The 72089-nt window shown below is 44.7% G+C and overlaps 2 protein-coding genes across 3 annotated transcripts in view; one reads left to right on the forward strand and one right to left on the reverse strand.

Moving 5' to 3' along the window:
- Window positions 1–326, forward strand: part of LOC120991094 (vomeronasal type-2 receptor 26-like) — a 762-nt gene extending 436 nt beyond the window's left edge. Inside the window, exon 1 of the mRNA XM_040419985.1 lies at window positions 1–326. This exon is cut by the window's left edge and continues 436 nt beyond it. Within this exon, the coding sequence (XP_040275919.1) occupies window positions 1–326 (326 nt within the window).
- A 14362-nt stretch (window positions 327–14688) lies between these two features.
- On the reverse strand, window positions 14689–53763 carry LOC120990517. 2 transcript variants are annotated; one of them, XM_040419383.1, is made up of 10 exons: window positions 53709–53763; window positions 37884–38249; window positions 34856–34984; window positions 25496–25600; window positions 24728–24796; window positions 23088–23144; window positions 22489–22590; window positions 21898–21999; window positions 19854–19856; window positions 14689–14940 (listed from the first exon to the last, which is right to left on the reverse strand). In XM_040419383.1, the coding sequence occupies exons 1-10, from the start codon at window positions 53743–53745 to the stop codon at window positions 14843–14845; spliced, it is 1068 nt and encodes a 355-aa protein (XP_040275317.1). In that variant the 5' UTR covers window positions 53746–53763; the 3' UTR covers window positions 14689–14842. The 2 variants fall into 2 exon arrangements, with proteins under 2 accessions (XP_040275317.1, XP_040275318.1); XM_040419384.1 differs by lacking the exon at window positions 19854–19856.
- Window positions 53764–72089: the final 18326 nt, after the last annotated feature.

Consider the following 72089-nt stretch of genomic DNA (forward strand, 5'->3'; position numbering starts at 1 on the left):
TCGCCTTCTACTCCATGTTGGGTTATATGGGATTCCTGGCAGCTGTGAGCTTTGTTCTGGCTTTCATGGTGAGGACATTACCGGACAATTTTAATGAGGCCAAGTACATCACCTTCAGCATGCTGTTGTTCTGCAGTGTCTGGATCGCCATGATACCAGCCTATCTGAGCACTAAAGGGAAGTACATGGTGGCTGTGGAGATATTTGCCATATTGACCTCCTCTGCTGGCATTCTTGGTTGTATATTTCTTCCAAAAATATATGTTCTCCTTTTAGAACCTAGTTTGAACTCTAGAAAAGCAATTTTGGAGAAAAACAAGATATAGTGTATTACATGGTGTATATTAGTATCTGTTTAACTTATTTTACTATTTTTTAGTATTTGTCTTTTTCGTTTTAATAATTACCATAATTAAAAATAAAGTAGATTTGTCTAGATTCCTTCTTAAATGGTTGAATTACTTCCTAAAGCGCTAGCAATAAATTATATTAAGACACCTCTAAAAATGTCACCATTCCTGACCAGTGATGAGCGGCAGGGGCAATATTCAAATTTGCGATATTTTGCGAATATTTGGGCGAATATTCGTCATATATTCGCGAATTCGCGAATTCGCGATCTCCAGTCATTATTTTCTTGAATGCGAAAATCGGCTATTGGAAAATTTGCGATAAAAAATCGAGATACGAAAATTCATGATGCGAAAATTTGCGATCAACACTACTCCTAAAGTCAAAGATATTGCAGCCTTCTCATTGGCACAGAAGCAAGAAGCAGTAAAGGATCATGGGTACTGATGAAAAAATTTTTTTGGAGATTTGCGATCACGAAGATATAGCACTATATTATAGATGTTCGCGAATTCTCACAGTGCTAATATTTGTGATAAAAATTTGCGATAAGAATATTCGCAATTAACACTATTCCTGACAGATCTGTTTTAGTAACTATTTCTATTATCAATGATTAGAGATCAGCGAATCAAAGTTGATGGAGTGGAATTTGATTTGAATTTCAGGAAAAATTTGATTCGGCCCGTAGTCAAATTTCCTTGCACTTCGTGGTAACGAATCACATTTTTTCTAAAATGGCTGCTGCCCATGTTAGAACGAGGAACTAAGAACTCTGGGAATGAGGGATCACCCATAATGCCATGCATGCACCCAATCAGCAGCCAGCCAGCCTCTGTGATGTCACAGCCCTATAAAAAGCCTGTTCATGCCCAGTCTCCGCTATTGTACAGTAAACTTGGTGCAGGGAGAGACGTTACAGACACTAGGAACAGTGTTTAGGAAAGACTTTATAAAAAATAAAAATAAAACTATTGAGCAGTTCATGGAAAGATTATTCATAGTGTAGGGAAAGGATAGGAAGGCATTATCCACACTGTAGGGAGAGAGCAGGGACCAATAGGAGAGTAAAGCTTGGGTAATAGTAGCTATTCTATTACATCTTGCTGCACTAATTTGGCATCTAGACTGATGTTAGACTACAGCTTTCAGGTTGTTTTAAACAGTAATTGCAATAATTTTAGCATCTGTTATTGGGTTGAAAGTGCAGACTGATAAAACACATTTTGGGGTGTATTTATTTTGAATATTTAAAAGTAGGTCCATTCATCCTTGCCTTTGGGGTGAATGTGCGGTCTGATAGTATTGCTCTTTTCCCCTTATAATTGTACAAAATGTTTCTGAAGCAGGTGGAAGTAGCATCAGAAGAAGGGGGCGTGGCGGCAGCAGTCGCAGAGACAGGCCAGAGCTGACAGTGTCATCTAGCGGTCGTGTCTTAACCAGCAACCAAGCGGTCCTTGAATGGCTGACCTGTTCTTCTACTTTGTCGCAAGTGACATCAGACACCTGCAGCCAGGAGTCGGTGGGTTCCTCTGACACGAACCTTAGTTGGCATGGCCTGGGAAGAAGCTCTGTGCCCCTACATGTGCTCAACCTGCCTCTTTCATCAAGAAGTATTGCATGTCGTCGGCTCGACTCCACTTTTCAGCAAGGACGAGATTCTAGTGGACAGTCAGCAGCTACTGCCCAGCCAAGATCTGGAGGAGAGATCCGCTGCTGCTTCCAGTAGGCAGGTAAGTTGTGATTATTAGAGTCGCGTGGGAGCTGGTGTTGCGAGTGGTTAGGCACGTGGCCCTGAGACTGGTAAAGGTGACATCAGTGATCTGCAGACAGTAGTAGATGATGATGTGGCAGATCGCACGTGGGAGCCAGGTAAAGAGGGGGCCTCATCGTCATCAGGAGAAGAGGGTGGCAGCTTGCGCTTAAGGCTGAGCCAGCAGGCTGGTAGCGTGGCCATGAGTTAGCAGCATAGCAGCAGTGGGAGGTCGGGAGCCAAACATGCCTGGGTTAAAATACCCTCTACACAGGAGTCTACTTGTCCGGATAGAAGTATCGGTGCAGGGCTTTACGAAGGCAAGGGTAACAGCGGCAGTAAGCAAGAAGTGGTGGGGGAAAATGCCATACTCAACGATATGGCAATTTTTCAGCAAGCCGCCAGAAGACATCAGCATGGCCATTTGCAGAATCCGTGGACAGGAGGCAAAGCATGACCAGGGTGCCAATTTTTGCATCATGGCTCTATGTCAAAACATGCATTGTCACTAGAAATTAGCAATTTGATTTGGCTGGTTCGACAAATTCTTTGAAAAAATTAGCTTCGGTCTGAATTTATCTGCGGCGAATCGCGTTAAAAAACTGTTATTTCCTGGCGGCACAGAGCCTTTATAGTGCTGTAGAACACTGTGCCTGTATAGTGGTGTAGAACACTGTGCCTGTATAGCGGTGTAGAACACTGTGCCTTGCAGTAACATGCATAGGGAGTCTGCTGTGGTAGTGAAACAATACTGTGAGTCCATATGACATGCATCACTTCACACTTCACTTATTTGGGCAGTCACGGGGCCAAAACTGACCAAATAACTCAAGTATGAACTCAGCCTTACAGGTCAATGTTAGCGCAAAGAAGAAGCGCACTCCTTTTACACCGTTGTCAGATGATTCCACATAGATGTCTACAGAACCTGTTCTATTAAACGCTTATACAAGTAGAGCCCCCCGACAGAGTGAAGAGGTGTCAGCAGTAAGTTTGTGTTTACGTCACTGATTATTCTGATCTGTCAGAACAATAACCCCCAAAAAATGTATCCTGGCTGTGGAGCATCCGCCTTCATTCGGTCAACATTTGGTCAGTAATTCATGAGTATTGCTAATGCGCCCAAAAAATTGAGTGGATCCACAACAGAGATGACACGTGAATTTAATATTTGCATGTCTTCTATGTTTTGAACCCACTCCTGCTTTTGGCTACCAAATCATAAGCCAATGGGACCATACAGGCTTTACAGCTGCTACACAGACAGGATTCGTTGTGCGTCTCATTTTTCCATCCTTCTGACAGATCAGAAGAAGGGTCAAATAAATAATGATGTCAATCAGGCCAAAAGGCAAAATAGTAGCCCAGTCATGAAGTGGGGAGGGTGGGAACAGCATGAGAAGTCCATAGAGTGGCCCTATGACATAGTGGTGAGTTGGAAGCAGCATGAGGAGACCACAGAGTGGCCCAAAGACACAGTCTGGAGGTGGTGGCAGCTGGAAGCAGTGTAGCACTGCAGTGGGGAAGCATCAACAGGCTGTGCTTAAGCTGATCTGCTTAGATGACAAACAGCACACTGCTGCAGAGCTGTGGCAGGGGATAAAAGACCAGACTGAGCTGTGGCTCTCGACACTCAACCTAGAACCAGGCATGGTTGTGTCTGATAATGTCCGTAACTTGGTGGCGGCTTTGGCGCTCAGGAAGCTCACACACATCCCATGCCTAGCCCACGTCCTCAACTTAGTGGTTCATCGGTTTCTCGAAACCTACCCTAATCCGCCAGTCTGTCAACGCTGCAGCAGCGCTTACAATTGCCAGCTCACCGACTGCTGTGCAATGTGAGCACGCGGTGTAACTCCACGTTCCACATGTTGGCCAGGCTTTGTGAGCAGCAGAGGGCAGTTGTGGAATACCAGCTGCAACATGGTCGTCGCCTTTCCAGTCAGCTTCCGGTATTCACAAGCGAGGAGTGGGCATGGATGTCTGACCTCTGTGAGGTTTTAAGAAATCTCGAGTAATCAACACAGATGGTGAGCAAAATAACTCTATTATCAGCGTAACCATCCCACTTCTGTGTCTACTCAAACGCTCGCTGCTCACAGTTAAGGCTGACGCTTTGCATGTGAAAGAGGTGGAAATGGGGGAAGACATTACACAGGGTGATAGCTAGACCACCCTCAATTCGTCTTCTGAGATTGGATGACGATGAGTAGTAGGAGGAGGAGCAGGATACGGTTTCCTCCAGTGCAGAGGGTAGTACCCATGGAAGTTTAATTCCATCTGTTCAGCGTGGATGGGCGGAAGAGGATGAGGAGATTGAGAATCATCCTCCTGATGACAACAGCGAAGTATTGCCTGTTGGGACTCTGGCACACATGGCTGACTTTATGTTAGGCTGCCTTTCCTGTGATCCTCCCGTTGTATGCATTTTGGACAATACTGATTACTGGTTGTTCACCTTTCGCGACCCCAGCTACGAAGAGAACTTCTCATCTCTCATTCCTGTGGTGGAGAGGACGAGCAAAATGGTGCAATACCAGAAAGTCCTTGAAGAAAAATTGCTCCCAAAATTTGCAGCTGACAACGCTGGCGGCAGAGTACGTAGTTCCTTGGGCAACCGAGGAGGGGAGACGAGGGAAACACACAGCAGTTCCAATAGGGTCAAGGCAACAATCTCCAAGGACTGGGACAGTTTCATGACACCCCGCCAGCACCCTCATGTGGATTCACAAGGAGAGAAAAGTTTTGGAAGATGGTGAAGGAGTACATAGCAGACCGTGTCAGCGTCCTCAATGATCCCTCTGTGATCTCAACTACTGGGTGTCCAAGCTGGACACGTGGCACGAACTGGCGCTCTATGCCTTGGAGGTGCTGTCCTGCCCTGCCACCAGCGTTTTATTTCAGAGCGGGTATTTAGTGCTGCTGGGGGCATTATAACAGATAAGCGTATACGCCTGTCAACTGAAAATGCTGACAGGTTGACTCTTATAAAAATAAACAAGGCCTGGATCGCCCCTGACTTCTCTACTCCATCAGAAGAAAGCGACTGAACATAAAGGCACTTTAAATGTGTTTTTTATAATGTACTGAATACACTGTATTCCCATGCACCCCTTACACCACAAACAAGGGTATATAGTTGAATCTTTCTTTTCTCGTCCTCCTCCTCTTCCATCATATCAACATGGTTATTAGTCTGCACTCACTCCTGATGTTGTAGAGGGTCAGCTCACCTGCATGCCCTCGCATATAATGTTTCAGAGGGTCAGCTCACCAGCGGGCCCTCACCTACAATCTTTTAGAGGGTCAGCTCACCTGCAGGCTCTCACATATAATGTTTTATAGGGTCAGCTCACCTGCAGGCCCTCACCTACAATCTTTTAGAGAGTAAGCTCACCTGCAGGCCCTGGCATATAATGTTTAAGAGGGTCAGCTCACCTGATACGTAATAGGGCTGTTCAGTCTGTGGGTAACCTGTAGGCTTTTTTGCTTGGTGCAATCCTACTCCTTTGCACCAGCGACAGGGAAATCCAATAGTTAATCTGTCTTTTAATTGTGTTGGTGACACAAATCTGTTTTTTTTATTGATGTGCAAAACCCTTTATTAGCCACCAGGGAAATATAATAGTTAATCATCCTGGTTTTTGGGTCGGTAAGACAAAACTATTTTTTTTGGTGAGATACACCTCCTTTGCATCTGTGACACAGAAATACAACAGTAAATCTGTCTGTTCATTCTGTGGGTGACATAATCCCATTTTTTGGGGTGAGATACACCTTCTTTGCATCCATGACACAGAAATACAATTGTGAAAAAATATCACAAAATGGCGGTATGATTAAGAAGGGGGTTCAACTGTTCAATCTTGTCATTCAACATAAAATGGTGGATATATTTCTCTCTTGAGTATCTGTACTCTCACTTTGTTATTTAAGCACTTTATGATCTCTCTTGAGAGGTATATCTGAGGTCTAACTAATAGTTCTACTTGCTGAATTTGGTCGCAATTTGCAGTATGCAGTTAGCAGTAACTGTTTGCAGACTGGTTGAGTATAATCTGGTATGGTTGTATGCAATTTGGATTGCAATATGGAATTTGAATTTGCAATTGAATTTGTATGGCTCAGTAGTTGGTTTGTTTGGTGGAACTGTAAGTAAACATACATATAACCAGTTCAGTATACAGTCGTGGCCAAAAGTTTTGAGAATGACACAAATATTAGTTTTCACAAAGTTTGCTGCTAAACTGCTTTTAGATCTTTGTTTCAGTTGTTTCTGTGATGTAGTAAAATATAATTACACGAACTTCATACGTTTCAAAGGCTTTTATCGACAATTACATGACATTTATGCAAAGAGTCAGTATTTTCAGTGTTGGCACTTCTTTTTCAGGACCTTTGCAATTCGACTGTGCATGCTCTCAATCAACTTCTGGGCCAATTCCTGACTGATAGCAACCCATTCTTTCATAATCACTTCTTGGAGTTTGTCAGAATTAGTGGGTTTTTGTTTGTCCACCCGCCTCTTGAGGATTGACCACAAGTTCTCAATGGGATTAAAATCTGGGGAGTTTCCAGGCCATGGACCCAAAATGTCAAAGTTTTGGTCCCCGAGCCACTTAGTTATCACTTTTTCCTTATGGCACGGTGCTCCATCGTGCTGGAAAATGCATTGTTCTTCACCAAACTGTTGTTGGATTGTTGGAAGAAGTTGCTGTTGGAGGGTGTTTTGGTACCATTCTTTATTCATGGCTGTGATTTTGGCCAAAATTGTGAGTGAGCCCACTCCCTTGGATGAGAAGCAACCCCACACATGAATGGTCTCAGGATGCTTTACTGTTGGCATGACACAGGACTGATGGTAGCATTTACCTTTTCTTCTCCGGACAAGCCTTTTTCCAGATGCCCCAAACAATCGGAAAGTGGCTTCATCGGAGAATATGACTTTGCCCCAGTCCTCAGCAGTCCATTTACCATACTTTCTGCAGAAGATCAATCTGTCCCTAATGTTTTTTTTGGAGAGAAGTGGCTTCTTTACTGCCCTTCTTGACACCAGGCCATCTTCCAAAAGTCTTGGCCTCACTGTGCGTGCAGATGTGCTCACACCTGCCTGCTGCCATTCCTGAGCAAGCTCTGCACTGGTGGCACTCCGATCCCGCAGCTGAATCCTCTTTAGGAGACGATCCTGGCGCTTGCTGGACTTTCTTGGACGCCCTGAAGCCTTCTTAACCAGAATTGAACCTCTTTCCTTGAAGTTCTTGATGATCCTATAAATTGTTGATTGAGGTGCAATCTTAGTAGCCACAATATCCTTGTCTGTGAAGCCATTTTTATGCAACACAATGATGGCTGCACGCGTTTCTTTGCAGGTCACCATGGTTAACAATGGAAGAACAATGATTTCAAGCATCACCCTCCTTTTAACATGTCAAGTCTGCCATTTTAACCCAATCAGCCTGACATAATGATCTCCAGCCTTGTGCTCGTCAACATTCTCACCTGAGTTAACAAGACGATTACTAAAATGATCTCAGCAGGTCCTTTAATGACAGCAACAAAATGCAGTGGAAAGTTTTTTTGGGGATTAAGTTAATTTTCATGGCAAAGAAGGACTATGCAATTCATCTGATCACTCTTCATAACATTCAACATTCTGGAGTATATGCAAATTGCTATTATAAAAACTTAAGCAGCAACTTTTCCAATTGCCAATATTTAAGTAATTCTCAAAACTTTTGGCCACGACTGTACATTTCTAATCCCTATATTAACAATAGGAACATTATTTAACGGTTTTAAATACCTATTTTGGCCTCTCTGCTTCCATAAAACACAGCTCTTAGTGGAGTGAATGTCTGTTCAGCTTCTCTCTCTCTGGTGAATAATGATTCTAGCAGCTCCTGCTAGGGGAATTTCCTACACAGGCTGTGTGTGATTGGTCAAAACTCCTGCTGTGTGTGAGGCTGGCTGTAATTGGTCAAGACTCCTGCCCAGCAACAACAGTTTAAATCTGTGCTTTCTATTGTTTCTGCTGTGTCATTGAGCTTACCTTACATTATATAATGAATCTTAAAGGCATATTATCTTTTCTGCTTCTGTGAACACAATATATAACTGTTATATGACATCCAAACATAAAATCACTGTAAATAACTCTGCTTTTGTCTTTAACAAGCAAACATAGGAACTGTATTAAAGTTATTGGCAGGTTTAGCTCTATAAACCATAAGCTATATTAGCAACCTAGGACAGGTCTTAGCTGGCCAGCTACAGTTGCCTCCTTCTTCTAATCAACTTCTTCCTCCGGTTCCTCCTCTACTGCCTCCTCATCACGTCAGCGTAACACCTGCACCACCAACTTCAGCAAAGCCAGGGGGAAAAGACAGCAGGCTGTTCTGAAACTCATATGTTTGGGGGAAAGACCCCACACCAGGCAGGAGCTGTGGGTGGGCATAAAAGAACAGACCGATGCGTGGTTGGTGCTGCTGAGCCTCAAACTTGGCCTGGTGGTGGGCGACAATAGGCAAAATCTCATAGAAGCTCTGGGACTACCTAGTTTGACACACCCCTTGCCTGGCTCATGTGCTGAATTTGGTGGTGCAGAGGTTCCTGAAGAATCACCCCGATATGTCAGAGCTGCTGCAGAAAGTGAGGGTCATCTGTGCGCGCTTTTGGTGTTGTCACCCTGCTGCTGCTCGCCTGTCTGCGCTGCAGCATAACTTCGGCCCTCCCGCTCACCGCCTTCTCCTTGCTCATGCCCGAGAGACTGTGTGAGCAGCAGCAGGCGATATTGGAGTGCAGTGTGTTTTGCTATCAATATAAATGTTTTTCTTTGCATCGTCATATGTCTACACCTGCATAATTATACAGTTTTTTAACAAATAGCCCACATTTATAGGCATACTATCCATCCAACTATATGAGGGAGAGGAAATTCTTCTGTGGTGTGTGTCTGTAAAAGACATGATTTAAAAAAAAAAATATAGGAACACCCCCTTGATCAATCTAAGGCCGGCCGGACCCGTGCTGCTGACCGCAAATTGCCGTCCACAATGCACGGGTACCGACCGTGGGACGCCACTTGTAGATCGCGGACCCATTTACTTGAATAAATCTGAATCCGACTGTCCGCACCACAAAAAATTTCTGTGACACTCTGGCAATTTTTTAAAATTTAGGACACCCCTTTGGCATCCGTCTTACTGTAGTAGGAGAAAAAATATTTTAATAAATAATCCCCAGATAGGAGCAAAATCTTTTTACCCAGTTTTAACCCAGGACATACAAGCACCAAACTCTCTTGCCGTGGCCCTTAGCAACCTGACACAGAATTGGCTTCTTTCTCCCCCACCTCCGCCACCTTTTCCACCTACACCGCCACGTCCACAGCCTCATCAACTTCCTACTTCACTTGGACCTCTGCCTCTTGGATCAATATTGTTATTTTTTATTTTGATGTATTTTATGTTATTTTAATTCACTTTCCTATCCACTTTTGTTTGCAGGGGAATTGTCCTGCTCTTACGCCCACTTTGCAGCCCTCTAGCCCTTTTACAGCCATTTCAGTACCCCAAAGTTCGGTTCCCCATTGGGTTAGTTCATTGTTCGGGGTTAAGGTCGGATCAAGTTCGGAACCCGAATCGAACTTTGAAACAGCCGAACCCCTCAAACCAGGACATCCAGCGGTCTGCTCATCCCTAGCGGACAGGTCCTTCCAGTCACGTCAAGAGCTTCCCAGTTACACAGCTTTAGGCCTATTGCACACAACTGTATGGCTTTTACAGTGTTTTGCGGTCCGCAAAAAAAGATCCGCAAAAAATACGGATGACATTCCTATGCATTCCGTTTTTTGTGGAACGTAACATCTGGCCCCTAATAGAACAGTTACTACCCTTTTCTGTTTGGCCTCTTTTTTGCGTTCCATATATGAAACCATTCAGTTCAGTGGATCCGCCCAAAAAAAACGGAAGGTACTCCATATTTCTTCCATTTCCGTATTTCCGTTTTTTCGTTCCGTTCAAAGATAGAACATGTCCTATTATTGTCCGCATAACGGACAAGGATAGGACTGTTCTATCAGGGGCCGGCTGTTCCTTTCTGCAAAAAACAGAATGCACACGGACATCATCCGAATGCACTCGGATCCGTTTTTTGCGGACCGCAAAATACTGAAAAAACCATACGGTCGTGTGCAAGAGGCCTAATGCGGACAATAATAGGACATGTTCTATCTTTGAACGGAACGGAAATACGGAAACGGAATGCATACGGAGTACATTCCATTTTTTTGCGGACCCATTGAAATGAATGGTTCCATATACGCAAAAAATGGAATGCAAACGGAAAAAAAAAACATCCGTAATAATTGCGCAATAATTGCCGCAAATTGCGGTACGGGTGCGGACCCATTTATTCTCTATGGGGCAGGAATGGATGCGGACAGCACACAGTGTGCTGTTCGCATCCGCATTTCTGGAGCACGCCGACAATCTTCCGGTCCGCGGCTCCGGAAAAAAATAGAACATGTCCTATTCTTGTCCGCAATTGCGGACAAGAATAGGCATTTCTATGGGGGCGCCGGCCGGGTGTTTTGTGGATCCGCAATGCACTACGGACATGTGAATGGATGCTTAGTCTTCATGGTTCTTCTATATCAGCAGATTGCTAACAGTGACCCCACAATACAGCTTTTCTGAAAGGCCTCCTGCACACGAACGTGTGCACCCCGTGGCCATGCTGCGGTCCGCAAAATGCATGCATCAATGCACGAACAACGACCGTGGGGCAGCCGCAGTGGATCGCGGACCCATTCACTTTAATGGATCCGCCCGCTCTGCAAAAAGATAGGACATGTTCTATCTTTTTGCAGAATGGAAGTACGGGACAAAACCCCATTCCGTAGTGCTTCCGTGTATTGTGGATCTGCAAATGCGGTCTGCAATACGGCCACGGAGCACACACGTTCGTGTGCAGGAGGCCAAACTGTGCCCCCACAATACAGGTGTTCTGTAACAGTGCCCCCACAATACAGGTGTTCTGTAACAGTGCCCCCACAATACCGGTGTTCTGTAACAGTGCCCCCACAATACCGGTGTTCTGTAACAGTGCCCCCACAATACCGGTGTTCTGTAACAGTGCCCCCACAATACCGGTGTTCTGTAACAGTGCCCCCACAATACCGGTGTTCTGTAACAGTGCCCCCACAATACAGGTGTTCTGTAACAGTGCCCCCACAATACCGGTGTTCTGTAACAGTGCCCCCACAATACCGGTGTTCTGTTACAGTGCCCCCACAATACAGGTGTTCTGTAACAGTGCCCCCACAATACAGGTGTTCTGTAACAGTGCCCCCACAATACAGGTGTTCTGTAACAGTGCCCCCACAATACAGGTGTTCTGTTACAGTGCCCCCACAATACAGGTGTTCTGTAACAGTGCCCCCACAATACCGGTGTTCTGTAACAGTGCCCCCACAATACAGGTGTTCTGTAACAGTGCCCCCACAATACAGGTGTTCTGTAACAGTGCCCCCACAATACAGGTGTTCTGTAACAGTGCCCCCACAATACCGGTGTTCTGTAACAGTGCCCCCACAATACCGGTGTTCTGTAACAGTGCCCCCACAATACCGGTGTTCTGTTACAGTGCCCCCACAATACAGGTGTTCTGTAACAGTGCCCCCACAATACAGGTGTTCTGTAACAGTGCCCCCACAATACCGGTGTTCTGTAACAGTGCCCCCACAATACAGGTGTTCTGTAACAGTGCCCCCACAATACAGGAGTTCTGTAACAGTGCCCCCACAATACCGGTGTTCTGTAACAGTGCCCCCACAATACCGGTGTTCTGTAACAGTGCCCCCACAATACCGGTGTTCTGTAACAGTGCCCCCACAATACCGGTGTTCTGTAACAGTGCCCCCACAATACAGGAGTTCTGTAACAGTGCCCCCACAATACAGGTGTTCTGTAACAGTGCCCCCACAATACAGGTGTTCTGTAACAGTGCCCCCACAATACCGGTGTTCTGTAACAGTGCCCCCACAATACCGGTGTTCTGTAACAGTGCCCCCACAATACAGGTGTTCTGTAACAGTGCCCCCACAATACAGGAGTTCTGTAACAGTGCCCCCACAATACAGGTGTTCTGTAACAGTGCCCCCACAATACCGGTGTTCTGTAACAGTGCCCCCACAATACAGGAGTTCTGTAACAGTGCCCCTATAACACAGCTGGCCATTTTGTTGCAGTGCCCCATAACAGAATTAAGCCTCATTCACACGTAAGTGTTTGGTCAGTTTTCCATCAGTGATTTTGATCCAAAACCAGGTGCAGCTCTAAACACAGAACAGGAGCAGATCTTATACCTCATCTCTGTGGAGGCTTCAATCCTGATTTTAGCTCAGAATCACCGATGGAAATCACTGACCAAATACTGACATGTGAATGAGGCTTTATTCTGTAAGGATACTTTCACACTAGCGTTTTTGCTGGATCCGGCAGAGTTCAGCAAAAACGCTTCCGTTACTGATAATATAACCGTCTGCATCTGTTATGAACGGATCCAGTTGTATTACCTTTAACATAGCCAAGTCGGATACGTCATGAACTCCATAGAAAGTCAATTGGGGACGGATCCGTTTTCTATTGTGTCAGAAAACTGATCCATTCTCATTGACTTGCATTGTGGATCATGACGGATAAATCTTGCTCCGCATCCCAGGACGGAAAGCAAACTACAACATGTTTGCTCTCCGGTATGAGAACGGAACGGAACGCATTTTGGAGCACTCCTTTCTGTTCAGTTACGTCTTGTCCCCGTTGACAATAAATGGGGACAAAATGAGACCCTATGACGGATTTCAATACCGGAAAATATTAACGCTAGTGTGAAAGCACCCTAACACTGCCCCCATAACTGTGCCAGCTTGTAATAGTGCCCCCATAACAAATCACTGAAAAGACCATACTGTAGTAATTGATGCAAGGTTAAAAGACAAGTCGACAGCCTTTGACTTTATTGTAGAGGTCAGGAATTCTGGTCAAGAACACCCGGGTTTACATTTATTTATTCATATGAAAATACCATACAAATGTAAGGTTTCACATGTACAGGTAGTAATACCTACATATAGAACCACGAGATACAGGTAAACTCCGTGCTGGACTGTGGGGCCGAGCAGGACTGTGGGGCCACCCCATCTGCTTCGAAATGGTGTAGAATGCAGATTTCAGTGCAAATTAGTTTATTGAGAAATAATATATTACAAGGCAATAAATAATAACTTAGAAATAAATCCAGCACCTTTTATACAGCAAGGTAAGATAAAACATAATAACAACAATTACAGCTAAACCCAGAAACAAAAAGGGAACGGTTAACGCTATGAAATATGAACAACCAAAAAATCCAGTTTGGAAAGTGCCGCTCCCTAATTACTAGGGCGCATAAAGTGCTGGCCTGGAAAACTCTTGTAACTTTTTAATTTGAACGTAATTCAGGAGAATACGGGGGACACAGAAATGCATTCACTATGAAGGTTACTTTTGGCGCAGTAACCAGGGGCTGTAGTAGCGGGAATGTAAACAGACATCAACAGTACTACCTAACGGACAGGGCGTAGTCACATGAACCTGTATAATTATTAAATATTGTATAAATATCATATTAAAATGTGAAACTGACACATTTTACATAAAAAAAAAAAAATCACAGTGGCAACATAAGATTTAAGAAATGTTTCGATAACACTTTGCACATGTCCTGTTAAAAATGTAACAGCATTTCGGACCTCCTGGAGAACAGTCCTCCTTATGGAGGACCCATCTCTTTAATTTCCGTAGCTCTTAATTGATAAAAGGTAATACTCCATTTCTCCACCAGGAGTGCTATAGAAGAAATTAACACTTACCAGGAGCTAACAATGCCCACAGCATCTAATTTTATGTTCAAGTAATCTGCTCTTCCTTCCTGAATATTCTGGATAATTTGAGGTCAGATTTCCACAATCAACTGAATAGGAATACCTGACATTCTGACACTTCTGAATAGTGTTGAGCGAATCGAAGTCCACAAGGTGGACTTCAATCCAAATTTCAGGATAAATTTGAGTTGCCGTGAAGCCAAATTTCCTTGAGCTTCGTGGTAGTGAACCAATTTAACTTGAAATAGTAAAAAAAAAAAAATCTGCTCCATTTGCTCGGGACGGGCCGGCTGCCACCATCTTGCTTGAAGATCTTGACTTAAATCCTGTGCACTGTGACGTAAGAAGTCATCTTGGGCCATGCGAGATTTCGCTCCAGCTCTGGTAAGTATGTTTTTTTTTTGTTTTAATTTTACACAGTGCCCCCACAATACAGGTGGGTCGCAATCGCCGTACCCTGTCATTACAAAACCCACTGCTTACAAAGAAAGGCCCTTCCTAGCGAAGTAATTCGTCACGAAGCTAATTTCTTAGTAAAATTTGGCGAAGTAGTGGAATTGAATTTTCAAACACTTCGCTCATCTCTACTTATGAGAGCAGATTGAACGAATGTCTCTGAATTTTCACTTATTCTAGAGTTTAAATTTAGTTTCATACAGAAATCTACTGCTAGTCCTTCAGTACAGATGACAGCCCTTACCCCCATGTTTTATCATTTTAAGTGAGGTACAATTTGGGTCCACTAGATCCGAGTTGTCCACAGCATGTACATTGTACACCGGTGCTCGGCAGGTGTCAGACAGATCATGGAATCTTCATACTGAGGCTTCGCAGGTCTTTCCAGGGTTATCAGGTGCAGTTCCAACTTCCTTGGGAGGAGCTTGAGTGTATCCATTCCGTTTTGTTTTATAACCTAAAAACATGAAATAAAGTAGAGATGAGAATATACTGATACACACATGTATAATCGATAAATCCAGTTGTCGTAAAGGCGTCAGCTTATTAAAAACGGTATGCAAAGGTTCAGGGAGGGTTGAAAAGGATAACAAAGAAGTGCTACTCACCGATCCCTGCCACTTCCATTCCAGTCCTCACTTGTTGGTCTCTACTTCCTGGACAAATCGTAAAACACACAGAAAATGCCTGCTCAGCCAATCACCGGCCACAATCATGACCCGTCAGTTATTGGCTGAGCAGACATCTCCTGGCATTTCCTCTGTGTTGAGACGGGAAGGAAGTATAGACCAGTGGGACTCAGTAAAAGCTGGAACAGGAGTGATGGAGGTCGGTGATAAGAGTAGCGCATTTTTTATTTTTTATTTTTAACCCACTACTTTTTTTCCACCTGTACAATTTTTCCAGCTGGACAAATCCTTTAATGGAGTTCATGCAGCTGTGTGTAATGATGCAACTAGTCCCATTTAAAGGACCAGGGATGAGCCATTACATAGAGTAAAGCGTCAGCCCCTTGGCGGATAGCTATTCATGTTAAATCGTGCAAAACTGCACCAGTATTTCAAACCCTATGCAAGGAATTTATGTAGAAACCTGTGAAATTCAGGAGGATCTTAATGGAAGTTAAAGAGCATTCACTTCTACACTTCTCAATCTACAGGCAGCATATAACAGAGGGGGAGATGCCGAGCTCAGGGATATATTGGTTTCTATTACTTCACTCACTATTTTCATATCAAGAGATGTTAAACTTCTGCAAGGTTTACATTGAAAGTCTGTGAGTCCTGCTTCCCCATCTTTTCATAGAGATAGTCTGTTAGTCCTGCTTCCCCATCTTTTCATAGAGATAGTCTGTTAGTCCTGCTCTACCATCCACTCATAGAAAAAGCCTATGAGTCCTGCTTCCCCCACTCATTTATTGAAAAAGTCTGTTAGATCTGCTTTCCCAATCCAAAGTACCAGATGATCCATCAGAGGGCCCAGGCTCTGATACAATAGTGGGCCCTAAAAAACCTGGAGACTAGGATCTACTTCTTTGATTCAAAACCTATAACACTGTATTTATGACATGGGGGTTGGGCCCTGAGAATGATCTCCTCTGGTGGGCCCAAGAGACCCCAATCCAACCCTGTCTGTGAGTCCCGCATTCCTCTCCCAAACATAGACAAAGCCTGTGAGTCCTGCTTCCCCCTCGTTCTCATATAGAAAGCCTGAGAGTCCTGCTTCCCTCTACCTTCTCATAGAGAAAGCCTGTGAGTCCTGCTTCCCCCTCGCTCTCATATGGAAAGCCTGCCAGTCCTGCTTCCCTCTACCTTCTCATATAGAAAGCCTGAGAGTCCTGCTTCCCTCTACCTTCTCATAGAGCAAGCCTGTGAGTCTTGCTTCCCCCTCGTTCTCATATAGAAAGCCTGAGAGTCCTGCTTCCCTCTACCTTCTCATAGAGAAAGCTCATGAGTCCTGCTTCTTCCTCCTCTCATACAGAGAGCCTGAGAATCCTGCTTCCCTCTACCTTCTCATAGAGAAAGCTCATGAGTCCTGCTTCTTCCTCCTCTCATACAGAGAGCCTGAGAATCCTGCTTCCCTCTACCTTCTCATAGAAAAAGCCTATGAGTCCTGCTTCCCCCACTCATTAATTGAAAAAGTCTGTTAGATCTGCTTTCCCAATCCAAAGTACCAGATGATCCATCAGAGGGCCCAGGCTCTGATACAATAGTGGGCCCTAAAAAACCTGGAGACTAGGATCTACTTCTTTGATTCAAAACCTATAACACTGTATTTATGATATGGGGGTTGGGCCCTGAGAATGATCTCCTCTGGTGGGCCCAAGAGACCCCAATCCAACCCTGTCTGTGAGTCCCGCATTCCTCTCCCAAACATAGACAAAGCCTGTGAGTCCTGCTTCCCCCTCGTTCTCATATAGAAAGCCTGAGAGTCCTGCTTCCCTCTACCTTCTCATAGAGAAAGCCTGTGAGTCCTGCTTCCCCCTCACTCTCATATGGAAAGCCTGCCAGTCCTGCTTCCCTCTACCTTCTCATATAGAAAGCCTGAGAGTCCTGCTTCCCTCTACCTTCTCATAGAGAAAGCCTGTGAGTCCTGCTTCCCCCTCGTTCTCATATAGAAAGCCTGAGAGTCCTGCTTCCCTCTACCTTCTCATAGAGAAAGCTCATGAGTCCTGCTTCTTCCTCCTCTCATACAGAGAGCCTGAGAATCCTGCTTCCCTCTACCTTCTCATAGAGAAAGCTCATGAGTCCTGCTTCTCCCTCCTCTCATACAGAGAGCCTGAGAGTCCTGCTTCCCTCTACCTTCTCATAGAGAAAGCCTGAGAGTCCTGCTTCCCCCTTGCTCTCATATAGAAAGCCTGAGAGTCCTGCTGTCCATGCACACACATAGAGAAAGCTTTTCAAGCCCTGCTCCCCACCCACTCACTGAAAAAGCATGCGAGTCCTGTTTCCCTCCTCAACCACCAAGCCGTACAGAAAGCCTGTGAATTGTGCCTTCCCCCATCCACTCATGCACTAAGCCTGTTAGCCTAGGTAACCCAAGCCCCACTCATAAAAAAAACGCCATCCCACTCATAGAGAAAACCTGTGAGTCCTTTCTCCCCCATCCTGTAATACAGAAAGCCTGTGAGCTCTGGGAACCTACGCCCCACTCATTGAAAGCCTGTGAGTCCTGCTTTCCCATCCATTTATTTTAAAAAAGCTTGTGAGTTCTGCTTCCCCAGACCATTCATGGAGAAACCTGTAAGTCCTGCTTTCCCACTCAGTCATAGAAAAAGCCCAATGAGTCCTGCTTCCGCCATCAACTTGTAGAAAAACCCTGATAACCATGCTTTTTGCTCCCACTCATTGAAAAAGTATGTGAGTCCTGCTTCCTCCCATCCATTCATACAGAAAGCCTGTGAGCCATGGTAACCTATACCCTACTTATAAAAAGTCTGTGAGTCCTGCTTTCCCCTCCCTCAAATAGAGAAAACCTGTGAGTCCTGTTTTCAACTTCAAGTCATAAAGAAAGCATGAGAGTCCTGCTTCCCCCTCCCTCTATACAAAAAGTCTGTGAATCCTGGTATGGCGCTGGTGTCCCATGGCCACCACTGCTTTGAGGGTACAGGTGTTGTGCTACTCACCTAGGTGGCCATTCTATTTGGCCAGTCGTTTATTCTGCACTCCGTCAGACAGCAGCAATAACAGCCACCAATGCTTAAAGTGTCTTCTGCAGGCTGCATCCTATGTGATCTGTTAAGGGCCGCCTGGCTTGTGATACACTTGCTCTTGGCCTTTTAAATGGCCAGCATGCACATGTCTAAAATTCCTCCTCAGCTAGGGTTGGCAATTTTCCCCAAAAAAACACTAGCTATAATTATGTGGGTAAAAAGTGGGTATGCTCTTGGGGTGTGTGGCCCATGGGCCGCTGACTTTTCTATCCCTTGCATTGCCTTAAGCATGTAGTCAACTACCAGGTGAGACTAGCCGGTCTACTCTACTGTTTGCTACTTTCTAAATACAGGAAGCACATCTGCTGTTGTCAATCTCACCTGGCTGAGGACCACATACCTAATGCAGTGCAAGGGACTGAGTAGTCAGAGGCTCAGCTGCCCAGTCAGGGTGTCATGTTTGGGCTGCACAATTTCTTCCCGTAGACCACCATGGCTAATGCAAAGTTGTAGGTCATAGAGCAGCATAGGAAGTCCAGTTCTTTAGGGGTATAGTAGCACTGATAATGTAGATGCATGGAGAGGCTCAGAGAGGCAGAGCACAATGGGCGGGCAGTGGACACTCGGGTTTGGAGCTCAGCCTGAAGAACAGAACAAAGCAGGACAGGAGAGTCTAGCTTCGCTATTGCTAGATTCCTCTCCTGTACTCTTCAGGTGTTCTGTTCCCCAGCAAAGGCATGGCAGTACAGCACTTCATGGCCATAATATCTCTCTCCCTATATATATATATATATATATATATATATATATACATATACAGTCAGGTCCATAAATATTGGGACATCAACACAATTCTAACATTTTTGGCTCTATACACCACCACAATGGATTTAGAATAAAACAAACACGATTTGCTTTACCTGCAGACTGTCAGCTTTAATTTGAGTCTCACAAATATTAGGACAGCACTCCTTAGGTAGTGAAAAATAATGATTTTATTTCATGTTATTTCAGCCGGAATAGGTGGTATGTCAGTTGCAACATTTCAGGCTTAATAATAGCCCTTCATCAGGCACTCTGAGGACCACACTGTGTATACAGCCGGCTGTATACACAGTGTGGTCCTCAGAGTGCCTGATGAAGGGCGATTATTAAGCCTGAAATGTTGTGTGTCAAAGTCAACAATCAGGAGAAGACTTCACCAGAGTGAATACAGAGGGTTCACCACAAGATGTAAACCATTGGTGAGCCTCAAAAACAGGAAGGCCAGATTAGAGTTTGCCAAATGACATCTAAAAAAGCCTTCACAGTTCTGGAACAACAGAGTTTTTTAAGGGAAAGAAGTGGAATGTTATGCAATGGCCAAGTCAATCACCTGACCTGAATCCGATTGAGCATTTCACTTGTTGAAGACAAAACTGAAGGGAAAATGCCCCAAGAACAAGCAGGAACTGAAGACAGTTGCAGTAGAGGCCTGGCAGAACATCACCAGGGATGAAACCCAGCGTCTGGTGATGTCTATGCGTTCCAGACTTCAGGCTATAATTGACTTCAAAGGATTGGCAACCAAGTATTAAAAAGTGAAAGTTTGATTTATGATTATTATTCTGTCCCATTACTTTTGGTCCCTTAACAAGTGGGAGGCACATATGTAAACTGCTGTAATTCCTTCACCGTTCACCTGATCTGGATGTAAATCCCCTCAAATTAAAGCTGACAGTCTGCAGGTAAAGCACATCTTGTTCGTTTCATTTCAAATCCATTGTGGTGGTGTATAGAGCCAAAAATGTTAGAATTGTGTTGATGTCCCGATATTTAAGGACCTGACTGTATATATATATATCTCGCAACAGGGCACAACTCATATCGCAGGCACAACTCACGGGGCTGGATTTCCCTGTCCATCATTCACTTCTGGCTGGCTGCCACCGATCAAGACCATTTTTATTGTGACTCTGCCTGACTAATCCTATTCATTGTCCCATTAGTGCTGCTTACTTCCTGGACTCCTCCCATCAATTTTCCTGTCGGGACCAAAACATCCAATCATTGACTGCTCATGTGCAAAATCTCATAAAAAATCCCAGAAATACCGGCACCAGTCTTCTGGGCAAAATACCAGTTAGGCCAGTTAAATACTGGCCAGAAAGCAACCCTATCTATAGCATATGGCTGGCCTATCCCCAGTGGGAGGGTCACTGAGCTTAAGTTCTTAGTTTCTAATTTACCACCAAAAGTGCATGATTCTGTCTGAGTGCACATGTACTGAACTTCTGCCTGTTAAGTGACTTTGATTCTCTGTTGCCTGCCTGCCCGGTTTCCTGACTACACTTCAGTCTGTTCCCTGACTACAACTATTGCCTGACCTCTTGGTACTTTGCAACAGTGTCTCTGACCCTTGTGGGTCAGCCACCAACTACATAGGGACTATCTCAAGAGGTAGCGGCCTGGCAGCTCCCCTGCGGCAAAGACCAGATCCCTGTAGAGGGGGTAATGGGTGAATACCAGGGAACTGCCAGGGTAACGCACTTAGAGTCAGCCCAAAGTCAAGCCAATTAGTTGGCATAGTGGGTCCACTCTCACCACCCATTACTCCTGGTAACCCATGACCTACTCATAAAAAACCTGTCAATCCTGCTGCTCTGGGTGGATGAGGGGAGCAGGACTCACAGGTTCTCTCTATGTAGGGCAGGAAAAGCAGGACTCACAGGCTCTCTCTATGAGTGGGCAGGGGAAGCAGGACTCACAGGTTTTCTCTATAAGAAGGCAGAAGAATCAGGACTCACAGGCTCTCTCTATGAGTGGGCAGGGGAAGCAGGACTCGCAGGTTTTCTCTATAAGAAGGCAGAAGAATCAGGACTCACAGGCTCTCTCTATGAGTGGGCAGGGGAAGCAGGGCTCACATTTTTTCTCTATGTATGGCAGGAGAAGCAGGACTCACAGGCTCTCTCTATGAGTGGGCAGTGGAAGCAGGACTCACAGGTTTTCTCTATAAGCGGGCAGAAGAATCAGGACTCACAGGCTCTCTCTATGAGTGGGCAGGGGAAGCAGGACTCACAGGTTTTCTCTATGAGTGGGCAGGGGAAGCAGGACTCACAGGTTTTCTCTGAGAGGGCAGAAGAAGCAGGACTCACAGGCTCTCTCTATGAGTGGGCAGTGGAAGCAGAACTCACATGTTTTCTCTATGAGAGGGCAGAATAAGCAGGACTCACAAGCTTTCTCTATGAGTGGGCAGGGGAAGCAGGACTCACAGGTTTTCTCTATGAGAGGGCAGAAGAATCAGGACTCACAGGCTCTCTCTATGAGTGGGCAGGGTAAGCAGGACTCACAGGTTTTCTCTAAGAGAGGGCAGAAGAAGCAGGACTCACAGGCTCTCTCTATGAGTGGGCAGGGGAAGCAGGACTCACAGGTTTTCTCTATGAGAGGGCAGAAGAATCAGGACTCAGGCTCTCTCTATGAGTGGGCAGGGAAAGCAGGACTCACAGGTTTTCTCTAAGAGAGGGCAGAAGAAGCAGGACTCACAGGCTCTCTCTATGAGTGGGCAGGGTAAGCAGGACTCACAGGTTTTCTCTATGAGAGGGCAGAAGAAGCAGGACTCACAGGTTTTCTCTATGAGTCGGCAAGGAAAACAAGTCTCTCTAAATATGAATACTTTCCACATAAAATGGCATGGAGCCATCTGAGATTAGCTTTCTGTAACAATAGTCTTCCTGGTCTCACATAGTATTTCTCTGAACTCTTAGCAGTTGGCCATAAACTTACAGTAGCCAATGAAGAAAATTCCAAGATTCAAAAGAAAAGAAATGATGAAAGCGATGGCCACATAACCATTATTAGGAGATTGTCCTCTTGAATTGTCATCATCTGAAAATCAACAACATTTTTGTGGTTAGATATTGGGATTGTTGGGCTCCTCAAAGAAACAACTAATACCCATGAGTGACCAGTCTTCATTAACTTTCTCTTGGTGCAACATATCTCAATATTTATTTCACAAGATGACCAACTTTTAAAATAAAATGATTTCATGATACTCTGTCACGAGATGTCTAACCTGTATGTGTCCATGTGTGGTCACCCAGTGGTTATGGTGTTAATTGTACTCTGTCAAGAGTTTTCATAGCATTTTGCTGCATGTAAGGCAGATGTGGAAACTCCTTCATCTCTAAAACCATTTAGGTGCCATGACCACCATGGTCTACAACATCTTAGGGGTATTATGGCTGAGGGGTATGGAACCTGTGCCATATGTGTAGAACAATAATACAGTGTGAGGTACTAACTATCTTCTCACTACACCAAACTATTGCATCGCACTGCGAGAAGGGGATAAGATTTCCAGAAGACACCTACCGATCCCATGGTATATGTGCCCAACACAGACTGTAAACCCGACCTGAAGCAGCAGAATGAAGCCTCTCCAAATGTACTGAGCGATCTGCTTACATCTGGAGTCTAAAGAGGAGAAAATAAAATGGAAACATTTTATGAAATCCCTATAATATACCATAAATAATACAAATCAACTCAAAGGACTACTCCTCCTCAATGCATATGACGTCCACAAATATAAGTCTATGAGTCATCCTCTTGTGTTAAACGGGGTTGTCTGGAATTTTTAAGAAACCTGCATACGACAGTGCTAGTGCTTAGGATAGTGATTGGCTGCAGCTGTCACATGACTGATGTGACGTCATCACTGCAGAATCAGTTGTCACTCTTACAGGAGAGTATATACCTCATTTCTTGGCAACATTTCCTGCTCTTACACAGGTTTCTTAAAATCCCAAACTTGCCCTTTTAAGTTATCACATATACTATTTTGCTTCTGGAAAAGATGAGTGACAACCAATATGGCAGCCACAGTCGTTCTGGCTTCTGTATTGACTTATAATTAGATTGTTTAACCTATTGAGCTGAGCAGCTCACAATCTTTAAAATGTACAACTTACTGCAAAATCTGTCCATGAAGTTGGTGATTTGAGCTCCAACACATTTCGGGAGGCATCCTGCAAAAATGCAGAAATTAGGACTTTTTCTGGTTTTATTACCATTTAAGTAATAATCCAACAAAACTGGTCATTATCAGCTGTTAAGGGCACGAGCTCTACTCCCCGACCAAGTCTCCTGGAGCAGGCCATGAAACACTGTAATGTGTAGGCTTACAACTAAGGCCTCATGCACACGACCGTTGTTGTGTTCCGTTCCGCAAAATGGGCTTCCGCTTTTCCGTGATCCGTTTCCGTTTTTGCTTCCGTGTGTCTTCCTTTATTTTGGGAGGACCTCCAGACATAAAGGAAAGTTAAAAAAAAGTTTAAGTCAGGTTTGCCATGCAAATGATAGGAAAAAAACTGACGTGGACGCACGGACGCGGATGACAATCTTGTGTGCCTCCACGTTTTTTTTGCGGTCCCATTGACTTGAATGGGGCCGCAAACCGTGTTCTGCGAAAATAATAGGACAGGTTATATTTTTTTGACGGATTGGAACCACGGATCACGGATGCGGATGGCAAACGGTGCATTAGCCGATTGAAAATCAATGGGTCTGCAGAAAATCATGAAAAACGGAGCAACGGACACGGAATAAAACAACGGTCGTGTGCATGAGGCCTAAGGGTTACACAATGAAGTGTTTCCGTATGAGATACATCAGTCAGACAGAACATTACATCCACCTGCCTAATACTGTGAAGATAAACCCCTTGTGCCCCCAACATAACTTTTACATGAGTCATGGACTTAAAGAGATCTCTGAAGGTCTGTGGTTTTTGGCACTGACACATTAGCAACAAATCTTTTAAATTCTGCAATTTGTAAGGCGAGGCCTCAGACACGCATCAAACACTCGGAGGCATCTTTGACCCTGTTGTCATTATTTCACTGGTTGTCCTTTCTTGGACCACTTTTAGAGGGTATTGTGGAGCTCACGGTTAAAGGGGCGTTCACTGTGGATGTTACTGTTAAGGGGACAGACTGCTGTGAACGTCACTATTAGAGGGGCAGCTGCTGTGGAGGTCACTGTTAAGTCAGCAGGGTACTGTGAGGTCACTGTTACGGGAAGGGGGTACTGTGGAGGTCACTCTTAAGGGAACTGGGTACTGTGGCGGTCACTGTTAAAGGGACGGGTGCTGTGGAGGTCTCTGTTAAGGGGGCAGGGAAAACAGATAAGGGGACGGTCCCCTAAGGAGGTCAGTGTTAAGGGGTGGGGTGCTGTGTAGGTCAATGTTAAGGGAGCAGGCCCCTGAGGAGGTCAATGTCAAGGGAGTAGGGTACTGTGAAACTCACTGTTAAAGGGGCGGGCTGCTGTGAAGGTCAAAGTTAAGGGGATGGGCTGCTGTGGAGGTCCCATTTTATGGAGGCGGGGCACTGTGGGGGGATCAGTGTTAAGGGGTGAGGGACTGTGGAGTTCACTGTTAAGGGGGTGGAGTACTGTAGAGGTTTGTAGAGGTACTGTAGATGTCACTGTTATAGTGGATAGTGTTGATATCTTTTAACGACACACACAAACATTAAATGAAATGGATGAAATATACCCGAGCGAAGCCGCGTCCTTCTGCTGGTCTATATATATATATACATGGATAACTCACCAAAGTATAGCAATATGTCCATGACAAGAATGATGGGAATTAATACCAGGAACCATGAATAGGACCTTTCTGTGGAAAGAAAGATTTCCTGTTCACCATCACCAGCTGAAGGGTTGTTACAATACATCAGTGTAGGCAATACTCATATCTTCTTTTTTCTACAGTAGTTCCCAGGTTGACACTTTTAACCTACCCGGGGGCATAAATCTCCTCTGTAGGCTGCTGTCTAGGGTGGCTGTATTAAGGGCGGAGTGGGGGTCAATATGCATTATGATGGCAGATTATAAGGAGGGTCTTAGCGTATTTGTCTGGAGCCTCCACCATCTAGTGACCTTCACGGCCTAGATTATTCCATCAGCATAAAAGTTTAACATTTTTTAGGGAGGAGATGATATTGCCCCGTCCAACAGACACGGCTGTGAATATTGTCCTACCACAATTTTCCAACCACAGCAATCTGCTTTGACCTTTAGATGGACCCTGCAGATAGTGTTCAGTTTCCCTGCAGTGCCCCCTCAAAAAATGAAGCATTACACCATGTGAGAGATGCCATTGTTCTCCACTTCTGCAAATAGACTCTCCACTATTATTGTAACTTGTGCATGTGGACATGATGGACATATAGCGTATGAAGTCCAGTTTTAGGAGATGTTGTGTGTCCCTGCTCTGCTGGGGTCTGACATTTATCTTATTCTCAGGATATCAAGATTTAGGAAGGTAGAACTGAGAAAATCCATCCAGCATGTTTCATCTGTAACATATTCTTACCGCTGGAGATTAAGCCTAAGCTGACGACTTGAGATAAGACCATGAAACCGCAAATGATCCCAAAAGCGAAATTCGCACTCTGCTCCTCCAGCCTCTCGCAGAATCCTGGTAAAATTAAGATACATGTAAAAAATTCTGAAACCTTCTACATACAGATCTGTAGGTTTAACGGTTACATTGGGAGGTGTTGTCCATGGACTGCACACTCTCCTATTCTCCTGCAGTGATTCTGAGGAGCAGAAATCAACGCTTGGAGGTTCATAGTAGACAAAATATGTCTTCCCACCATGAAAACTGACAAGATGTTTTTTGACGGACTGGTAAACTGACGCTGGGGCCCAGTACCAGCCCCTCATGGATTTTTGGATAAACCAGCAAAAGATATAAAAAGAGCAAAATGTGCAGGTTATAAAGAACCACATGCTCCACATCTACTAAAATAATACATCTACTGCACTCTATCAGCCTTCTATGGATGAGGTGAACAGGGCTTCACTGTCCATCAGGCGAGATAAGCAACTGGCACTTCACTGCTACTGCAAAGGTGGCAATGTGGTCTTCAGCCCAACACTAGTGTACAGCCCTGCACATTGTTAGGAGTTATACATGTTTACTGCCCCCTGTAGGCTATATAGATATGACAGTTGTTAAGCTTTGTCATATTGTTTGTGTCTGAATAAAGCTTGTTGAATTACCTCACATCGCCTCAGGAAACATGGTGTCAGAAGTGGAGAGGGCTTTGGTGTTTTAGAAACCACTAAAGTCCTAATATCAGAACAAAAGACCAACAAGAATAGTTTCTCTGGTAATTTATTAATAAGAGACGCACCGTGTTACAGAAAATGGCTGCAAACAACTTCCCTGTGCCGTCGTCTCCCATGGACTGTAAAGGGGACCTGGCAGTTAACTGGACATATTTCAAATCCCAGTGGGAAGATTATGAGGTGGCAACTGAACTCGATAAGAAAGACCCCGAGGTAAGGACAGCGACACTGCGCTCAGTGATGGGGAGAGACGGTCTGCGTAAAGGTAAGGACAGCGACACTGCGCTCAGTGAAGGGAGAGACGGTCTGCGTAAAGGTAAGGACAGCGACACTGCGCTCAGTGAAGGGAGAGACGGTCTGCGTAAAGGTAAGGATAGCGACACTGCGCTCAGTGATGGGAGAGACGGTCTGCGTAAAGGTAAGGATAGCGACACTGCGCTCAGTGATGGGGAGAGACGGTCTGCGTAAAGGTAAGGACAGCGACACTGCGCTCAGTGATGGGAGAGACGGTCTGCGTAAAGGTAAGGATAGCGACACTGCGCTCAGTGATGGGGAGAGACGGTCTGCGTAAAGGTAAGGATAGCGACACTGCGCTCAGTGATGGGAGAGACGGTCTGCGTAAAGGTAAGGACAGCGACGCTGCGCTCAGTGATGGGAGAGACGGTCTGCGTAAAGGTAAGGACAGCGACACTGCGCTCAGTGATGGGGAGAGACGGTCTGCGTAAAGGTAAGGATAGCGACACTGCGCTCAGTGATGGGGAGAGATGGTCTGCGTAAAGGTAAGGACAGCGACACTGCGCTCAGTGATGGGGAGAGACGGTCTGCGTAAAGGTAAGGACAGCGACACTGCGCTCAGTGATGGCAGAGACGGTCTGCGTAAAGGTAAGGACAGCGACACTGCGCTCAGTGATGGGGAGAGATGGTCTGCGTAAAGGTAAGGACAGCGACACTGCGCTCAGTGATGGGGAGAGACGGTCTGCGTAAAGGTAAGGACAGCGACACTGCGCTCAGTGATGGCAGAGACGGTCTGCGTAAAGGTAAGGACAGCGACACTGCGCTCAGTGATGGGGAGAGACGGTCTGCGTAAAGGTAAGGACAGCGACACTGCGCTCAGTGATGGGGAGAGACGGTCTGCGTAAAGGTAAGGACAGCGACACTGCGCTCAGTGATGGGGAGAGACGGTCTGCGTAAAGGTAAGGACAGCGACGCTGCGCTCAGTGATGGGGAGAGACGGTCTGCGTAAAGGTAAGGACAGCGACACTGCGCTCAGTGATGGCAGAGACGGTCTGCGTAAAGGTAAGGACAGCGACACTGCGCTCAGTGATGGGGAGAGACGGTCTGCGTAAAGGTAAGGACAGCGACGCTGCGCTCAGTGATGGGAGAGACGGTCTGCGTAAAGGTAAGGACAGCGACACTGCGCTCAGTGATGGCAGAGACGGTCTGCGTAAAGGTAAGGACAGCGACACTGCGCTCAGTGATGGGGAGAGACGGTCTGCGTAAAGGTAAGGACAGCGACACTGCGCTCAGTGATGGGGAGAGACGGTCTGCGTAAAGGTAAGGACAGCGACACTGCGCTCAGTGATGGGGAGAGACGGTCTGCGTAAAGGTAAGGACAGCGACGCTGCGCTCAGTGATGGGGAGAGACGGTCTGCGTAAAGGTAAGGATAGCGACACTGCGCTCAGTGATGGCAGAGACGGTCTGCGTAAAGGTAAGGACAGCGACGCTGCGCTCAGTGATGGGGAGAGATGGTCTGCGTAAAGGTAAGGACAGCGACGCTGCGCTCAGTGATGGCAGAGACGGTCTGCGTAAAGGTAAGGACAGCGACACTGCGCTCAGTGATGGGGAGAGACGGTCTGCGTAAAGGTAAGGACAGCGACGCTGCGCTCAGTGATGGGAGAGACGGTCTGCGTAAAGGTAAGGATAGCGACACTGCGCTCAGTGATGGGGAGAGACGGTCTGCGTAAAGGTAAGGACAGCGACGCTGCGCTCAGTGATGGGGAGAGACGGTCTGCGTAAAGGTAAGGACAGCGACGCTGCGCTCAGTGATGGGGAGAGACGGTCTGCGTAAAGGTAAGGACAGCGACGCTGCGCTCAGTGATGGGGAGAGACGGTCTGTGTAAAGGTAAGGACAGCGACACTGCGCTCAGTGATGGCAGAGACGGTCTGCGTAAAGGTAAGGACAGCGACACTGCGCTCAGTGATGGGGAGAGACGGTCTGCGTAAAGGTAAGGACAGCGACGCTGCGCTCAGTGATGGCAGAGACGGTCTGCGTAAAGGTAAGGACAGCGACACTGCGCTCAGTGATGGGAGAGACGGTCTGCGTAAAGGTAAGGACAGCGACGCTGCGCTCAGTGATGGGAGAGACGGTCTGCGTAAAGGTAAGGACAGCGACACTGCGCTCAGTGATGGGAGAGACGGTCTGCGGATTCATCAGCACCTCTCACTCTCTGATGCCGACAAGCAGGACACAGAGAAAACTCTGGATGCATTACAGAGACATTTTATGCCTTCACGTAACATCATTTATGAGAGGCACATATTCAATACCACAAACCAAGGCCCATTGGAAACTATAGATCAGTATGTGACTAGGCTGAGGCAGCTATAGCCGCTACACGTGAGTTTGGAGTATTACATGATGAACTTATCAGAGACAGAATAGTTCTGGGATCAAAAGACATTAATGCTAGACAGAGACTGCTCAGAGTACCAGACCTGAACCTGCAGAGAGCCAGGGACATGTGTAGAAGCCATGAACTTACAGAAATGCAAATACAAGCAATGCAAGAAAGCAAAAGTGAAACTGAAGCCGTACGTTATACTGCTAGAACATATAAAAAGCCCATGAAAGAAAGCAAAGTAAAAACAATCAGATGTAGATACTGTGAAAACAACCACCCCTGGGGCAGAGACCACTGTCCTGCATATGGAGAAACCTGCAGTAAAGGCAGAAAGCACATGGCAGAATACATATGGCTGCACAGATCAAGAGCAGCAGCTCAGAAGAATCAGTATTCACTATTATTCATCCAATAGGAGCAGTAAGCAGTCCGGGGTCACAGTGGTTTGTACCACTAGAACTCAGCACTGACAGAGAAGCAGGGGAAAGGTTACACTGTCAGTTAGACTGTGGGGCCACCTGCAACCTTATGACATACAAAGACTATTGCAAAATTGTTAAAGAAGGAAAGCCAACATTACAGAAGAGTAATGTCAAATTAAAATGGTACAATGATACCTATATGATACTTATGGGCCGATGTAATCTAAATTGTACATATAAAGATAAAACATATCCACTGCAATTCCAAGTTGTCCAAGGTAAACACAAACCACTTCTCTCAGCAGAAACATGTCAGCTAATGGGCCTCCTTACACTGAATGTAGAACATAATGTATTATTACATGATGACCAGCAAACAACTACAACTTCACCCTTTTCTTATGAAATGATCACAACTGAATATAGAAACATTTTCAAAGGACTAGGGTGTCTACCTGGAGAGTATCACCTAGAAATAGATGAAGCAATACCTTCTGTTCAACACCAACCACGTAGAGTGCCGGCTCCACTTAAAGCAGACTTAAAGGCGAAAATAGAGAGATTAGAGACACTGGGAGTGATAATAAAGGTCATAGAACCTACGACATGGATAAGTAGTATGGTTGCTGTTAAGAAACCAGGCAAGCTGCGAATATGCATTGATCCCAAAGACTTAAATAAAGCACTAAAACGCTCACATTATCCAATGCCCACTATAGAGGGAATCCTACCAAGTTTAACAAATGCTAAAGTATTTTCTGTCTTAGATGCTAAGGATGGCTTCTGGCAAGTAAAACTGGACACTAAAAGCAGTTCTCACTACATTCTGGACTCCCTTTGGGCGTTACCGATGGCTACGCATGCCTTTTGGGATTTCTACTGCACCAGAAGAATATCAACGTAGACAACATGGAGCAGTAGAAGACCTGCCCGGAGTGGAAGTTATTGCAGATGATATATTGGTGTATGGCTGTGGTGACACTACAGAGGAGGCCACAAAGGATCATGACAAGAATTTGATTGGACTCTTAGAGAGAGCACGAAAGCTGAACCTAAAATTCAATAAAAAGAAGCTGAGATTGAGGCTATCATCGGTACCATACATGGGACATTTACTCACAGCAGAAGGCCTGCGTCCTGATCCAGAAAAAGTCAGAGCAATTTTAGAGGTACCAAAGCCTGACAATGTACAAGCAGTTCAGAGACTGCTAGGGTTTGTAAACTACCCTTCAAAATTCTTACCACATCTTTCGGATGTATGTGAACCACTACGCAGACTGACAGACAAAGACAGCTTGTGGGCCTGGCAATCCAGCCATGATGAAGCCCTCAAGCAAATTAAAGATATTGTTACTAAACATCCAGTTTTGAGATACTACAATGTCAATGAAGAAGTAACAGTCCAATGTGATGCCAGTGAAAAAGGTCTTGGAGCAACACTTTTGCAAGGAGGTCAGCCAGTGACATTTGCATCACGTACACTGTCTTCAACAGAACAAAGATATGCCCAGATTGAAAAGGAATGTCTTGCCATTGTATATGCATGCCAGAAGTTTAATCAGTACTTACATGGAAAAAATATTATTAACATTGAGACTGATCATAAGCCTCTAGAGAGCATTTTTTAAAAACCTCTCCTAGTAGCACCAAAACGTCTACAGCGCATGATGCTACAGTTGCAAAAATACAACCTTAATGTGGTTTACAAAAAAGGATCAGAAATGTATATTGCAGACTTCTTATCAAGAGCAGCATTACCTCACAGAACAATGGACAAGGACACCCCAGATTATGAGATTGTCTTGATGCAATCAGAGGAGGCCTTTTCTAAGGAACTGGAAGAGATAAACTTTGCAGAATATCTAAGAGTGTCTGATTTGCGCCTACAACAAATTCAGAAGTTCACAGAACAAGATGAAGTCTTGCAAGCATTAAAAACTACTGTCCTTACAGGATGGCCAGACCAGAAAGAAAAAATACCGATTTGTATCAGGGACTACTGGGGCTTTAGAGATGAGATAAGCGTACAAAATGGAATTCTGTATAAAGGACACAGAGTCGTCATACCAAAAAACATGCGCCCAGAAATGATTGCGAGGACTCATTCTAGCCACTTAGGAATAGAAGCATGCCTTCGCAAGGCCAAGGATGTCATCTTTTGGCCACACATGGGCCCAGAGATTATAGAGGCAATAAAGAACTGTAATACTTGCAATGAGTATATGCGTAAACAAACAAAAGAACCTCTGGCGACTCACAAATTGCCCACTCTACCCTGGAGCAAACTAGGCATGGACTTATTCTCCTTAACAGGACAAGATTACTTAATAATTGTTGATTATTATTCAGATTTCTGGGAAATTGATTTAGTTTCTGATACCACCTCTAAAACAATTATAGATTGTTGCAAAGCACATTTTAGCAGACATGGAATCCCTGATTCTGTAATTACAGATAACGGACCACAGTTTGTCAGCTCAGAGTTTGCACGATTTTGTAGAGAGTGGGAATTTGAACATCTTACCTCATCCCCATATCACAGTCAGTCCAACGGTAAAGCTGAAGCTACTGTAAAAATAGCAAAAACACTCATAAAGAAAGCTAAACGAGATGACAAGGATATCTGGAAAGCGGTTCTTGACTGGAGAAATACCCCATCAGAAGGCACCAGCAGTAGTCCTGTACAACGGCTAATGTCAAGAAGGACCAGGACTTTACTTCCGACTGCTCAGAAACTGCTGTTTCCAAAGGTTATAAAAGGAGTGGTCGAGAACCTAACTGAAAGACGCAAAAAAGCAAAGGCATATTATGATAATGGAGCCAAGGAACTTCCTGAACTAAGCATTGGTCAACCAGTGCGAATACAGCCATCGCCGTCGTCAACAGAGGAAATTTGGCGACAAGGTATTTGTTTGGAGAAAGTTGCTCCACGATCTTATAAAGTGGAAGCAAATGGACAGTTGTACAGAAGGAATAGGAAGTTTCTGAGGACTGCAGGTGACAAATCTGACATTGAAATAAGTGAAGTGATTACACCAGGTTCATCTCCAGATGAGACAATTCCCGAAGAAACAGGGATGGATGATCATATGCAACAATGTGAAGCTCCTGCCACACCAAGACGTACTAGAACTAGGGTTATTAGAACACCAACAAGATATAAGGATTGTGTATGCTAGATACATTATAAAAAACATTGTCACCTTTGGAATGTATTGTGGTATCCAATCATCTTATGTTATATATTACTTGATTTCACAAGAAAGGGAGGATGTTAGGAGTTATACATGTTAACATGTTTACTGCCACCTGTAGGCTATATATAGATATGACAGTTGTTAACCTTTGTCATATTGTTTGTGTCTGAATAAAGTTAGTTAAATTACCTCAGATCGCCTCAGGAAACACACATATCTGTGCTGTGAGGTCTATGATAATGAGGTCTATATGAGTGCTGGTGATGGTACACCTGTCCCTATCTATATGAGTGATGGTGATGGTACACCTGTCCCTATCTATATGAGTGATGGTGATGGTACACCTGTCCCTATCTATATGAGTGCTGGTGATGGTACACCTGTCCCTATCTATATGAGTGCTGGTGATGGTACACCTGTCCCTATCTATATGAGTGCTGGTGATGGTACACCTGTCCCTATCTATATGAGTGCTGGTGATGGTACACCTGTCCCTATCTATATGAGTGCTGGTGATGGTACACCTGTCCCCGATTGTTTATATGAGTGCTGGTGATGGTACACCTGTCCCTATCTATATGAGTGATGGTGATGGTACACCTGTCCCTATCTATATGAGTGATGGTGATGGTACACCTGTCCTTATCTATATGAGTGCTGGTGATGGTACACCTGTCCCTATCTATATGAGTGATGGTGATGGTACACCTGTCCCTATCTATATGAGTGATGGTGATGGTACACCTGTCCCCGATTGTCTATATGAGTGCTGGTGATGGTACACCTGTCCCTATCTATATGAGTGATGGTGATGGTACACCTGTCCTTATCTATATGAGTGATGGTGATGGTACACCTGTCCCTATCTATATGAGTGATGGTGATGGTACACCTGTCCCTATCTATATGAGTGATGGTGATGGTACACCTGTCCCTATCTATATGAGTGATGGTGATGGTACACCTGTCCTTATCTATATGAGTGATGGTGATGGTACACCTGTCCCTATCTATATGAGTGCTGGTGATGGTACACCTGTCCCTATCTATATGAGTGATGGTGATGGTACACCTGTCCCTATCTATATGAGTGATGGTGATGATACACCTGTCCTTATCTATATGAGTGCTGGTGATGGTACACCTGTCCCTATCTATATGAGTGATGGTGATGGTACACCTGTCCCTATCTATATGAGTGATGGTGATGGTACACCTGTCCCCGATTGTCTATATGAGTGCTGGTGATGGTACACCTGTCCCTATCTATATGAGTGATGGTGATGGTACACCTGTCCTTATCTATATGAGTGATGGTGATGGTACACCTGTCCCTATCTATATGAGTGATGGTGATGGTACACCTGTCCCTATCTATATGAGTGATGGTGATGATACACCTGTCCCCGATTGTCTATATGAGTGCTGGTGATGGTACACCTGTCCCTATCTATATGAGTGATGGTGATGGTACACCTGTCCCTATCTATATGAGTGATGGTGATGGTACACCTGTCCTTATCTATATGAGTGCTGGTGATGGTACACCTGTCCCTATCTATATGAGTGATGGTGATGGTACACCTGTCCCTATCTATATGAGTGATGGTGATGGTACACCTGTCCCCATCTATATAAGTTGCTGGTGACGGTACACCTGTCCCCATCTATATGAGTGATGGTGATGGTACACCTGTCCCTATCTATATGAGGGCTGGTGATGGTACACCTGTCCTCGTCTATATGAGTGCTGGTGATGGTACACCTGTCCTCGTCTATATGAGTGCTGGTGATGGTACACCTGTCCCTGATTGTTTGTATGAGTGCTGGCGAGAGAATAAACCTGTCCCCGGTTGTCTTTATAAATGTTGGTGACCTTATGCTTGTCCCATGCCATCCCTATCAGTTTTGCCAAATCTTTTGTTCAGACATAAAAAGAACTTACAAAAATGAGCACTGCTCCATGTAGTGCAACAAACCACCCCTCATCCTATCGCAGGAGTGGACTAATGGCATCACTTCATTACCATAAATCATGTGACCAGTTACATAAAATAACCTCTGAGCACATCTGTATCAGAGGGTGCCTTTTCTTTATCATGCCCTGTGAATAGGATTCACAACTATGCAGAATCAGTGCCCAACATGGATGGGTTGTGAAGTTGCACCTTTTTACTAATCACCAGCTCAGGACACAGGACCTTCCTCCTCTCCAGATCCCTTCAGAATAATTGCAAGAACGGGTGAAGAGGAAGGATGTGCCAGTCCTGGAACCATCTCCTAGGGTTTGACATTAGACTTTCTCTTTTTCTACAGCCCACCTTCTCACTCACATTCTGTATACCAGTTACTCACGTTTTAGTGTCAGTATTAGAAGCACAAAAGTGAACATGGCGTGAACCACAGAGTCCAGCGAAAAGCAGAAGGAGACAAAGCCGAGAAGTCTTCTAGTAGAAACCTGGGACTTGTTACGATTGGTGGGTTCTGAAACAAAGCAGACATATGCTGATATAAGGCAAAGTCTAAGATCATAGCTAACCTCCAACCTCAGGTGTGAACAGGGCGTCATTAAGGGCGATAGACACCATGAATAAAGTTACTTGAGGTTCAGCTTTAGGCTCCTAGTACAGGTCTGAGGGAACTTCTTCAGGATGACAATATGTTAGGATGTTAATAACAGTTCCTGTGTAGGGTGGTTGTGTTGAAGGTAACTATGGTAGTAGCTCATGGTGGTGGGGGTTGCTTTGGCTTATTACCCCAGTTGGCCATGATGAAAATCATCACCAAAAGCATACCTTAGCAGGATAGTCCTGTATCTACATGAGAAACGGAATTGTTTCATGCCACAAGATACCGATTTTGTATTTCTTTGGGCCAGAGTAGTCTCTAAACCAATAGTTCCAGCCCTGGTCTATAGTCAAGGTGACCTAACTCACTGTGCCAAGACCTGTTGAAGGTTGCATTACAGAGGCAAAAACACATTGCCTAACTGCAATCATTTTCTGGACTTTTTCCACTTGAAAAGTTGCCACCCGTCTTTTATTTTCCTTGCAATTCCTGCAATTAGCTAAGCAACTGGAGAATCCATGTCAACGGGCACTGTTTATGAACCACTAGGCTTGAAGCTCACTGTGTCCTAGGGAAATTTGGTTTCATGGAGATCTGGCCTTGAAAACAACAACTCCTATGGTCCTAAACTGTGCCCCTAAATAAGAAAAACACCAGTAACCTGTCCTTGGGCGCATTGCTGCTCTGCTCACTGCAGGACTGGCTAGCGGCCAGCGGTACAGCGGCTTGAAGGATAAGTCACAGTCCTTGCAGGGCCAGGAAGCGGCTGCAGCAAATCACAGGCCTCAGCGATTAGCAGTGATATAGTGTCCACTGAGGCCTGTGACTGACCACAATGGCCGTGGGACCAAGCCGTGGACAGGAGAGGACAGGATTAGATACAGGACTCTGCAGACATTGTCACACAGGACGGCATTAGATACACAGCTCAGCAGGCAGTATCACACAGGATAGGATTAGATACACAGCTCAGCAGACAGTATCACACAGGATAGGATTAGATACACAGCTCAGCAGACAGTATCACACAGAATAGGATTAGATACACAGCTCAGCAGGCAGTATCACACAGGATAGGATTAGATACACGGCTCAGCAGGCAGTATCACACAGGATAGGATTAGATACACAGCTCAGCAGACAGTATCACACAGGATAGGATTAGATACACAGCTCAGCAGACAGTATCACACAGGATAGGATTAGATACACAGCTCAGCAGACTGTATCACACAGGATAGGATTAGATACACAGCTCAGCAGGCAGTATCACACAGGATAGGATTAGATACACAGCACAGCAGGCAGTTTCACACAGGACAGGATTAGATACACAGCTCATCAGACTGTATCACACAGGATAGGATTAGATACACAGCTCAGCAGGCAGTATCACACAGGATAGGATTAGATACACAGCTAAGCAGACAGTATCACACAGGATAGGATTAGATACACAGCTCAGCAGACAGTATCACACAGGATAGGATTAGATACACAGCTCAGCAGACTGTATCACACAGGATAGGATTAGATACACAGCTCAGCAGGCAGTATCACACAGGATAGGATTAGATACACAGCTCAGCAGGCAGTATCACACAGGACAGGATTAGATACACAGCTCATCAGACTGTATCACACAGGATAGGATTAGATACACAGCTCAGCAGGCAGTATCACACAGGATAGGATTAGATACACAGCTAAGCAGACAGTATCACACAGGATAGGATTAGATACACAGCTCAGCAGACAGTATCACACAGGATACGATTAGATACACAGCTCAGCAGACTGTATCACACAGGAGAGGATTAGATACACAGATCAGCAGACAGTATCACACAGGATAGGATAAGATACACAGCTCAGCAGACAGTATCACACAGGATAGGATTAGATACACAGCTCAGCAGGCAGTATCACACAGGATAGGATTAGATACACAGCTCAGCAGGCAGTATCACACAGGATAGGATTAGATACACAGGTCAGCAGACAGTATCACACAGGAGGGTATTAGATACACAGCTCAGCAGACAGTATCACACAGGATAGGATTAGATACAGCTCAGCAGACAGTATCACACAGGATGGGATTAGATACACAGCTCAGCAGACAGTATCACACAGGACAGGATTAGATACACAGCTCAGCAGACTGTATCACACAGGATAGGATTAGATACACAAGTCAGCAGACAGCATCACACAGGATAGGATTAGATACACAGCTCAGCAGACAGTATCACACAGGATAAGATTAGATACACAGCTCAGCAGACAGTATCACACAGGATAGGATTAGATACACAGCTCAGCAGACTGTATCACACAGGATAGGATTAGATACACAGCTCAGCAGGCAGTATCACACAGGATAGGATTAGATACACAGCTCAGCAGGCAGTATCACACAGGACAGGATTAGATACACAGCTCATCAGACTGTATCACACAGGATAGGATTAGATACACAGCTCAGCAGGCAGTATCACACAGGATAGGATTAGATACACAGCTAAGCAGACAGTATCACACAGGATAGGATTAGATACACAGCTCAGCAGACAGTATCACACAGGATAGGATTAGATACACAGCTCAGCAGACTGTATCACACAGAATTAGATACACAGCTCAGCAGACAGTATCACACAGGAAAGGATTAGATACACAGCTCAGCAGACAGTATCACACATGGTAGGATTAGATACACAGCTCAGCAGGCAGTATCACACAGGACAGGATTAGATACACAGCTCAGCAGACTGTATCACACAGGATAGGATTAGATACACTGATATATTACCGCTGAGTGTGGTTAGCGGTGGATCGGTGGTTGTGGAGTCTCCGGTTTTCATGATGACGGTGTAGTTGATGTAATGTGGTCCGGATTTGCCGTCTATGCCGAACTGGAAGTGGACCTGGAATTTTGAGCCGTCCGCCTCCGTCAGGTCAGTCAGGGTCACTGTGCAGGTCGTCTTGTTGTACTTCAGACGACCATTATAACTTCTCAGTCCTTTCAATTCTTCATGATACGTCCCGATCTTCCTTTTTTCAGAGTAAATGTCAAAGGGAGACCTGCTGTTGGTGCGGCAGGCGTCCGCCACCTGGAAGAGAAGGTTGGTGCCCAGCCGCCCGGTTACATCGATGACGTCCCCAGAGGTAATGACATCTGAGGGGGCCAAATACAAAAAGAAAGCATTACAGGGAGGCCTTTGTAAAGTGAGAATATGAAGATTTATCCTGTCAGGTGCAGATACTACAAGTGGCCAGCAGGTGGAGCTTTACCATGAAGAGCATGTATAAATACAAGAAACAGAACTGGATCGCACATCCTCAATGCTAAGCTTTTATCTAACTGCTTCTCAGCGTAATTTATCATATACCTACCCCTCTGCTGAATGCTATACATGAGGCGTTAGTGTACAATTTGATCAAGAGCTTTACCATGAAGCGCTCTCTGTCCTCTGCAGTCTAAGACGTATAGATTGGAGCGCTCTCTACTATCTGATGTGGCACAGAATCATTCAGTTCATGATCACACTCAGATCATTTATTCTAAAATTAACAAAATAGAGATAATCAATATAAAACTAATATAAGGCTACTGTCACACTAGCGTTTTTTGCGGATCCGTCATGGATCTGCAAAAACGCTTCCGTTACAACAATACAACCGCATGCATCCGTCATCAACGGATCCAGTTGTGTTATGTCTTCTATATCCAAGACGGATCCGTCATGAACAACATTGAAAGTCAATGAGGGACGGATCAGTTTTCTGTTGTGTCAGAGAAAACGGATCCGTCCCCGTTGACTTACATTCTGTGCCAGGACGGGATCTGTTTGGCTCCGCATTTGGTGTCCGACCTCCAGAGCGGAATGGAGACTGAACGGAGGCAAACTGATTCATTCTGAGCGGATCCTACACCATTCAGAATGCATTAGGGCAAAACTAATCCGTTGAGCCCTGAACGGATCTTATAAACGGAAAGCCAATGTGCCAGTGTGAAAGTAGACGTAAATACATATAAAAGTAATACATAGAACATGGAGTCTATCTAACTGCTACAGAGCAATCCATCGAGCAGGCTTGTCACACTGAACAGAGAAATCAGTATAACATGGTTGTCACACTGATTAATAAAAAAGAAGAATTTTTTTTAGGCTCAGCGGCCATTCCAGTACAGCTCCGCCCCGCTGCCAGAGGCAGTCTACAGCGACAAGGTAATGTAAACCTCCGCCCCGGCGCCAGAGGCAGTCTACAGCGACAAAGTAATGTAAACCTCCGCCCCGGGGCCAGAGGTGGTCTACAGAGACAAGGTAATGTAAACCTCCGCCCCGGCGCCAGAGGCGGTCTACAGCGACAAAGTAATGTAAACCTCCGCCACGGCGCCAGAGGCGGTCTACAGCGAAAAGGTAATGTGAACCTCCGCCCCGGAGCCAGAGGCAGTCTACAGCGACAAGGTAATGTAAACCTCCGCCCCGGCGCCAGAGGCGGTCTACAGCGACAAGTTAATGTAAACCTCCGCCCCGGCGCCAGAGGCGGTCTACAGCGACAAAGTAATGTAAACCTCCGCCACGGCGCCAGAGGCGGTCTACAGCGAAAAGGTAATGTGAACCTCCGCCCCGGAGCCAGAGGCAGTCTACAGCGACAAGGTAATGTAAACCTCCGCCCCGGCGCCAGAGGCGGTCTACAGCGACAAGTTAATGTAAACCTCCGCCCCGGCGCCAGAGGCGGTCTACAGCGACAAGGTAATGTAAACCTCCGCCCCGGCGCCAGAGGCGGTCTACAGTGACAAAGTAATGTAAACCTCCGCCTCGGCGCCAGAGGCGGTCTACAGCGACAAGGTAATGTAAACCTCGGCCCCGGTGCCAGAGGCGGTCTACAGCGACAAGGTAATGTAAACCTCCGCCTCGGCGCCAGAGGCGGTCTACAGCGACAAGGTAATGTAAACCTCCGCCCCGGTGCCAGAGGCGGTCTACAGCGACAAGGTAATGTAAACCTCCGCCCCGGCGCCAGAGGCGGTCTACAGCAACAAGGCAATGTAAACCTCCGCCCCGGCGCCAGAGGCGGTCTACAGCGACAAGGTAATGTAAAGCTCTGCCTCGGAGCCAGAGGCGGTCTACAGAGACAAGGTAATGTAAACCTCCGCCTCGGCGCCAGAGGCGGTCTACAGAGACAAGGTAATGTAAACCTCCGCCCCGGCGCCATAGGCGGTCTACAGCTACAAGGTAATGTAGACCTCCGCCCCGGAGCCAGAGGCGGTCTACAGCAACAAAGTAATGTAAACCTCCGCCCCGGCGCCAAAGGCGGTTTACAGCGACAAGGTAATGTAAACCTCCGCCTCAGCGCCAGAGGCGGTCTACAGCGACAAGGTAATGTAAACCTCTGCCCCGGCGCCAGAGGCGGTCTACAGCGACAAGGTAATGTAAACCTCTGCCCCGGCGCCAGAGGCGGTCTACAGCGACAAGGTAATGTAAACCTCCGCCCCGGCGCCAGAGGCGGTCTACAGCGACAAGGTAATGTATACTGCCCGTGTGTTACAACCACTGCACAAAGATCAATGTTGCTTTTATGAACATTTGCTACAAATATATAAACCGGACTGTGGTATTGACGATAGTATCGATACATGAACTAGCGGAACTATGAACGCCAAAAAGGTGTCATAAACGCTAAACTGGACATCGACTCACAGAGGAGCCATCAGCTCTGTCTGACACATGGTATATATAACAGTGGGACTATAAACTCTATAACAGGTGCCATCAGTACGATATTGGGCATTTTTTCACCACTATTAACCCTCGCAGCGTCTTACTCATTAAATATCTAAACATCATCATTCTGATATCATTATATTTCTGTCTACAATGCTGTATGAGCGATAATGGACATTTGATGGTTAAGGAATACGTTATAGATGTTCACCTTCACTACTGACTGCGGAGCTGCAGATCCTATGACAATGACCATCATCTATTAATCAATGTGACAACCATGTTATACTGATTTCTCTGTTCAGTGTGACAAGCATGCTCGATGGATTGCTCTGGTAGCATTTAGATAGACTCCACGTTCTAAGTATTATTTTTATATATTTTTTAGATTTTATATTGATTTTCTCTATTTTGTTAAAGGGACACTGACAGGCCAAATCAGCATATATAGTTAGATATATCACATTACAGGTCTTATACAGTCTTTTAAAAGCATATAAGTATCCCCCCTGTCCACCTTATAAAGAGCAAAATATAAAGTTTTATAACCTGCTTGTCCGGTCACCAATCTGCCCAAGGGGCGGCGTTTCATGTGAAAATGCGCCCAGCCAGCCGCTCCCAACTGCCGTCTGAAGCCCCGCCCAGCTCATCAATATTCACTTCGCTGGGCGGCGGCTAGAACTCTCCCCAGTCCCGATCCTGCGCATGGGCAATTCAATCCTCCGGGCATCGTTCATGCCCAATCTTCTGCGCCTGCGCCCCGCCGTGGTTAGATCGCGCCTGCGTACACACACAGGCTGCCTGCGTCTTCGAGGCAGCTGCAGCCTCAGCCTCAGCCATGCACTGTTCAGAGCAGCGCTGCTCACTCACATCGTCAAACGGGTTAATTATAGTGCGTCCGACCTCCAAATCTTCACTCCGCCCTCATTGTCTGTGTGTACACAGTGCAGACAAAGAGAGGCAGAGGAAGAGTAAATAAATAAATAAATAACTAAATCATTGGTTTAAAGGTATCTGTGGCTCTAATATATTTTAGTGTTAAATATTGATATATATATATATCATTGAATTATTATAAAATTATAGTGATGGAGTTGGGTTCTTTGACATACATCCAATTCAACTTGAAGTAATCTAATTTGGGTGTATATAATAATATTTTAAAAATTCACTTACAATTGCAGTGAAATAAATGTATAACATAAACTAATAGGTTGAACATTATTTACCTTTTTATTAAGAAAAATAGCTCCAACAGAAACTGACACTAGACGTACTCGAACCACAAACTCTTCCTCTGCCTCTCTTTGTCTGCACTGTGTACACACAGACAATGAGGGTGGAGTGAAGATTTGGAGGTCGGACGCACTATAATTAACCCGTTTGACGATGTGAGTGAGCAGCGCTCTGAAGCGCTGCTCTGAACAGTGCATGGCTGAGGCTGAGGCTGCAGCTGCCTCGAAGACGCAGGCAGCCTGTGTGTGTACGCAGGCGCGATCTAACCACGGCGGGGCGCAGGCGCAGAAGATTGGGCATGAACGATGCCCGGAGGATTGAATTGCCCATGCGCAGGATCGGGACTGGAAAGAGTTCTAGCCGCCGCCCAGCGAAGTGAATATTGATGAGCTGGGCGGGGCTTCAGACGGCAGTTGGGAGCGGCTGGCTGGGCGCATTTTCACATGAAACGCCGCCCCTTGGGCAGATTGGTGACTGGACAAGCAGGTTATAAAACTTTATATTTCGCTCTTTATAAGGTGGACAGGGGGGATACTTATATGCTTTTAAAAGACTCTATAAGACCTGTAATGTCATATATCTAACTATATATGCTGATTTGGCCTGTCAGTGTCCCTTTAATTTTAGAATAAATGATCTGAGTGTAATCATGTACTGAATGATTCTGTGCCACATCAGATAATAGAGAGCGCTCCAATCTAGGCGTCTTATAATTATTGCTCTTATAGTGACAGTCGGTGTGTGGTGGACACTGCATAGACGGGGCGGCGGAGACACTGGGACAACCTGTATTAGTTCTCTACATTCAGCTGCTCCCCGCCCCCTGATGTGACTGACAGATGTATCATCCAACCAGATCTCTACTGTCACTAAGAGGGGCATGGCTATGAAGAAGCTCCACCTCCAGTGCCTGTATCTAATCCTATCCTGTGTGATACTGTCTGCTGAGCTGTGTATCTAATCCTATCCTGTGTGATACAATCTGCTGAGCTGTGTATCTAATCCTCTCCTGTGTGATACTGCCTGCTGAGCTGTGTATCTAATCCTATCCTGTGTGATACTGTCTGCTGAGCTGTGTATCTAATCCTATCCTGTGTGATACTGCCTGCTGAGCTGTGTACAGTGTCATAACTACCGGGGAAGCAGCTGCTTCGGGTCGCGGCAGCGTGTGTGACAGTTTATTTTCAAGTTCGTTAAATATCGATGTCTTACTGTTCAGGGCCCCTTCACAGCAGCTGACTAGGCCCCCTCGCTAATGTGATCTAATCTTACTGTTTCCTAAAGTCTTCTGATGTGTCTGGGATTCAAACCCACAACCTCCAATGTCTGAGTGTATCAGAGGCAAAGCATTTACCCTCACAACCATAAAGGCTGCATTACAACTGATTGAAAAAAAATGAGACTTCTACTGTTATAGCTGGCTAAGTGTACAGCTATACACATGACAGCTGCCCCAACACACCCAGCACTGCTATATCTCTATATGACAGCTGTCCCAGCACACTCAGCTCTGCTATATCTCTATATATGAGCAGCTGTCATGTGTATAGATGTACACTTAGCCAGCTTTAACAGTAGAAGTATCATATTTTTTCAGTCAGCAGCAAGGCATTTCATATGGTCTTGTGGTTAGAAGCTTTGCCTCTCATACAGAAGGTCGTGGGTTCGAATCCCAGCAGCAACCTTTTCTGAAATACAAGCACTGACTTCATATATGGACATACAGGAAGAGGCTGCATCGCATCGCTGACATGGAGGTAAGTAGAAGTGTTTATTTTTATTTTTTTTAATACCCGACTGTTACTGCCATGAGGGAGCGGGGGGGGGGGGCACTTGATACTGGCACATGGGGGGAGGCACCTGATACTGGCACATGGGGGGGGAGAAAGGCACCTGATACTGGCACATGGGGGGAGAGGGATTGGCACCTGATACTGGCACCTGGGGGGGAGGGGGGGTTGGCACCTGATACTGGCACATGAGGGGGGGGAGAGGCACCTGATACTGGCACATAGGGGGAGGCACCTGATACTGGCACATGGGGGGGAGGGGTTGGCACCTGATACTGGCACCTGGGGGGGAGGGGGGGTTGGCACCTGATACTGGCACATGGGGGGGGAGAGGCACCTGATACTGGCACATGGGGGGGAGAGGGGTTGGCACCTGATACTGGCACCTGAGGGGGGGGTTGGCACCTGATACTGGCACATGGGGGGGAGAGGCACCTGATACTTGCACCTGGGGGGGGAGAGGGGTTGGCACCTGATGCTGGCACCTGGGGGGGGAGGGGGGGTTGGCACCTGATACTGGCACATGGGGGGGGAGAGAGGCACCTGATACTGGCACATGGGGGAGGCACCTGATACTGGCACCGGGGGGGAGAGAGGCACCTGATACTGGCACATGGGGGGGGAGAGGGGTTGGCACCTGATACTGGCACCTGGGGGGGAGGGGGGTTGGCACCTGATACTGGCACATGGGGGGGGGAGGCACCTGATACTGGCACATGGGGGGGGAGGGGATGGCACCTGATCCTGGCACCTGAGGGGGGGAGAGAGGCACCTGATACTGGCACCTGGGGGGGAGGGGGGGTTGGCACCTGATACTGGCACATGGGGGGGGAGAGAGGCACTTGATACTGGCACTTTTTTTGTGTGGGGGGGGAGATGGCACTATGATACTGGGACATGTGGGGGAGGAGAGAGGCACTTGATACTGGCACATGATGGGGGGGCATTATGGGGGACACTAGGCCGGCAGCCTATCAGAGGCCGGACACTGAGGGGCATCTACTGGGGCACTATATATGGGGCATTTTATACTGGTACATTATGGGGGGCACTAGCAGAAAGGGGGGAGAGGAGCACTATGGAGGCATTTACTGGGGGCACTATATAGGGGTATTTTATACTGGGACATTATGGGGGCCCTATGGGGACATTAGCTCAACTGGGGGCATTACAAGGGGGTATTTTTGCACTGTCACATTATAAGGAAAATTATTACTACTGGGGGGGGGGGGGGGGCATTATGGTGGGCTTTATTACTCCCCCATGGTATGACCCCCTAGTAGCAGCACCAGCCTCTCTCTGCTCTGCTATCCCTCTGCCCCTTCTCCAAATCCTTATTATGAAATCTTTCTCATTAGGATAAAGCACAACATCAGCTCCGCCGAGCCCCCGACCAAAGTGTGGAAGTGGCGTCCGAGATCCCCAAGGGCCAAGTAACTGTAAGTTTTCATGTGAAATATGTTTATGTTATACACATATAGCATCCACTGTGCCACACAATATACAGTATACCTCTACACTGTGCCCCACAATATACAGTATACCTCTACACTGTGCCACACAATATACAGTATACCGCTACACTGTGCCACACAATATACAGTATACCTCTACACTGTGCCCCCCAATATACAGTATACCTCTACACTGTACCACACAATATACAGTATACCTCTACACTGTGCCACACAATATACAGTATACCTCTACACTGTGCCCCACAATATACAGTATACCTCTACACTGTGCCACACAATATACAGTATACCTCTACACTGTGCCACACATTATACAGTATACCGCTACACTGTGCCACACAATATACAGTATACCTCTACACTGTGCCCCCCAATATACAGTATACCTCTACACTGTACCACACAATATACAGTATACCTCTACACTGTGCCACACAATATACAGTATACCTCTACACTGTGCCACACATTATACAGTATACCTCTACACTGTGCCGCACAATATACAGTATATCTCTACACTGTGCCCCACAATATACAGTATACCTCTACACTGTGCCACACAATATACAGTATACCGCTACACTGTGCCACACAATATACAGTATACCTCTACACTGTGCCCCCCAATATACAGTATACCTCTACACTGTACCACACAATATACAGTATACCGCTACACTGTGCCACACAATATACAGTATACCTCTACACTGTGCCCCACAATATACAGTATACCTCTACACTGTGCCACACAATATACAGTATACCGCTACACTGTGCCACACAATATACAGTATACCTCTACACTGTGCCCCCCAATATACAGTATACCTCTACACTGTACCACACAATATACAGTATACCTCTACACTGTGCCACACAATATACAGTATACCTCTACACTGTGCCCCACAATATACAGTATACCTCTACACTGTGCCACACAATATACAGTATACCTCTACACTGTGCCACACATTATACAGTATACCGCTACACTGTGCCACACAATATACAGTATACCTCTACACTGTGCCCCCCAATATACAGTATACCTCTACACTGTACCACACAATATACAGTATACCTCTACACTGTGCCACACAATATACAGTATACCTCTACACTGTGCCACACATTATACAGTATACCTCTACACTGTGCCGCACAATATACAGTATATCTCTACACTGTGCCCCACAATATACAGTATACCTCTACACTGTGCCACACAATATACAGTATGCCGCTACACTGTGTCACACAATATACAGTATACCTCTACACTGTGCCCCACAATATACAGTATACCGCTACACTGTGCCCCACAATATACAGTATACCTCTACACTGTGCCACACAATATACAGTATAACTCTACACTGTGCCACACAATATACAGTATACCTCTACACTGTGCCCCACAATATACAGTATACCGCTACACTGTGCCACACAATATACAGTATTCCGCTACACTGTGCCACACAATATACAGTATACCTCTACACTGTGCCACACAATATACAGTATACCTCTACACTGTGCCACACATTATACAGTATACCACCACACTGTGCCACACAATATACAGTATACCTCTACACTGTGCCACACAATATACAGTATACCTCTGCACTGTGCTCCACAATATACAGTATACCTCTACACTGTGCCACACAATATACAGTATACCTCTACACTGTGCCACACAATATACAGTATACCTCTACACTGTGCCACACATTATACAGTATACCGCTACACTGTGCCACACAATATACAGTATACCTCTACATTGTGCCACACAATATACAGTATACCTCTACACTGTGCCCCACAATATACAGTATACCGCTACACTGTGCCCCACAATATACAGTATACCTCTACACTGTGCCACACAATATACAGTATACCTCTACACTGTGCCCCACAATATACAGTATACCGCTACACTGTGCCACACAATATACAGTATACTGCTACACTGTGTCACACAATATACAGTATACCTCTACACTGTGCCCCACAATATACAGTATACCTCTACACTGTGCCCCACAATATACAGTATACCGCTACACTGTGCCACACAATATACAGTATACTGCTACACTGTGTCACACAATATACAGTATACCTCTACACTGTGCCCCACAATATACAGTATACCTCTACACTGTGCCACACAATATACAGTATACCTCTACACTGTGCCACACATTATACAGTATACCGCTACACTGTGCCACACAATATACAGTATACCTCTACACTGTGCCCCCCAATATACAGTATACCTCTACACTGTACCACACAATATACAGTATACCTCTACACTGTGCCACACAATATACAGTATACCTCTACACTGTGCCACACATTATACAGTATACCTCTACACTGTGCCGCACAATATACAGTATATCTCTACACTGTGCCCCACAATATACAGTATACCTCTACACTGTGCCACACAATATACAGTATGCCGCTACACTGTGTCACACAATATACAGTATACCTCTACACTGTGCCCCACAATATACAGTATACCGCTACACTGTGCCCCACAATATACAGTATACCTCTACACTGTGCCACACAATATACAGTATAACTCTACACTGTGCCACACAATATACAGTATACCTCTACACTGTGCCCCACAATATACAGTATACCGCTACACTGTGCCACACAATATACAGTATTCCGCTACACTGTGCCACACAATATACAGTATACCTCTACACTGTGCCACACAATATACAGTATACCTCTACACTGTGCCACACATTATACAGTATACCACCACACTGTGCCACACAATATACAGTATACCTCTACACTGTGCCACACAATATACAGTATACCTCTGCACTGTGCTCCACAATATACAGTATACCTCTACACTGTGCCACACAATATACAGTATACCTCTACACTGTGCCACACAATATACAGTATACCTCTACACTGTGCCACACATTATACAGTATACCGCTACACTGTGCCACACAATATACAGTATACCTCTACACTGTGCCCCACAATATACAGTATACCGCTACACTGTGCCCCACAATATACAGTATACCTCTTCACTGTGCCACACAATATACAGTATACCTCTACACTGTGCCCCACAATATACAGTATACCGCTACACTGTGCCACACAATATACAGTATACTGCTACACTGTGTCACACAATATACAGTATACCTCTACACTGTGCCCCACAATATACAGTATACCTCTACACTGTGCCCCACAATATACAGTATACCGCTACACTGTGCCACACAATATACAGTATACTGCTACACTGTGTCACACAATATACAGTATACCTCTACACTGTGCCACACAATATACAGTATACCTCTACACTGTGCCACACAATATACAGTATACCTCTACACTGTGCCCCACAATATACAGTATACCGCTACACTGTGCCCCACAATATACAGTATACCACTACACTGTGCCACACGATATACAGTATACCTCTACACTGTGCCACACAATATACAGTATACCTCTACACTGTGCCACACAATATACAGTATACCTCTACACTGTGCCACACAATATACAGTATACCGCTACACTGTGCCCCACAATATACAGTATACCACTACACTGTGCCACACGATATACAGTATACCTCTACACTGTGCCACACAATATACAGTATACCTCTACACTGTGCCACACAATATACAGTATACCTCTACACTGTGCCACACATTATACAGTATACCGCTACACTGTGCCACACAATATACAGTATACCTCTACATTGTGCCACACAATATACAGTATACCTCTACACTGTGCCCCACAATATACAGTATACCGCTACACTGTGCCCCACAATATACAGTATACCTCTACACTGTGCCACACAATATACAGTATACCTCTACACTGTGCCCCACAATATACAGTATACCGCTACACTGTGCCACACAATATACAGTATACTGCTACACTGTGTCACACAATATACAGTATACCTCTACACTGTGCCCCACAATATACAGTATACCTCTACACTGTGCCCCACAATATACAGTATACCGCTACACTGTGCCACACAATATACAGTATACTGCTACACTGTGTCACACAATATACAGTATACCTCTACACTGTGCCACACAATATACAGTATACCTCTACACTGTGCCACACAATATACAGTATACCTCTACACTGTGCCACACAATATACAGTATACCGCTACACTGTGCCCCACAATATACAGTATACCACTACACTGTGCCACACGATATACAGTATACCTCTACACTGTGCCACACAATATACAGTATACCTCTACACTGTGCCACACAATGTACAGTATACCTCTACCCTGTGCCACACAATATACAGTATACCTCTACACTGTGCCACACAATATACAGTATACCTCTACACTGTGCCACACAATATACAGTATACCTCTACACTGTGCCCCACAATATACAGTATACCTCTACACTGTGCCACACAATATACAGTATACCGCTACACTGTGCCCCACAATATACAGTATACCACTACACTGTGCCACACGATATACAGTATACCTCTACACTGTGCCCCCCAATATACAGTATACCTCTACACTGTACCACACAATATACAGTATACCTCTACACTGTGCCACACAATATACAGTATACCTCTACACTGTGCCACACAATATACAGTATACCTCTACACTGTGCCCCACAATATACAGTATACCTCTACACTGTGCCACACAATATACAGTATACCGCTACACTGTGCCCCACAATATACAGTATACCACTACACTGTGCCACACGATATACAGTATACCTCTACACTGTGCCAAAGGAGTGGGGTTTACACAGGAGGAGGGAGGTGCGAAGCACGCTGGGGGGGGGGGCCCTTACAAATATTTGCTGTGGGGCCCAGTCACTTCTAGTTACGCCCCTGGCTGTGTATCTACTACTCTCCTGTGTGATACTGTCTGCTGAGCTGTGTATCTAATCCTATCCTGTGTGATACTGTCTGCTGAGCTGTGTATCTAATCCTATCATATGTGATACTGTCTGCTGAGCTGTGTATCTAATCCTATCCTGTGTGATACTGTCTGCTGAGCTGTGTATCTAATCCTCTGCTGTGTGATACAGTCTGCTGAGCTGTGTATCTAATCCTATCCTGTGTGATACTGTCTGCTGAGCTGTGTATCTAATCCTCTCCTGTGTGATACAGTCTGCTGAGCTGTGTATATAATCCTATCCTGTGTGATACTGTCTGCTGAGCTGTGTATCTAATCCTCTCCTGTGTGATACTGTCTGCTGAGCTGTGTATCTAATCCTATCCTGTGTGATACTGTCTGCTGAACTGTGTATCTAATCCTATCCTGTGTGATACTGTCTGCTGAGCTATGTATCTAATCCTATCCTGTGTGATACTGTCTGCTGAGCTGTGTATCTAATCCTATCCTGTGTGATACTGTCTGCTGAGCTGTGTATCTAATCCTCTCCTGTGTGATACTGTCTGCTGAGCTGTGTATCTAATCCTGTGTGATACTGTCTGCTGAGCTGTGTATCTAATCCTATCCTGTGTGATACTGTCTGCTGAGCTGTGTATCTAATCCTCTCCTGTGTGATACTGTCTGCTGAGCTGTGTATCTAATCCTGTGTGATACTGTCTGCTGAGCTGTGTATCTAATCCTATCCTGTGTGATACTGTCTGCTGAACTGTGTATCTAATCCTATCCTGTGTGATACTGTCTGCTGAGCTATGTATCTAATCCTCTCCTGTGTGATACTGTCTGCTGAGCTGTGTATCTAATCCTCTCCTGTGTGATACTGTCTGCTGAGCTGTGTATCTAATCCTCTCCTGTGTGATACTGTCTGCTGAGCTATGTATCTAATCCTCTCCTGTGTGATACTGTCTGCTGAGCTGTGTATCTAATCCTCTCCTGTGTGATACTTTTTGCTGAGCTGTGTATCTAATCCTATCCTGTGTGATACTGTCTGCTGAGCTGTGTATCTAATCCTATCCTGTGTGATACTGTCTGCTGAGCTGTGTATCTAATCCTATCCTGTGTGATACTGTCTGCTGAGCTGTGTATCTAATCCTATCCTGTGTGATACTGTCTGCTGAGCTGTGTATCTAATACTATCCTGTGTGATACTACCTGCTGAGCTGTGTATCTAATCCTATCCTGTGTGATACTGTCTGCTGAGCTGTGTATCTAATCCTATCATGTGTGATACTGTCTGCTGAGCTGTGTATCTAATCCTATCCTGTGTGATACTGTCTGCTGAGCTGTGTATCTAATCCTATCCTGTGTGATACTGTCTGCTGAGCTGTGTATCTAATACTATCCTGTGTGATACTACCTGCTGAGCTGTGTATCTAATCCTCTCCTGTGTGATACTGTCTGCTGAGCTGTGTATCTAATCCTATCCTGTGTGATACTGTCTGCTGAGCTGTGTATCTAATCCTCTCCTGTGTGATACAGTCTGCTGAGCTGTGTATCTAATCCTATCCTGTGTGATACTGTCTGCTGAGCTGTGTATCTAATCCTATCCTGTGTGATACTGTCTGCTGAGCTGTGTATCTAATCCTCTCCTGTGTGATACAGTCTGCTGAGCTGTGTATCTAATCCTCTCCTGTGTGATACTGTCTGCTGAGCTGTGTATCTAATCCTCTCCTGTGTGATACAGTCTGCTGAGCTGTGTATCTAATCCTCTCCTGTGTGATACTGCTGCCGGTTAGGACTGTGAGGAATCAGGAAGTGTGTAGTGAGTAGTTTGTGTTTGTCGTGTGCAAAAATCTAAAAGTCAACGGAAGTAAGTGTGAAGGTCCTCGGAGCGGCTGCTGGTCGGACGTGTCTGGACATTTACCCTGCCCTGTGATATGTACCTGGTCTGTTGATATATACCGGGTCTAGATTTGTACCGGGTCTGGATTTGTACCGGGTCTGGATTTGTGCCGGGTCTGGATTTGTACCGGGTCTGGATTTGTACCGGGTCTAGATTTGTGCCGGGTCTAGATTTGTACCGGGTCTAGATTTGTACCGGGTCTGGATTTGTACCGGGTCTGGATTTGTACCGGGTCTGGATTTGTACCGGGTCTGGATTTGTACCGGGTCTGGATTTGTACCGGGTCTGGATTTGTACCGGGTCTGGATTTGTACCGGGTCTGGATTTGTACCGGGTCTGGAGTTACAATGTTGGACAGAAGTGCGAGAGTGACCTCTGGAGTGACCCGTCTTCTGCTTGCACAGGACCTTTCCCTCAGTTCTCACAGTCTCAGGTAGGTCGCTGTGCTTTTATCGTGTTTCAGTGAGTCCGGAGATCGTGAGACTATTTTATTTTACACTGATCATTTATTTTGCTATTACTTTACTTAAGTTTATTTTTTTTTCTAAAGTGCATTTCCACCCTGCGTCAGTCAGTGTTATTGCAGCAGGTGGACACCAGGTGGCGGTACTGCTTGGGAGTTTTTTTTGTCCTGTGTTTTCTCCTGGTGATAACTTCCATGCCGCACAGTAACTTCTTGAGTAAAGCTGTGCAGGTACTGCAGTGGTCCTGAACTATGTTGAGAAGTTCTAAGATAATGGCGTCGCTCACCTGACAGCGTAAGGTCCCCCGTGTTGAACGGAAGGCTGTGCCTGTATGTTAAGGAATTGTCCTCATAGCAATTTTCTACAATGTGTTTAAGAAAGGAGCGTCGTCAGTGTATACCGGCTGCAGTAAATGGTGGCTGAGCGGCTCTTTAAACTTATATTAGACAGTTCCTCAACACTCAATTTCCTAAAATGAGCAAATACTGAGAAGCAACTACAATAAAGATGAAACCGCAATAAACGTATATACGCGAAAAGCGATCTCTAGGCAAGTCTGGACAAGTGTCCTTCCACCATCATCATCATCAGTCACAAACAAGTATAATTGTAGAGCTGAGTTTGTCATTAAGCTGTTTTCTTTGTAATGGCTGCACTATAAGAGGGTGATGAAGCAGGGGCTGCACTATAAGAGGGGGAAGAAGCAGGGGCTGCACTATAAGAGGGTGATGAAGCAGGGGCTGCACTATAAGAGGGTGATGAAGCAGGGGCTGCACTATAAGAGGGTGATGAAGCAGGGGCTGCACTATAAGAGGGTGATGAAGCAGGGGCTGCACTATACGAGGGTGATGAAGCAGGGGCTGCACTATAAGAGGGTGATGAAGCAGGGGCTGCACTATAAGAGGGTGATGAAGCAGGGGCTGCACTATAAGAGGGTGATGAAGCAGGGGCTGCACTATAAGAGGGTGATGAAGCAGGGGCTGCACTATACGAGGGTGATGAAGCAGGGGCTGCACTATACGAGGGGGAAGAAGCAGGGGCTGCACTCACTTATCATTCCAATGAGCAGGAACAGTTTCAGCAGCATCTTCTCTCTCCAAAAGTTACAATCACTGTCATGCTGCTGGTGCCGGCCTTTATGTAGGTTCATCCCCAGTGACGTGGGTGCTCATTGATTGGCAGAAATGGTCACGTGTTCTTCGTGCTGGAATTCACCTTCTCCTCCGCGCTCATCAGCACAATCAAATGTTTTTTCTGTGCTGAACTTTTTCTTTAGTTCCCTTTGACACAAGCGAGTTTTTCGCGCAGCTGCAATGTGTGACGTGAGCGCATAGCCCCCGCACTGAATCCTGACCCATTCATTTCAATGGATCTGTGCACATGAGTGTTTTTTTTTTCACGCATCAGTTGTGCGTTGCATGAAAATCGAAGCATGTTCTATATTCTGCATTTTTTCATGCAGCCCTGGCCCCATAGAAGTAAATGGGGCTTCAGTGAAAAACGCATTGCATCCGGAAGCAGGTGCGGGTGCGATGCGTTTTTCACAGATGGTTGCTAAGAGATGTTGTTTGTAAACCTTCAGTTTTTTATTACGCGCATTAAAACGCATTGCACCCGTGCAGAAAAAACTGAACAAGTGAACGCAGTCGAAGACAAAACTGACTAAACTTGCTTGCAAAATGGTGCGAGTTTCACTGAACGCATCTGGATCTAATCCGTCACGCTCGTGTAAGAGGCCTTTCCCATAAAAAGAGACATATAAAATTGTAAAAAATAGTTAACCTTTGATATGTTACAGGAAAAAATGAATTAAAAAGGAGAATCTGCCAAAAAAGTTAAATTTAATAATGTCATCTCCTTTTTCCTTTAATTCCTGTGGAACACCTAAAGGGTTAACAAAGTTTGTAAAGTCAGTTTTGAATAACTTGAGGAGTGTAGCTTCTACAATAGGGTAATTTATGAGTGGTTTCCACTAGGGATCGACCGATTATCGGTTTTATCGATATTATCGGCCGATATTCAGGATTTTGACCGTTATCGGCATCTATTTTGCCGATATACCGATAATGTATTGGGAACACAGAACGCGCTGCTCTCAGCGTTCTCCGTGTTCCCTCAGCAGCACAAGGGAGAAGGAAGCAGTGTCTCCTCCCCCTGTGCTGCCGCTGCCGCCAATGAGAGGAGAGAACATAAGAGGAGGGGAGGGGCTGTGGCCGCTGCTCCACCAATGAAGATAAGCCTTTCATTAATTCACATACAGGAGGCGGGAGCTGCAGAATCACATAGCCGGCTCCCGACCTCTATGAACGGCAGCTGCGGTCCGCGGTAGTTAACCCCTTAGGTGCCGCGGATCGCAGCTACAGCTCATAGAGGTCGGGAGCTGGCTATGTGATTCTGCAGCCAGCTCCCGCCTCCAGTATATGAATGAGAGACTTATCTTCATTGGTGGCGCAGTGCGCCCCCCCCAAGCCCCCCAGTATTAATCATTGGTTGCTCAGTGCGCCCCCCACCCCCATCCCAATAGTAAAAACATTGGTGGCGCAGTGCTCCCCCCCACCCAGTATTAATCATTGGTGGCAGTGGCCACAGGAACCCCTCTCCCCTCCTCCTCCGATCGGAGCCCCAGCAGTGTAAGCCTGGGGCTCCGATCGGTTACCATGGCAGCCAGGACGCTATTGAAGCCCTGGCTGCCATGTTCAGCTCCCTGCTGCTGTGTGCACAAAGCACAGAGCAGCAGGGACAGTGTGAAGTCCTAGTCACCCTGATAGAGATCTATCAGGGTGAATAGGACAAGGGCTCTAGTCCCTAAGGGGGCTAAAAGTTAGTAAAACAAAACAAAAAAACCCCACAAAAATATTAAGTATAAATGAAAAAGATTTTAAAAAATATATATATAAATACACGTTAACAATAAACATATTAATTTTCAGCAGATTTGTGTAGGAAATTTTTTTTTTCTCAAAAATGAAAATTCCCAGAATATCGGTATAAATTATCGGCTATCGGCCTGAAAATTCACAAATTATCGGTATCGGTATCGGCCCTAAAAAATCAATATTGGTCGATCCCTAGTTTCCACTATGTAAGCCCCACAAAGTGACTTAATAAAGGTGTGGTCCTTTAAAAAGTGGGTTTTGGAAATTTTCTTAAAAATAAAAAAAATTGCTTCTAAAATTCTAAGCCTCTAATGTCCTAAAAAATAAAATTACATTTACAAAATGATGCAAACATGAAAGTGTACATATGGGGAATGTAAAGCAATAACTCTGTTATGATGTATCACTATCTGCCTTAAAAGCAGATCAATTAAAATTTAGAAAATTGCAAATGTTTCCAAATTTTCTGTAAATTTGGGATTTTTTTTATAAATAAAGGTGAATTATATCGACCAATATTTTCCGCTATCATGAAGTACAATGTGACGCGAGAAAACATTCTGAGAATGGCTTGGATAAGTAAAAACATTCCGAAGTTATTTCCACATAAAGTGACACATGTCAAGTTTCCAAAAAATGGCCTGGTCCTTAAGGTGTTAAACATTACTCTGACGATAAATAGCAAACAATAAAGTTTAACCCAGGATAATTGTATTGCGTCTCAATTTAATCTAATATCCAGTGCTTATCAAAAATTTGGAAAATTCACAAGTAAATTTAATGTTAGATATTATTACATTTATACCTCGCACACAATTATTTTGCTTTGAGTTTTTTCTACAGTTGACAGGTACCGCAATGGGAACCAGATTCACGCCATGCTCTGCCAACCTACTTATGGGTGACTGGGAACATCTTTTTTCCAACCCAATTTTTTTGTGAATCTGGTGCATGGACATAGACATCATATTAATTTGAAAAGGAACTTTCTCAAGTTTGGAACTCTGTGTCCCTTATGGACAAACCAACTGCAATAAAATATTTATATACTTTGCTGTCTTGTACCTTGGGGTCTGGTCCACCGTCCAAGCCATCTATTATTTATACTGGAGCAAACTATTTGGGACTTAAAGTAGCTCCCACAGTCAAACAACCTCCTCTTACACTTCTGAATACACTCAAAGGTGATTTGCTCATTTTTGGATGTGGAGTCTGTAGCTGCTGCAAGAACTTCATATGTCCGTTTTATCCACTAATAATTATGTTTGGAATATTGAGGAATGGCTGATCTGCAACAGTGAAGAAGTCATGTATATCATTTAGTATGTCGGAGGACCCTCTACACCTCCTGAAAGAAGGAGCTCGGACTACATAGTACACCACACGTACACCACACGTACACCAGAGCTTGGGTTGAAAATTTGCAGCCATCAATTCCATTTCTAAATGCTAGCATGGGGGGCGGGGGACTTTATAACCAAGATGTCCGGGATGGAATCTAGGTTTATCTACAGCTTTCACACTCTCCCTCTCGAAGGGTTAAGCGTAAGGTTTTCTATGATTTTCTCAGTTTCAGATCAGGTCAGAAGGCGACCCTCGTTTTGTCCCTTGTCCGGCTCTTTTACTAGCACAGGGACACGTCTGTATCATGTTAGCCTCCATCCCTCAGTCTAAGGTTATGACACATTCCCTATCTTTCAATGTCCTTCTATTTTATTTTTTTCATTTTGTAGTTACTTTTTTTATTATGTATACACTTGTTATATTCAATTATATTATTCTATTATCATAGGAAAAAATCCTCCAGCGCCGTCCTCATTGTTAAAACCCAAGTTTTCTTCGGTAGTCATTAAAAGTACATGAACATGAGCCATAACGGGAGGACGCGTTTCGACACCGAGTCTTAGTCCTAACGTACTGATCTACTGATCCACCTTCCTGTAAAAGAGCAAGTACCCCCCCTCACGATGTGTCTGCATAATTAACCCATCCAATCCATGTCTAAAAACCTAGTATATCAAATAAAAAGGGCAGATACACGTAAATACAGATGTGGGATTAGGAGCCTCCATTACATAACATAAAAATCCAGTAGGAGTCACGATTTAGTGCCTTTCTACTGCAGGGGTTAAAGACTCTTTTCGTGCTTGACCCGGTGTACTTCCCTAATGTTTGCATGCATATGTTTGAAAGTAGCCTTATCTGTATTTATGTGTGAACAGAGCCTACACGTGGAATGTCCACACCTATAGCAACCAGTAGTCTTTACCCCGGTGGACTGTCAGTACATAGACTTGGATCATTTACAACCTAATGTAGGTGTTCGAATTTAAAGGGATTGTCCTACAAAAAATATTCTACAGTTTTCACACCAGCCCACGGATCTGAATACTTCTGTAATTGAATGTAATTAGGGTAGAAATTTAGCATAGTCACTGAGTTATGCACTAAAGTGTATCTGTAGAGCGCCACCTGCGGTTTGTTTTGTTTCATGTTTCTATGTCCTGCTCACTGAGAAGGTCGCACATGCTCGGTTTCATCTTTCAACTGCCTCCTGAGCTGTGATAGGGAGAGCTGAGACACGCCCCCTGAGCTGTGATAGGGAGAGCTGAGACACGCCCCCTGAGCTGTGATAGGGAGAGCTAAGACACGCCCCCTGAGCTGTGATAGGGAGAGCATGGACACGCCCCCTTAGCTGCAGAAGAAAAGACACTCCCCTTGATATAAATCTAGCAGAGCAATGAATGAGGAGATGTCTGGATCCATGTGAGGTACAGGGCTGGTTCTAGCTTTGTTAGACAGAGAATGTCATGTACTATATGATGTCTGATTTTCATTTTTTACATTAGTCATGGGATAACCCCTTTAATGCCAGGATCCAAACTGGCTTTTAATTTCTCATCCTGAAGACGGATGGATACCTGTGTGAACTGGAGGCTAGATGTGGTGACCAGCGTCATTTGTTCAGTTTTGTCTTTTTTTCCCTCTTTTTATCCTGTCCCTAGTTTTTGGCTTTTTCAGATTTTTTTTATGATCTTCTGACCTCTGAGGTCCTTACTATCCATGTGTCTGATTTAATACCATACTTGTCTGAGTACACATTCCGGATATCATCTGCTTCTAAATCTTATGTGTAGCGTCTTTAGCTTCTTCTCACGGGTAGTGTTTTTGGTGCAATTGTAATGTCACCTAATGCCTTCCCCATACGGAATGCTATTTGTGACATGCCGCAGGTGGCATGAGCACAAACACAGCACAGTATTACCACTAAGGTCCTTCCTGTAGTGACTGAACACTACTCTATTAGACATCAGAATATGGAAGATCCCAGTTGGCTATATGATGTGTAAAATGAAGGTTCATGTTATTCTTGTTTAATGCCTTCAGGACCCTGCAATTTTTCACCTTCAGGACCCGGCTGTTTTTTTTTTTTATTTAACATTTGTTTCTTTATGTGGTAATAACTTTGGAACGCTTTTACTTATCCAAACCATTCTAAGATTGTTTTCTCGTTACACATTGTACTTCATGATAGTAATAAATTTCAGTCAATATTTGAAATTTTTATATTTTTTTTAAATCCCAGGTTGTAAATAATCTCCAAGTCTATGTACTGACAGTCCACCACCAATTTTAAAAAAAATTAGAAAAATGTGCAACGTTCTCTGCTTTTAAAACAGATAGTGATCCCTCATATAGTAGTTATTACTTTACATTCCCCATATCTTTACTTTACGTTTGGATCACTTTGTGAATGCCATTTTATTTTTTGGGAACGTTAGAAGGATTTGAAGTTTAGAAACAAATCTTGATATTTTTAAATTTCCAAAATCCACTTTTTAAGGACCAGTTCAGGTCTGAAGTCACTTTGTGAGGCTTACATAATAGAAACCACCCATAAATGACCCCATTTTAGAAACTAAACCCCTCAAGGTATTCAAAACTGATTTTACAAATGTTGCTAACCCTTTAGGTGTTCCACAAGAATTAAAGGAAAATGTAGATGAAATTTCAGAATTTCACTTTTTTGGCAGATTTTCCATTTCAATCCATTTTTTTTTCGCTAACAAAAGCGACTTTTTGATGGCTTGGTATTACACTTTTTGTGATGTAAGGTGACAAAAATGGCTTTTTTGGCAGAGTTTTTATTTTATTTTACGGTGTTCACATCAGAGGTTAGGTCATGTGATATTTTAAAACAGTAGGTCATTATGGACGGCGCAATAACTAATATGTATACTTTTATTTAATTTAATTTTTAAACAATAAAAGCATTTTTGAAACCAAAAAAAAAATCATGTTTTAGGGTCTCCATATTCTGAGAGCCATAGTTTTTTAAAAATTTTTACCCAATTGTTTTATGTAGGGGCTAATTTTTTGCTGTATGAGATGACAGTTAAATTGATACTATTTTGGGGGACATACGCCTTTTTGATTGCTTGGTGTTGCACTTTTTGTGATGTAAGCTGACCAAAAAAATTGCTGTTTTAGCACAGTTTTTATTTTATTTTTTCTACGGCGTTTAGGTGAGGAGGTGGATCATGTAATATTTTTATAAAACTAGTTGTTACGGACTTTTTTTTTTTACAATTTTACGTGTTTTATTTTGGGAAAGGGGCTTTTTTTAAATTAAAACTTTATTTTTTTATTATGAAAAAAACTTTTTTTTGTTGTCCCACACTGGGACTTCAACTTCTGGCGGTCTGATTCCCTCTGCAATCCATTACAATATATCCTGTATTGTAAAGCATTGACTGTCAGCTTGTATGCTGACAGCCTGCCTGTGAGACCCAGCCTAAGGACTGGATCTCACAGGCTTCCGTAGAAGTCAAGCCCCAATGTAGCGCGTGGACCCGATGGAGATGAGGAGGGCATCTGTACCCTCTGCAAACCCTCTGCATGCCGCAGTCGGCTTTGACCGCGGCATACAAGGGGTTAATACGCCGGCATTGGTGTTTTCACCGATGCTGGCGCATAACGCAGGGGCCCGGCTGTCAGTGACTACCTGTTCTGTGCCTCTGATCGCGTGGGTGCAGCTCCTGCACCCGCCCGATCAGCCCGCCGTACATGTACGGCGCTGGTCTTTAAGTCACACCCACCAGCGACGTACATGTACGCCTTAGGGTCCTTAAGGGGTTAAATTGTAACTGTCATATATTTTTTTATATTTGCTAGTTTATTAGCGCTAGGCGTGTACACCTGAGTAGTCTGTCCATGATTTCTAAGTACTTTGCAATAACAGCCTCCATTAATGTCCCCTGTCCCTTTCCACTGCTCCCTTTACAGACTGTTGTCAGGACTGGTCTGTCTTCCCTTCAGTATAAACAGAAGACAGAGGGGCGATCCTCCACACTGCATGCCTGCAATAGGCAGATAGTATCACACAGAATAGGATTAGATACATAGCTCAGCAGACAGTATCACACAGGAGAGGATTAGATACACAGCTCAGCAGATAGTATCACACAGGATAGGATTAGATACACAGCTCAGCAGACTGTATCACACAGGATAGGATTATATACACAACTCAGCAGACAGTATCACACAGGATAGGATTAGATACACAGATCAGCAGACAGTATCACACAGGATAGGATTAGATACACAGCTCAGCAGACTGTATCACACAGGATAGGATTAGATACACAGCTCAGCAGACAGTATCACACAGGATAGGATTAGATACACAGCTCATCAGACTGTATCACACAGGATAGGATTAGATACACAGCTCAGCAGACATTATCACACAGGATAGAATTAGATACACGGCTCAGCAGACAGTATCACACAGGATAGAATTAGATACACAGCTCAGCAGACTGTATCACACAGGATAGGATTAGATACACAGCTCAGCAGACATTATCACACAGGATAGGATTAGATACACGGCTCAGCAGACAGTATCACACAGGATAGGATTAGATACACAGCTCAGCAGACAGTATCACACAGGAGAGGATTAGATACACAGCTCAGCAGATAGTATCACACAGGATAGGATTAGATACACAGCTCAGCAGACTGTATCACACAGGATAGGATTAGATACACGGCTCAGCAGACATTATCACACAGGATAGGATTAGATACACGGCTCAGCAGACAGTATCAAACAGGATAGGATTAGATACACAGCTCAGCAGACTGTATCACACAGGATAGGATTAGATACACAGCTCAGCAGATAGTATCACACAGGATAGGATTAGATACACAGCTCAACAGACGGTATCACACAGGAGAGGATTAGATACACAGCTCAGCAGATAGTATCACACAGGATAGGATTAGATACACAGCTCAACAGACTGTATCACAGAGGATAGGATTAGATACACAACTCAGCAGGCAGTATCACACAGAATAGGATTAGATACACAGATCGGCAGACAGTATCACACAGGATAGGATTAGATACACAGCTCAGCAGACAGTATCACACAGGATAGGATTAGATACACAGCTCATCAGACTGTATCACACAGGATAGGATTAGATACACAGCTCAGCAGACATTATCACACAGGATAGAATTAGATACACAGCTCAGCAGACAGTATCACACAGGATAGGATTAGATACACAGCTCATCAGACTGTATCACACAGGATAGGATTAGATACACAGCTCAGCAGACATTATCACACAGGATAGGATTAGATACACGGCTCAGCAGACAGTATCACACAGGATAGGATTAGATACACAGCTCAGCAGACAGTATCACACAGGAGAGGATTAGATACACAGCTCAGCAGATAGTATCACACAGGATAGGATTAGATACACAGCTCAGCAGACTGTATCACACAGGATAGGATTAGATACACAGCTCAGCAGACATTATCACACAGGATAGGATTAGATACACGGCTCAGCAGACAGTATCACACAGGATAGGATTAGATACACAGCTCAGCAGTCAGTATCACACAGGATAGGATTAGATACACAGCTCAGCAGACTGTATCACAGAGGATAGGATTAGATACACAACTCAGCAGGCAGTATCACACAGGATAGGATTAGATACACAGATCAGCAGACAGTATCACACAGGATAGGATTAGATACACAGCTCAGCAGACTGTATCACACAGGATAGGATTAGATACACAGCTCAGCAGACAGTATCACACAGAATAGGATTAGATACACAGCTCATCAGACTGTATCACACAGGATAGGATTAGATACACAGCTCAGCAGACATTATCACACAGGATAGGATTAGATACACGGCTCAGCAGACAGTATCAAACAGGATAGGATTAGATACACAGCTCAGCAGACTGTATCACACAGGATAGGATTAGATACACAGCTCAGCAGATAGTATCACACAGGATAGGATTAGATACACAGCTCAACAGACGGTATCACACAGGAGAGGATTAGATACACAGCTCAGCAGATAGTATCACACAGGATAGGATTAGATACACAGCTCAACAGACTGTATCACAGAGGATAGGATTAGATACACAACTCAGCAGGCAGTATCACACAGAATAGGATTAGATACACAGATCGGCAGACAGTATCACACAGGATAGGATTAGATACACAGCTCAGCAGACAGTATCACACAGGATAGGATTAGATACACAGCTCAGCAGACAGTATCACACAGGATAGGATTAGATACACAGCTCAGCAGTCAGTATCACACAGGATAGGATTAGATACTCAGCTCAGCAGACTGTATCACAGAGGATAGGATTAGATACACAACTCAGCAGGCAGTATCACACAGGATAGGATTAGATACACAGATCAGCAGACAGTATCACACAGGATAGGATTAGATACACAGCTCAGCAGACTGTATCACACAGGATAGGATTAGATACACAGCTCAGCAGACAGTATAACACAGGATAGGATTAGATACACAGCTCATCAGACTGTATCACACAGGATAGGATTAGATACACAGCTCAGCAGACATTATCACACAGGATAGGATTAGATACACGGCTCAGCAGACAGTATCACACAGGATAGGATTAGATACACAGCTCAGCAGACTGTATCACACAGGATAGGATTAGATACACAGCTCAGCAGACAGTATCACACAGGATAGGATTAGATACACAGCTCAACAGACGGTATCACACAGGAGAGGATTAGATACACAGCTCAGCAGATAGTATCACACAGGATAGGATTAGATACACAGTTCAACAGACTGTATCACAGAGGATAGGATTAGATACACAACTCAGCAGGCAGTATCACACAGAATAGGATTAGATACACAGATCAGCAGACAGTATAACACAGGATAGGATTAGATACACAGCTCAGCAGACAGTATCACACAGGATAGGATTAGATACACAGCTCAGCAGACAGTATCACACAGGATAGGATTAGATACACAGCTCATCAGACTGTATCACACAGGATAGGATTAGATTCACAGCTCAGCAGACATTATCACACAGGATATGATTAGATACACGGCTCAGCAGACAGTATCACACAGGATAGGATTAGATACACAGCTCAGCAGACTGTATCACACAGGATAGGATTAGATACACAGCTCAGCAGATGGTATCACACAGGATAGGATTAGATACACAGCTCAGCAGACAGTATCACACAGAATAGGATTAGATACACAGCTCAGCAGACAGTATCACACAGTATAGGATTAGATACACAGCTCAGCAGACAGTATCAAACAGGATAGGATTAGATACACAGCTCAACAGGCAGCATCACACAGGACAGGATTAGATACACAGCTCAGCAGACAGTATCACACAGGATAGGATTAGATACACAGCTCAGCAGACAGTATCACACAGGATAGGATTAGATACACAGCTCAGCAGACAGTATCACACAGGATAGGATTAGATACGCAGCTCAACAGGCAGCATCACACAGGATAGGATTGGATACACAGCACAGCAGACAGTATCACACATGATAGGATTAGATACTCAGCTCAGCAGACAGTATCACACATTATAGGATTAGATACACAGCTCAGCAGACAGTATCACACATTATTGGATTAGATACACAGCTCAGCAGACAGTATCACACAGGATAGGATTAGATACTCTGCTCAGCAGGCAGTATCACACAGGATAGGATTAGATACACAGCTCAGCAGACAGTATCACACAGGATAGGATTAGATACACAGCTCAGCAGACAGTATCACACAGGATAGGCTTAGATACACAGCTCTGCAGACAGTATCACATATGATAGGATTAGATACACAGCTTAGCAGACAGTATCACACAGGATAGGATTAGATACACAGCTCAGCAGACAGTATCACACAGGATAGGATTAGATACACAGCTCAGCAGACAGTTTCACACAGGAGAGGATTAGATACACAGCTCAGCAGGCAGTATCATACAGGATAGGATTAGATACACAGCTCAGCAGACAGTATCACACAGGAGAGGATTAGATACACAGCTCAGCAGACAGTATCACACAGGATAGGATTAGATACACAGCTCAGCAGACAGTATCACACAGGATAGGATTGGATACACAGCTCAGCAGACAGTATCACTCATGATAGGATTAGATACACTGCTCAGCAAACAGTATCACACAGGATAGGATTAGATACTCAGCTCAGCAGACAGTATCACACATTATAGGATTAGATACACAGCTCAGCAGACAGTATCACACAGGATAGGATTAGACACTCAGCTCAGCAGACAGTATCACACAAGATAGGATTAGATACACAGCTCAGCAGACAGTATCACACAGGATAGGATTAGATACACAGATCAGCAGACAGTATCACACAGGATAGGATTAGATACTCAGCTCAGCAGGCAGTATCACACAGGATAGGATTAGATACACAGCTCAGCAGACAGTATCACACAGGATAGGATTAGATACACAGCTTAGCAGACAGTATCACACAGGATAGGATTAGATACACAGCTCAGCAGACAGTATCACACAGGATAGGATTAGATACACTTTCAGCAGACAGTATCACATAGGATAGTATTAGATACACAGCTCAGCAGACAGTATCACAGAGAATAGGATTAGATACACAGCTCAGCAGACAGTATCACACAGGATAGGATTAGATACACAGCTCAGCAGACAATATCACACAGGATAGGATTAGATACACTTTCAGCAGACAGTATCACACAGGATAAGATTAGATACACTTTCAGCAGACAGTATCACATAGGATAGGATTAGATACACAGCTCAGCAGACAGTATCACAGAGAATAGGATTAGATACACAGCTCAGCAGACAGTATCACACAGAATAGGATTAGATACACAGCTCAGCAGACAGTATCACACAGGATAGGATTAGATACACAGCTCAGCAGACAGTATCAAATAGGTGAGAATTAGATACACAGCTCAGCAGACAGTGTCACACAGGATAGGATTAGATACACAGCAGCTCAGCAGACAGAATCACACAGGATAGGATTAGATACACAGCTCAGCAGACAGTATCACATAGGAGAGGATTAGATACACAGCTCAGCAGACAGTATCACACAGGATAGGATTAGATACACAGCTTAGCAGACAGTATCACACAGGATAGGATTAGATACAATTTCAGCAGACAGTATCACATAGGATAGGATTAGATACACAGCTCAGCAGACAGTATCACAGAGAATAGGATTAGATACACAGCTCAGCAGACAGTATCACACAGGATAGGTTTAGATACACAGCTCAGCAGACAGTATCACACAGGATAGGATTAGATACACAGCTCAGCAGACAGTATCACATAGGTGAGGATTAGATACACAGCTCAGCAGACAGTATCACACAGGATAGGATTAGATACACAGCTCAGCAGACAGTATCACACAGGATAGGATTAGATACACAGCTCAGCAGACAGTATCACATAGGAGAGGATTAGATACACAGCTCAGCAGACAGTATCACACAGGATAGGATTAGATACACAGCTCAGCAGACAGTATCACACAGGATAGGATTAGATACACAGCTCAGCAGACAGTATCACACAGGAGAGGATTAGATACTCAGCTCAGCAGACAGTATCACACAAGATAGGATTAGATACACAGCTCAGCAGACAGTATCACACAGGATAGGATTAGATACACAGCTCAGCAGACAGTATCACACAGGAGAGGATTAGATACACAGCTCAGCAGACAGTATCACACAGGATAGGATTAGATACACAGCTCAGCAGGCAGGATCACACAGGATAGGATTAGATACCAAGCACAGCAGACAGTATCACACAGGATAGGATTAGATACACAGCTTAGCAGACAGTATCACACAGGATAGGATTAGTTACACAGCTCAGCAGACAGTATCACACAGGATAGGATTAGATACACTTTCAGCAGACAGTATCACATAGGATAGGATTAGATACACAGCTCAGCAGACAGTATCACACAGGATAGGATTAGATACACAGCTCAGCAGACAGTATCACACAGGATAGGATTAGATGCACAGCTCAGCAGACAGTATCACACAGGATAGGATTAGATACACAGCTCAGCAGACAGTATCACACAGGATAGGATTAGATACACAGCTCAGCAGACAGTATCACACAGGATAGGATTAGATACACTTTCAGCAGACAGTATCACATAGGATAGGATTAGATACACAGCTCAGCAGACAGTATCACAGAGAATAGGATTAGATACACAGCTCAGCAGACAGTATCACACAGGATAGGATTAGATACACAGCTCAGCAGACAGTATCACACAGGATAGGCTTAGATACACAGCTCTGCAGACAGTATCACATATGATAGGATTAGATACACAGCTTAGCAGACAGTATCACACAGGAGAGGATTAGATACACAGCTCAGCAGACAGTATCACACAGGATAGGATTAGATACACAGCTCAGCAGACAGTTTCACACAGGAGAGGATTAGATACACAGCTCAGCAGGCAGTATCATACAGGATAGGATTAGATACACAGCTCAGCAGACAGTATCACACAGGAGAGGATTAGATACACAGCTCAGCAGACAGTATCACACAGGATAGGATTAGATACACAGCTCAGCAGACGGTATCACACAGGATAGGATTGGATACACAGCTCAGCAGACAGTATCACTCATGATAGGATTAGATACACTGCTCAGCAAACAGTATCACACAGGATAGGATTAGATACTCAGCTCAGCAGACAGTATCACACATTATAGGATTAGATACACAGCTCAGCAGACAGTATCACACAGGATAGGATTAGACACTCAGCTCAGCAGACAGTATCACACAAGATAGGATTAGATACACAGCTCAGCAGACAGTATCACACAGGATAGGATTAGATACACAGATCAGCAGACAGTATCACACAGGATAGGATTAGATACTCAGCTCAGCAGGCAGTATCACACAGGATAGGATTAGATACACAGCTCACCAGACAGTATCACACAGGATAGGATTAGATACACAGCTTAGCAGACAGTATCACACAGGATAGGATTAGATACACAGCTCAGCAGACAGTATCACACAGGATAGGATTAGATACACTTTCAGCAGACAGTATCACATAGGATAGGATTAGATACACAGCTCAGCAGACAGTATCACAGAGAATAGGATTAGATACACAGCTCAGCAGACAGTATCACACAGGATAGGATTAGATACACAGCTCAACAGACGGTATCACACAGGAGAGGATTAGATACACAGCTCAGCAGATAGTATCACACAGGATAGGATTAGATACACAGCTCAACAGACTGTATCACAGAGGATAGGATTAGATACACAACTCAGCAGGCAGTATCACACAGAATAGGATTAGATACACAGATCAGCAGACAGTATCACACAGGATAGGATTAGATACACAGCTCAGCAGACTGTATCACACAGGATAGGATTAGATACACAGCTCAGCAGACAGTATCACACAGGATAGGATTAGATACACAGCTCATCAGACTGTATCACACAGGATAGGATTAGATACACAGCTCAGCAGACATTATCACACAGGATAGGATTAGATACACGGCTCAGCAGACAGTATCACACAGGATAGGATTAGATACACAGCTCAGCAGACTGTATCACACAGGATAGGATTAGATACACAGCTCAGCAGACAGTATCACACAGGATAGGATTAGATACACAGCTCAACAGACGGTATCACACAGGAGAGGATTAGATACACAGCTCAGCAGATAGTATCACACAGGATAGGATTAGATACACAGTTCAACAGACTGTATCACAGAGGATAGGATTAGATACACAACTCAGCAGGCAGTATCACACAGGATAGGATTAGATACACAGCTCAGCAGGCAGTATCATACAGGATAGGATTAGATACACAGATCAGCAGACAGTATCACACAGGATAGGATTAGATACACAGCTCAGCAGACAGTATCACACAGGATAGGATTAGATACACAGCTCAGCAGACAGTATCACACAGGATAGGATTAGATACACAGCTCATCAGACTGTATCACACAGGATAGGATTAGATTCACAGCTCAGCAGACATTATCACACAGGATATGATTAGATACACGGCTCAGCAGACAGTATCACACAGGATAGGATTAGATACACAGCTCAGCAGACTGTATCACACAGGATAGGATTAGATACACAGCTCAGCAGATGGTATCACACAGGATAGGATTAGATACACAGCTCAGCAGACAGTATCACACAGAATAGGATTAGATACACAGCTCAGCAGACAGTATCACACAGTATAGGATTAGATACACAGCTCAGCAGACAGTATCAAACAGGATAGGATTAGATACACAGCTCAACAGGCAGCATCACACAGGACAGGATTAGATACACAGCTCAGCAGACAGTATCACACAGGATAGGATTAGATACACAGCTCAGCAGATGGTATCACACAGGATAGGATTAGATACACAGCTCAGCAGACAGTATCACACAGGATAGGATTAGATACGCAGCTCAACAGGCAGCATCACACAGGATAGGATTGGATACACAGCACAGCAGACAGTGTCACACATGATAGGATTAGATACTCAGCTCAGCAGACAGTATCACACATTATAGGATTAGATACACAGCTCAGCAGACAGTATCACACATTATTGGATTAGATACACAGCTCAGCAGACAGTATCACACAGGATAGGATTAGATACTCTGCTCAGCAGGCAGTATCACACAGGATAGGATTAGATACACAGCTCAGCAGACAGTATCACACAGGATAGGATTAGATACACAGCTCAGCAGACAGTATCACACAGGATAGGCTTAGATACACAGCTCTGCAGACAGTATCACATATGATAGGATTAGATACACAGCTTAGCAGACAGTATCACACAGGATAGGATTAGATACACAGCTCAGCAGACAGTATCACACAGGATAGGATTAGATACACAGCTCAGCAGACAGTTTCACACAGGAGAGGATTAGATACACAGCTCAGCAGGCAGTATCATACAGGATAGGATTAGATACACAGCTCAGCAGACAGTATCACACAGGAGAGGATTAGATACACAGCTCAGCAGACAGTATCACACAGGATAGGATTAGATACACAGCTCAGCAGACGGTATCACACAGGATAGGATTGGATACACAGCTCAGCAGACAGTATCACTCATGATAGGATTAGATACACTGCTCAGCAAACAGTATCACACAGGATAGGATTAGATACTCAGCTCAGCAGACAGTATCACACATTATAGGATTAGATACACAGCTCAGCAGACAGTATCACACAGGATAGGATTAGACACTCAGCTCAGCAGACAGTATCACACAAGATAGGATTAGATACACAGCTCAGCAGACAGTATCACACAGGATAGGATTAGATACACAGATCAGCAGACAGTATCACACAGGATAGGATTAGATACTCAGCTCAGCAGGCATTATCACACAGGATAGGATTAGATACACAGCTCAGCAGACAGTATCACACAGGATAGGATTAGATACACAGCTTAGCAGACAGTATCACACAGGATAGGATTAGATACACAGCTCAGCAGACAGTATCACACAGGATAGGATTAGATACACTTTCAGCAGACAGTATCACATAGGATAGTATTAGATACACAGCTCAGCAGACAGTATCACAGAGAATAGGATTAGATACACAGCTCAGCAGACAGTATCACACAGGATAGGATTAGATACACAGCTCAGCAGACAATATCACACAGGATAGGATTAGATACACTTTCAGCAGACAGTATCACACAGGATAAGATTAGATACACTTTCAGCAGACAGTATCACATAGGATAGGATTAGATACACAGCTCAGCAGACAGTATCACAGAGAATAGGATTAGATACACAGCTCAGCAGACAGTATCACACAGAATAGGATTAGATACACAGCTCAGCAGACAGTATCACACAGGATAGGATTAGATACACAGCTCAGCAGACAGTATCAAATAGGTGAGAATTAGATACACAGCTCAGCAGACAGTGTCACACAGGATAGGATTAGATACACAGCAGCTCAGCAGACAGAATCACACAGGATAGGATTAGATACACAGCTCAGCAGACAGTATCACATAGGAGAGGATTAGATACACAGCTCAGCAGACAGTATCACACAGGATAGGATTAGATACACAGCTTAGCAGACAGTATCACACAGGATAGGATTAGATACAATTTCAGCAGACAGTATCACATAGGATAGGATTAGATACACAGCTCAGCAGACAGTATCACAGAGAATAGGATTAGATACACAGCTCAGCAGACAGTATCACACAGGATAGGTTTAGATACACAGCTCAGCAGACAGTATCACACAGGATAGGATTAGATACACAGCTCAGCAGACAGTATCACATAGGTGAGGATTAGATACACAGCTCAGCAGACAGTATCACACAGGATAGGATTAGATACACAGCTCAGCAGACAGTATCACACAGGATAGGATTAGATACACAGCTCAGCAGACAGTATCACATAGGAGAGGATTAGATACACAGCTCAGCAGACAGTATCACACAGGATAGGATTAGATACACAGCTCAGCAGACAGTATCACACAGGATAGGATTAGATACACAGCTCAGCAGACAGTATCACACAGGAGAGGATTAGATACTCAGCTCAGCAGACAGTATCACACAAGATAGGATTAGATACACAGCTCAGCAGACAGTATCACACAGGATAGGATTAGATACACAGCTCAGCAGACAGTATCACACAGGAGAGGATTAGATACACAGCTCAGCAGACAGTATCACACAGGATAGGATTAGATACACAGCTCAGCAGGCAGGATCACACAGGATAGGATTAGATACCAAGCACAGCAGACAGTATCACACAGGATAGGATTAGATACACAGCTTAGCAGACAGTATCACACAGGATAGGATTAGTTACACAGCTCAGCAGACAGTATCACACAGGATAGGATTAGATACACTTTCAGCAGACAGTATCACATAGGATAGGATTAGATACACAGCTC

Source organism: Bufo bufo, chromosome 2 (assembly GCF_905171765.1).
Source record: "Bufo bufo chromosome 2, aBufBuf1.1, whole genome shotgun sequence".
In the NCBI taxonomy this organism is placed as follows: Eukaryota; Metazoa; Chordata; class Amphibia; order Anura; family Bufonidae; genus Bufo; species Bufo bufo.

Excerpts from the sequence above, each read along its gene's own strand:
- LOC120990517 (XM_040419383.1), bottom strand. The coding sequence starts at position 53,745 with ATGCTGCTGAAACTGTTCCTGCTCATTGGAATGATAA. Across the intron at positions 22,591-23,087 it reads CTTCATGGACAGATTTTGCA|ACTCCAGATGTAAGCAGATC; the intron begins GTAAGTTGTACA and ends TCTCCTCTTTAG. Across the intron at positions 22,000-22,488 it reads GCACATATACCATGGGATCG|ATGATGACAATTCAAGAGGA; the intron begins GTAGGTGTCTTC and ends GTTGATTTTCAG.